Source organism: Lactuca sativa, chromosome 6 (genome assembly GCF_002870075.4).
Source record: "Lactuca sativa cultivar Salinas chromosome 6, Lsat_Salinas_v11, whole genome shotgun sequence".
Taxonomy (NCBI): Eukaryota; Viridiplantae; Streptophyta; class Magnoliopsida; order Asterales; family Asteraceae; genus Lactuca; species Lactuca sativa.
Window position 1 is genome coordinate 154,927,537 of NC_056628.2, and position 72,089 is coordinate 154,999,625.

Here is a 72,089-nt window from a genome sequence, read left to right on the forward strand (position 1 = left end):
TATCTTCTTAAATCTTTCTTAGTGAAAGCATTTCCTCACAATCATTTTCATGAAGGAGGAAATCTTAAGACACTTAGATTTAAACGGTGTATTTGTTCCTATCCATGTGAATTTGTTAAAAACAAAGTTTATGACAAATTCAAACTCATATGGATCGAACTTTCTTAATCTCGATTTCTTGCCTTATGGTAGCACAACTGCCCACCATGTCTTCCAAGTCGTTAAGCATCTCACCTTTTCTTATCAATGTACTTTCCATTGATCAAGGTCCTTGCCTTTTATGCATTCAAATGAGAACTCATAGGATTCACATGCATAATTAACTCGATTGGATTGGCACAGAAACAAAATAATGTCAACACGATGGTTGTAAACCTCAACTCGTGTGCTAGTGATGATCGATAAGGTTTATTTGATTTGTTCTTGAAACCTTTCAAGACCATTAAGACTCCCACTGACTCCTTGACATATAAGATTCTCTTGTCAACAACCATTTCTTGACAAACAAATATTCAAGAGTTAGTGTAGCTTTTATCAAACACTTCATAAATTGGTCCTAGTTGGTCTATGTCTTATCCAAGACATCACAACTTTCCACATTTGATGAATGTTATAAACCTTCTTAATACTTATCACTCAATTTCACAATCTTAACTCTAAGACTTGTTTTTGGAACGAAGTATGATTGACTTCTTGATTTAACCATTTCTTCAATTCTTGATTCCTCTTCTTAGACATACAATTGTACTAAGACTCACTTAGAGGATCAATTGAGATATGGTTCTTAATCATTAAGACCCATCATAAAGCATAAAAGGTACTCTCCGTTCTTCTTAGAATGGAGAAACTTTTATCTTTCTGCCTACTTGATTCTTCTTATTCTTTCTACTATTGATTTAAACCTTTTTTCAATCAATCTAGAATTACACTTAATCCTGTAAGTATAATCACATTTACTCTTATTGTGGACTTGATCAACACGTAACTTTGTGTGCTCGATCTCCTATTCCTTCACTTGACACTTTGTCAATGAATTAGTCTAATTTCCAAATGTGAAATTTCTCATTCATCGTGCAACCAAGTTGCATGATTCCAAGTTTCTGTCCAATTGAAACTTGGGCGATGAGAAACTCTCCCTATTTGGTAAATTCTCGACTTTCCATAAATAACATAATAAGAACCAAATCCATTATTGCTAATAATAGAAACATCCAAACATCAATTTTTCATATGCGCCATTGCAAGGATAAATAAATAATATAAAATCAAAATTTATTTTATTGCGGAAAAAATTTTGTCCTTACAATGCAATTCATTGAAAAACTATGCTAATACATCTTTCTTAGCAATCTAATTCTAACTCTAATTAGTAGCTCAAGAATCTAATCTTCGAGAAATGCGATCGAAATCCATTCCTTCACGGTTAGATTTTGCTCACTTCTTCCCTTAAGCTTCCTTTCTTTTCTTCGATCCTACAAAACATCAATTGTAATCTTATCACATTATGTATTAAGAATCTAGAATAGAAGCTTAAAAGAGTTAGTCAATGGATTTTACCTAAAGCAAAGCCATACGTTTTGACTCTCCCATCTCTTAGATCTCTTAGGTAAATAAGGCAGCTTCGTCTCCAATGCCCTTTCTCTGGGCAATAACAGCAAATTGACTCTTTTGGAACATGACATGAAACTACTTCAGACATTGCCTTTCTCTTATGATCAAACTTTTCGATCATAGCATGTCTTTTGTTGCCATTATCTATATCCATAGAGGTCTTGAAGGCAGATTCACCAATCAACTTTGTTTTTCTATTGCGCCAAACCATTGCTGATTCAGCAGCAATAACCATATATGTGAGATCTATAAGGGTCACGTCGTGGTTCATCATATAGTACTCTCTTACGAACTCACTATACGAGTTAGGAAGTGACTGAAGAACCCAATCAATAACCATTTCCTCACAGACAACGGATCCCAACATTCTTAGCCTATCAATGTGTGACTTCATCCCTATGACGTGTGCACACACCGACTTTCCTTCTTTATGTTTACTTGCCAAAAGGGCTTGAGTGATCTTGAACTTTTCAAGCCTTCGAACTTGTGGGTTAGGGAGAATAATCGGAGGAGGAGGAGGAAGTGAAGTATGATCTCTTGTTCCTCGATCGAATCGTGGAATATCATCTTCATGTGGAAAGCTTGTTCCACGGGATTTGGGAAGACCATACTTGTCGAACTTTGACATCTATAAAACGGGAGAAAACGAATTCAAGTTAGTTGATTGATTGAGTCCTTAGTAAATCACCCAAATGAGTTACTAAGGCTAGGACCCAACACAATATTCTACAACTCGGGAGAGGGATGCCGTAACCCTAATTGCAGAATATTTGAAGGTAAGTGAATGACGATTCACTAATTTCCACCACGAAAAACAAAAAAGAATTTAAGTTTTAAATCTATGAAAACTCCTAGATCCTTTGATATTCATTGAACTTTCAATGGCATGTTTAAATCTCGATATGCCCCTCTTGTTTGTGACTGGGATGCCGAGGATCACAAAGCGGGTGTGAATAACCATGCAAACTTACATGGTGCCCTCACATGTTACAGTCATCTATTCGATGTGCCGGTAAACCACACACGCTCCACCGAACTATGACAAACATTGAGTAACCCTTTGCTACCTTCACTTAGAGCCATTTAGTGTGCCGGTAAACCACACACGCTCCACTAACGTCTTCGCAAGGGTACAAAGTGTAATTTCATGGAATTGCATCAATTCACTTTTGCCTAAGTAACTAAGATTGAGAATTTTATGAAAACATTTAGTTACTTTAATAATTCATTATACTTATAATGGAAGGTTTCGTCCTATCCTACCCGTTCGGCTAACGACCCTCCACTAGTCAAGAGTGCGGTGGGTAAGAGTGGATACCCATTCAATCGACATTTTATAGGCAATTTCCTTAAACACCCCTTATAGACCAGCTTCGTGAATGAGGCCTACTAACGGTAAGACTGACTTTTACTCATTCATATATATAATGTTAGACTTTTAATGTTATATATAGTATAGGGTGTGTTTTACACTTTAAAATACTAGGTGGTCAAATATAACAATTATATTTTTAATTGTAAACCAAAACTTTTATGGATTTATTAAACTTCTTTTAATTATACACCTTAATTAATTAATAAAACCATAAGGGTGTAATTTGAACCTTTTCAAAACAATACTAGGGTTTTAGAATTTAACATCCTAATTAAACTTTTAATCAACTTTTAAATTCCAAAACTTGAGGGCAAGTTTTGAAACTTTTCAAAACAATTTAGTTTTAATCTCTCTTAAAATTTTCGAATTTATGCCATATAAATTAATATTTTAAATATTAAAACTCTTGATTTAATAATTATCTTGAATTAGACTATTAATTTAATTATTAAATCATAAGGGATTATCTAAATCATGAGGATAATTACCATTTATACATTTAAGATATCCTAATCCCTTAATTATCTCTTTAGATTTTGAAATTATGGTTAGGATAATGCAAAATCTATAATTACCATATATAACAACAAGAGGATAATTACAAGATATGGGATAATCCAAATCCCTAAAATTTAGGATCTTATCTTAGGTAGGAGGCTAATTTCGAAAATCATGGGGTTTTTCAAACCCTAGATTTCGAAATCTTGAGGCTTAAGTAAAGGATTTGAAACCCTTTCAAATTTTCGCAAATTAGGGTATAGAAACCCTAATCTCGAAATTTCTAGCCTCCTAGGGTTTATTGGCTATAAACCCTAATATGTCAAGTTCATACAATTGTATAATACTAATTGAAAACAATTTAACCAAAGGCTCTGATACCACTGATGGGATTTGTACAAACAATCCTATGTGTGCATGCAACCCTAGAATTGGATCTATGTTTTCACTATTAGATACACAACATTATGAACACATAAAGAAACCCTAATTCTAGCATATAAGTAATCATATTAACATAAGAATAGGTTTATAATATTACCTTGATTGTTATGTAGCAATAACAATCCCAAATCTCCTTGTATTGACTTTGGAAGGCTTAGAGTCACAAGTGTCACTCCTCCAATGGTTCACAAACACCAAGAGCAAATGGAGAAGCAAGAGAGAGAGAGGGAAGAGGTATAAAATTCGTTTCTAGGAACCCTAGACAAGGCATGGACGAATTCTTATGGCCTTAGGGTTATTTATATAGGTGTAGAGATTAGGTTTCAGTCCTTATCCTTATCTAGTTGCTTGCCCACCAAGCAACCATAAGATAAGCCTTGAAAACCCTTATCTTTTATCCTTTGGACGATTTCAAGGATCCTTATCTCCTTGAATTCGTTCAACCCATATTTATTATAACCATTACCATATTTTGTAACTATCACATAATTACAATTCAGCCCCTCTAGTTTAATTAATTACATTTGATCACAAAATTAATTCTTAATTAATTATTGACCAATATTAATTAAACAAATATGATTTCTCCTTTAATATATTATTCTTATAACATATTAATAAATCATAATAACCTCTCTCTTTATTTATTTCTCCAATCAAGTTGCTTTGGTGAAGGCAACCCAAAAGGACCATGCACCATCGGGTCAAGTACATACCAAAATAGTTATGGACTTAGACACTAATCCAACAAAAGTATGTTAATACATCAAAAAATATCAGAGTAATTCTCAAAATGCGGAAAAATATGATGTGTGCTCTGCAATCATCCCAGGCTCTTCCTATTCGATCGGGAGGTACCTAAAACATAAACTAAAAACTAAAATAACAAAGCTTAGTGAGTTTCCTAAAATACCACATAACATACATACTAAACACATATTGGGCCCCCGCTCCAAATCGGGCCTCGTCTGGACCCACAGTGTGAGTCTAGATTGCCTTCCGGGCCCACAACTAACAACATGTATTGGGTCCACAACTTAGTGAGTTCCCCCAAAATACTGATACACTTCACATAACACATATACAAATAACAACATGTACTGGGTCCACAGCTTAACATAATGGATTACCCCTGGACCTACAGTTTGAGTCTAGATTGCCTTCCGGGCCCACAACTTACATCTGGATTGCCACCGAGTCCACAGTACGAGTCTCCCTCAGCTCGTATCTGGAATTCTCTCGAGCCCACAGTACGCGTCTGTCATGCCCCACCTAGCCCTCAGCTCGTATCTGGAATGCTCTTGGGTTTGTTGGTCACCGTACGGAGCAGTATCACCTCAACTGTAACACCCATAAGATTCGAGCCAATTTAAAACTTTTTAAATCATTTGAAACCCTTCAATTATTACAATTTGTTTTCAAAATAGTTTATACATCAGAGTTCCCAGAAATCATAATCATTAATCGAGGAAGTGTACATTCACGCCTTCGCCTTCCTGCGGCCATCCGTGGAACCTGAAATAATAATATGAAATTGTAAGCCCGAAAGCTTAGTGAATTGCCCCCAAAATACCCATACATACAACAATACATGTACAATAACAAACAGCATACTATGGGTCCAGTCAACCATCGGGTTGGAATACCCTAGGCCCTCAACCAACCGGTTGGAATGCCAACATACTATGGGTCCAATCATCCTCGGGATGGAATACCCCATGCCCACAACCAAAAGGATGGAATGCCCATATACTATGAGTCCAATCATCCTCAGGATGGAATACTCAATACCCACAACCAATAGATTGGAATGCCTAGGTCTATTGGCTTTCGTACAAAGCAGATAAGCCTCAACCGCCAAACAAACATATGCACAGATAACAGTCTATAGACAGACAAACCGATCTAATAGATCATAACAACATAACAACATCATATCTACTAGGATACTGATCTAACGGATCATAGCAACATATAACATCCTGTCTACCAAGATACTGATCTAACGGATCATAGAAACATATAACATCCTGTCTACCAGGATACTGATCTAACAGATCATAACAACATATATCATCCTATCTACCAGGATACCGATCTAACATATCATAACAACATATAACATCCTATCTACCAGGATCCCGATCTAACAGATCATAACAACATATAACATCCTATCTACCAGGATCCCAATCTAACATATCATAACAGCATAACAACATCCTATCCACCAGGATACTGATCTAACAGATCATAACAACATATAATAACGATCCGAAAAGGGCCGGCCTTGGTGCCTTAGACCCTTAAGTATAGTGAGGATAACTCACCTTGCAACTGATGCGCTGAAGAGATAAGATCAACTATCAGATCACCGTCACAAACTCCACCACATATATCCACCATAGAACCATATCCATAAATTCCAATTTCCCAAAATGCCCCAAAAGTCCAAAAGTCATCATTGGTCAAAGTCAAAGTCAACGGCCAAGGTCAACAGTCCATGTTGACCCGACTCGTCGAGTACAACCAGCCACTCGCCGAGTTCCTTGCATAACTCGCCAACTCGCCAAGTCACTTGAGTGACGCGTCGAGTTCCTAATGTTTGCGACCGAAAACTCCTTGGCCAACTCGTCGAGTTTCCCTTTCAACTCGCCAAGTTCATGCGTGCTAAAAGACGGGAAACCCTAACTGACTCGTCAAGTTACCCTACTGACTTGCCGAGTCCACGATTATCTTCATCGGACTCGCCGAGTTGACCATGCAACTCACCGAGTCCCTTCAGTCCATTATCCATCCAGATGTTTTTTAAGCCATCTTAAGGTTCCATATTGCAAATCCAGCTTCCCAAGGCATGTTTATCACGTAAAGTTGCAAACTTTACGTGCATGGAAGGCTCTAAAGTCTTAAAATGGAAAAACCAAGCTTATAATGGAGTTTTACACATAAGGAGAGGTTCATTCTTGCCAAAGCTGATAGCTTTATGGATTTAGAGACCAAGGAGAGTTCAGATCTGAATTTACAATTTCAGATCTGAGCTCATACCCAAAATAGCTTCATAATATGCTAGAAAAGCCCAAAAATTTAACCAAATGAGATCTACAATGAAATGAGGTTAAGGTAACGAATTGATACCTTCCAAAAGATGCCATATGAGGTAGGTATCGGGTCCCCACATGTTCTTTTCTCCTAGCCACTTGCTCCTCATGTTCTTCTTACAAAGATACACCTTCCAAAGCTTTAAAACACACAAATGGAGCATACTCACACGAATTAGGGTTTATGGACTATCAAGAGGCTGTAAGGGGAGGCTGAGGAGGCTAATGATCCTTTAAATAGGGTGCAAAACCCTAGAAATTAAGGTTTCATCCTCCAGCTCCTACTCGTCGAGTCCCTCTTTGGACTCAGCGAGTAGGTCACTTAAACACGTGGACCAACCCGCTGCTACTCGACGGGTCGAGCAACCAACTTGTTGAATAGACCTTGAATCCAAAAAGATCTTATAACAACAGAAATCAATATCTGGGAATCGGGGTGCTACATCAACCCATCCCATATAATATGTCGACATATAACACAACTAATCCGCATACATATAATCACATAATACTACAGGTAGTCCTACATATCTACCTAACTGGCATAACAACTAGCATGCAACACTAACTCATACTCATCATACTACTAACTACTAGGATAGCATATCCAACGGGTCAGCCTTGATGCCTTAAACCCTTAGTATAGTGAGGTAACTCACCTCGCAAGTAGTGCCGAAGTACCGAAAACCTCTGATCGTTGTCTCACCAGAAATCCCGAACTATCACATAATAAATATCAAGTCAATGATCAACATTATAGTCTTGACTAAGTTCCTACACAATCCATCATGCCCATTCTCTTTATTGGGCCAAGGCCCAATACCAAGTCCATAACCTTGAAAGTCCTTATGTAAAGCCCACTATTAGCCCAATTTACCAAATTGGGCCCAACTCCATAATTGGGCCTAATCCCAAGATCCAATATCCAAAATTTGGCCCACAAACATCTTATTCATAAAGTCCAGCAAAGGCCCAAATCCAATTAGCCCATAAACAGTCCAAAACTCGAAGCCCAAATGTCGAAGGCCCAACAGAGGACGTACGCGGGGCGTACTCCTCTAGTACGTGAGGCGTACTCGTCCAGATGTTGACCACCATTGGGGTGGTTTACCCAGTACGCTGGGTTTTGCCAAAACCTTAATAAGTGCTAAATGGATTAAGCACTTAAGCCCAAACTTCAGATCCAGTAACCACGTGCCTAGGACCCATAATGTCACGGGCTTTACCACTTTGAACGTCTAGAAAGCTCTTAATACCTGGTCTTAATCCATTAAGACCTTCTTACACCATGCACGGGACACATTCAGTTTTTGGGACCTCGTTTTTGTCATTCAAGAGTCTAGAAGGACAGTTCTTTTCGTCCAAATCACACCATGCACCATCTTGGGACTTTTTGGGACAAGAAATGGTTCTTTAAAGAAAAATGGCAAGATCTATACATATATTCATAAAGTTTGAAGCTTTTTACCTTCTGGAGCTTTTAGGGCACAACCCAACTTCAGATCTACAAGCTTGATCTTCTTCTCTAACTCCTTGATGCAACACTTATTCTTAAAACACTCAAGAAACACGCAATAAGCTCAAAAACTCAAGGAAATGGCTAGGGTTTGTGGAAAACGACTCTAAGCAGTGGAGGATGGGGTAAGGGAAGGGTAGGTGCTCATAATGTTGCTTATATAGCCCCCAAACCCTAAATATTAGGGTTTCATCCTGACATTAGTACGCCCAACATACACAAGTTTATGCTCAGCGTATTAAGGCGGACCTTAATACGCTTAGCGTATTCTTATGTACACGCAACGTACCCGTTCTTGGCCCAAGGTTGCAACTTTGGCCCTTAAACTTATATTGGCTCTACACTTCCAGCCCCAAGGACCATAAATTACAAGGTAATGATAGAGGAGGGTTCGGAAATACCTGCAAAAATCTCGGGATGTTACAATTCTCCCCCACTTGACCTAGAATTCGTCCTCGAATTATGTTGTGGTAAATAGATCTGGGTAATGCTCCCGCATCACGGACTTGGTCTTCCACGTCCACTCAGATCCCTTTCGATGCTCCCATTGTACCTTCACCAATGATATTTCCTTGTTCCGTAGAACCTTCATCTTCCTCTCTAGTTTGGACATTGACCTCTCCACATAATTCATGTGCTCATCGACCTAAATATCATCCAACGATACCAGTGTCTCCTGATCCATAATACACCTTTGCAATTGCGAAATGTGGAAAGTGTTGTGGATCCGACTAAGCTCCTCCGATAGCTCTGGCATGTATGCCACCTTGCCAACCTAGACAATAATCCTGAACGACCCAATTTATCAGGGACCCAACTTTCCCTTCTTTCTGAAACGAATCACACCCATCCAGGGTGAAACCTTCAATAATACCATGTCCCCCACCTGGAACTCCAACTCAGATCGACGTATGTCGGCAGAACTCTTCTGCCGACTCTGAGCGGTCTGCAGTCACTGTCTAATCTGTTGAATCTTCTCGGTAGTCTGCAAGACTACCTCCACCGGTCCCATCACCCTATGTCCAACCTCACCCCAACAAACTGGGATACGACATCTCCACCCATACAACAGCTCGAAAGGCGGGGCGCCAATACTAGAATGATAGTTGTTGTTGTAGGCGAACTCTGCGAGGGGTATGTGGGAATCCCAGCTCCCACTGAAGTCAATGACACACGCCCTCAACATATCCTCGAAGGTATGAATGGTCCGCTCACTCTGACAATCGGTCTGCGGATGATATGTTGTGCTAAAATGCAGCCGCGTGCCAGTTCCCCGTGGAACTTTTGCCAGAAACGGGAGGTAAATCTAACATCTCGATCGGAAACAATGGAGACCAAAACCCCATGGCGAGCGACGATCTCATGGACATATACGTCGGCCAACTTCTCGACCAATGAACTCTCTCGTATAGCCAAGAAATGGACACTCTTGGTCAATCGATCCATGATGACCCATATAGCATCAAACCCCTTCACCGTCCTCGGCAACTTGGTAATGAAGTCCATTGTCTCCCATTTACACATGGGAATCTCCATGGGCTGCAGCGTGCCATGCGGCCTCTGATGCTCAGCATTGACCATCCTACAGGTCAAGCACCTCTCGACGTACCAAGCGATTTCTCGCTTCATGCACAGTCACCAGTAACTCAAACTCAAGTCTCGGTACATCTTGGTGGCCCCTGGATGAAAAGAGAAGTGAGACTTATGAGCCTCCTCCATAACTGTCAGTTTGACCCCACAAGACATCGGAACCCATAACCGACCGCATCCGGTCAATAATCCCTGACTATCCTACACAAACCGGGTGTTCTCGCCCCTGATCCTCTCCAGCTTCCATTTCTTTGGTCGAATGCCCTCAACCTGATCATCTCCGATCAAACTCACAAGTGGAGAATCCACCGTTATCCTCATACATATCGCTGGGGTGGATGACTCAGCTGACTTGTGGCTCAGAGCGTCCGCCACCACATTTGCTTTACCAAGGGGGTTAAGGATCTCGCAATCATAGTCCTTGACTATATCCAGCCACCCGTGCTGCCTCATGTTCAGGTTCGGCTGATCCATGATGTGTCTCAGGCTCTTGTGATCCGTGTATATGGTACAACGGACCCCATAAAGGTAATGTCTCCAAATCTTGAGAGCGAATACCACCGCTCCCAAATCCAGATCATGAGTAGGATATCTCGTCTCATGCGTATTCAGTTGTCGTGATGCGTAGGCTATCACCCATCCTCTTTGCATGATGACCACCCCCATTCCTATGATGAAGGCATCACAGAACACCACAAAATCGTCGACTCCCTCTGGAAGAGTCAATACTAAAGCCTCGCATAAATGCTGTCGGAGGGTCTTAAACACCCTTTGCTACTCAGGGCCCCACCGTAAATCCACCCCCTTCCTCGTCAGACGAGTGAGGGGTACTGCTATCTTGGATAAATCCCGTATAAATCTTCGGTAGTAACCTGCCAAACCCAAAAAACTCCTGATGTCTAAAGGAGATCTCGGCACCTCCCACTGCATGACTGCCTCGATTTTGGCCGGGTTGACGAAAATCCCCTCCTGGTTAACAAGATGTCCGAGGAACTGGACCTCTCGTAGCCAAAACTCACACTTCGAGAACTTGGCATACAATCGTTCTCGTCTCAATAATTTTTCAAAAATGCCATTGTAAGGATACTTAAAATAAATAAAATCAAAACCATTTTTCTTTTATTTTAAAACTTTTCGGAAAAAATTGTCCTTACAATCCATATGGAAAACTTGTTGTTATCTATTCCTAAGCAATATATCATAACTCTTAAGTAACAACTCAAAATTCTGATCACCGAACCATGCGATCGAAATCCATCTTCGCGATCAGAATCGGCATATACTTCCTTTAAGTTTCTTCACTTTTTCTTTGATTCTTAAACCATCAACATGTGACCTCGTCACATTATGCAATAAGAATCTCAAAATAGAAACTTAATAGAGTTAGACAATGGACTTTACCTGAAGTAGAGCCAACCCTATTGACTTTACCATCCTTAAGATGTTTCGGATAAATTTAGCAGCTTCGAAACCAATGTCTTTCCTTTGGCAACAAAATCATATGGACCTTTGGGAAACGGTACATGGGACTATCACAGACTTAACATTTCTCTTTACCATTTGGTCAACCGAGTTGACTATGGCCGATCCCTTTCCAATGGGAAGAGAAAGTTTTTCCTGGACCTCCAATGTCACCATTTTCAATGTCCAAATAGGTTTGGAAAGTAGATCTTCCAATCCAATTTGCTTTACTAATGCTCCAAATCATTGTTGATTTAGCATCATCAAGCAAACATGTAAGATCATTAAGGGTCTTGTCGCGACCTGTCATCAGGGAGTGACTGAAGAACCAAGTCAACAGCCAGCCACCTCGAGACTTCGACACCCGACTCTCCCGACTTGTCAATATGTGGCTTAATTCCCAAGATCTAAGCACATATAGACTTTGCTTGCCAATAGGGATTGAGTGACTTAGAACTTATCAAGTCTTAAAACTTGTGGGATAGGGAGATTTATTGGAGGAGGTGGATGATGTGAAGTATGATTTCTAGTCCCACAAATGCCCAACAAAGGGATTGATCTTTCACCTTGATTGCCATTTGGGATATCATCTTCATTAGGAAGCTTGTTCCTAAAGATTTGGGAAGACCATAACTGTCTAAACTAGACATCTATAATGGGAGAAATTCAAGTTAGTTGATTTAAAGTCCTTAATATAACATCCAATATGAAATATTAAGGCTAGGACCCAACAACCTATTTATAACTGGAAGAGGGATGCCGTAATCCAAATTATAAAATAGTTGAAGGTAGGTAAATGACGATTTACCAATTTCCACCATGAAAACGAAATATTTTATTATTAGGTTTTATTAGTTTTGAAACTCCTAGATCTTTTGAGATACATTGAACTTTTCAATGACATGTTTGAATCTCGATTGTGCCCTCTCAAATTTGTGACTGGGATGCCGAGGATCACAAACAAGGTGTGAATAACCATACAAATTGACTTGGTACCCTTAACAATATTACCTAATCGATGTGCCGGTTAACCACACACGCTCCACCGATCTATAATAAATTCAAGTTACCCTTTGCCACTCTTACTAGTCCATGTTAGTGTGTCGGTTAACCACACACACTCCACTAACGACTTGGTAAGGTACAAAGTGTAATTTTATGGGCTAGCACCTTTTCACATTTTCCTAAGTAACTAAGATTGGGAATTTATAAGTGTTTAGTTACTTAGTGTTTTTCATTATACTTTTAATGAAGGGAGAATTATAGTCCATTCCTACCCGTTCAGCTAACGACCCTCCACCAGTTAAGGAAGCGGTGGGTGAGAGTGGACACCCATTAAATTGCCATTTTATAGGCAGTAACCTTATACCCCCCTTATAGACCGACTTCGTGAATGAGGCCTACTAACGGTAAGATTGACTTCCTCTTATACATATCTATATAATTAAAATTATAATAATAGTATAAGGGTTGAATTTTAAACTTTTTAAAATTTCAATGTTCAATTTGGAATTAAAGTATACATGAGGAGTAACTTTTCAAATTCCAAAACTTGAGGGCAAGTTTTGAAACTATTTCAAGACTCTTTAAATCATAACTTATGAGTTTAATGGTTCATTAAAATGAAGACTCTTCATTTTAATGTAACCCCTTATTCTTTAAAAACACCTTAAAGAAGTGTCTCTTCAACATCCATAACTTGAGGACAAGTTATGAAGTCATTAAACTATTTAATGGAAAAAACTCTTACATTTTATGTAACCTACAAAACTTTTATGAGTTTTTAAGATTCATAAATATGACTTTTCACATAACTTGAAGACAAGTTACAAAAACATATTTTATGAACTTTTAGACTAATATGGATTGAAAACAACTAAAACATATATTTTTTTTCATTATCAATCTAAACTAACTCATAAATCAAGGAAACATAAAATTCTTGAAAATTCATAACTTGAGGACAAGTTATGAACTACATACAACTTTCAACAAGATCACGAATTATATCACCAAACAATTTGCACACAATTCCTATGATCTAGCAAAACTCATAAGCATGATCATTCATAATCAACAATTTTCAAGAATAACATGAACACATATAAACTTGAAACTTTTATTATAACATTGAAATTGGATTAACATAATCATTACCACATTCAAAACAAGTTTTATAAGCCCAAAACAGTCAAAGGTAATGATTCTAGACCAATTCCAACACCAAAACTCGAAAATATGCTGTCTGGGGGTCCAACTCGGCGAGTTGGATGCATTTTGCCTTGGACTCGTCGAGTCCCTTCATGGACTCGGCGAGTCTGCTGGGCAGACAGCACCAAAAGTCGATTTTTAAGCAGTTTAAGCAAGTACAAAAAGAAAACAAGCCTAGGCTCTGATACCACTGTTGGGTTTTGAGCAATCTAACACTCCTAAGTGTACATGCAACCCTAAATACCTTGGATCTATGTTTTCTCTATTATACATGCAAATATCAACTTTCCAAGGTATTGTTCTATTCTAGCATACAAAACTTTGAATAACACAAGTTAGAATAACATACCTTTTGTTGGTGCTTGTCTTCATGAAGCTTGAGTGCCTAGTGCCCCAAGTGTGACACCTCAAATGGTTCACACAACACCATAAGCACTTGGAATAACTTAGAGAGAAATTTGAACACTTCAAGAATCGTCTTGCCCTCCATGCATATCTAGTCGCCGATTTCTCACATCAATAAGATGCTTATATAGTTGTTACAATTAGGGTAAACCCTAATTGTCATGGCTTTCCATTTCCTTGGATCCATGGGTTCAAATACACCATGGAGCATCCAATGGGTTTGAGCCCAACTTGATAATCCATGGAGCATTAGCCCACTATATAAGTATGGATGATTTACACAATCAACCCATATATTTAATTAGTCTTCTTTTGATCACTTAATTAATTCTATATTATTTCTTGATCAATACTAATTAAATAATCTCTATTAATATATTATAACTTATAATATATTAATAAACCTTAAGTGTTATTTCTCTCATTTTAGTCTATCCAAGTGCATGATGCCATGCAACCCAAATGGACCATGCCGGGTCGGGTCAAGTCTTACCAATTATAGTTATGGACTTAGAACATTAATCCAACAGTAATCATAATCGAACTTTGAGAATGCAAATAATAAATATACCCTTGAATAAATTCAATTAAAATTTTCTCTATCTAAGCTTTTAGATTGGAAACGAAGTATAACATTCTCTCCCTTAATTATAGCAAAAACAACTTTTCAACCCCTACAACTTTGTAAAGTGAAACTTTTGTTTTTCTATAATTAATATTGTCAACTTGAAATACTTAAATAATAATCATGCTCCCACTAACATGATGATTATATCCATTCCAACATAAAATTTATGCTCCCACTAGCTTTGACACGTATTTAGAAACTAGCTAAACTTCTAGAAAACAATACTTATTGACTTCCAAAGTTCATTGTTTCTAATACGATATGCTTCGATAAGCCTTTATCTAAGCTTCTCAAAATCACATACCTTTCCTTAGACAACTCACAAGTGTGTCTAAACTAATTCAGAACTTATATTACTAAGTCCCAAATGTTCAGACTAATTTCCAAATCTCACAATTCGAACTATGAAGAGGGATGCCGTAATCATAATCGAATTTGAGAATGCAATTTACATAATCGCTATCTCCTTAAAATCTCTTTTAGTGAAAACATTTCCTCACAATCATTTTCATTAAGGGGAGAAACCTTATGACACTTAGATTTTATAGTATATGTGTCCCTATCCATGTGAATTTGCCATAACCGTAATTGTAAGTTAATGTTTGTGACAAATCCAAACTCCTATGGACATAACTTGTTCATTCTTGATTTCTTGCCTTCGAGGGTCCCACCATTGCTTCCAAGTTATTTAGCAGCTCACCTATACCAGTCAATGTACTTTCATTGAACAAGGTGCTTGCCTTATGTAGTCTATTGAGAACTCATAGAACTCATATGCATAATCAACTCAACTGAATTGGAACAAAAACAAGAATACGATAGGTTACAAACCTCAAGTTGTATGCTAGTGTTTAATGATAGGTTTACTCTTGATTTGTTCTTGAAACTTTTCAAGATCATTTAGACTCCTACTGTCCTCTTGACATATAAGATTCTCTTGTCAAGAAAACATTTCTTGACAAACAAATATTCAAGAGTTAGTGTGGATTCGTATCAAGACAAACACTACACGCAATTGGTATTAGTTGGTCTCTGTCTTATCCAAGACATCACAATTTACCAATTTCAAATGTGCAAGAGTAAGAAAAAAAACAATTTTTCTACTTCACATTTGATGAGTGTGTTAGAACTTCTTAAGATGTGTCACTCAATTCACAATCTTAGAGTGCGACTCTAAGACTTGATTTTAGAGGATCAATTGTGATATGGTCTTTAATCATTAAGACGATCACAAAATCTGATACAAAAGTACTCTCCCTTCTTCTTGGATTTGAGAAACCTTTTATCTTTCTACCTTCGTTGATTCTTCTTATTCATTCTGCAATTCATTAAAACTTTTCAATGATTCAGAATTACACTTAATCTTGTAAGTATAACCACATTTACCAGACTTTTGGTAAATTATGATGAATAGTCTCATTGTTATTTGTGGTGGACTTGACTAGTGCAAAACATTGTGTTCTATTCCTTTAGTTCTTCACTTGACTCACATACTTGTGTGATCAAGGAATTAGTCTTAATTTCCTAAGTATCAAGATTTCCACACATCACATGATTTAAATCATATGATTCCAAGTTTTTGTCCAATTGAAACTTGGGTGATGGGAATCTTTCCTTACTTAGAAATTTTTTTGACGCTACCGTAAATAACATAACTAAGAATCACATCTATTTATAGAAATACATAAACACCAATTTTTTTCACAACGATTTCATTGCCAGGATATAAGACAAATCAAAAAATTTATTTTATTCATAAAAGTAATGGAAAACATGTCCTTACAATGCAAAATCAACTGAAAAAACTATGTAATCAAATATTCCTAAAAAATTTATTTTATTGCTGCGATCGTGATCCATTTCTTCGTGATCAGATTCATCTTGCTCTTCCATCAAGCTTCCTCTCTTTTCTCTGATCCTGCAAAACATTCAAATGTAATCTTATCACATTATGTATTAAGAATCAATGAATAGGAACTTAATGGAGTTAGATAATGGATTTTACCCGAAGTAGAGCCATACTTCTTGACTCTCCCATCTCTTAGATTCTTCAGGTCCTATGGGCAGCTTCGTATCCAACGCCCCTTCTCTTGGCAGCAGAAACAGGTGGCTTCTCCTGGAGCGACCACGGAAGCATGGTTAGTTGAATTACCAGACAAATATGCTCCATTACTTTGCCAAATCATTTCTAATTCAGCAACAATAAGCATGTAAGTTAGGTAAATAAGGGTCGCGTCAAGATCTATCATATAATACTCTCTTATGAACTTATCATATGATTTAGGGAGTGACCGAAGAACCCAGTCTACAACCAACTTCTTTGGAAAAAATGCACCTAACATTGTGAACCTATCGATGTGTGATTTCATCCCTAGGACGTGAGCGCACATGGATTTTCCATCTTCATGTTTCATTGCCAACAAGGCTTAAGTTATTTTGAAAATTTCAATTCTTTGATCTTATGGGTTTGGGAGAACAACAGGAGGAGGTGGAGGAAGTGAAACCAAGATAGTCCACAATGCATGGATTGATCTTTCACCTTCATTGTGTAACAGACTTTCACTTTGAGCAGGAAAACCTTTTCCGTAGGATTCAGGAAGACCATGGTTAGATTCAGACATATACAAAACGGGAGAAAAATCAAGTTAGTTGATTGATTGAGTCCTTAATAAATCACCCAAATGAGACATTAAGGTTAGGACCCAACACAATACTCTACAACTTGGGAGAAGGATGTCGTAACCCAAATCGCATAACATTTGAAGGTAAGTGAATGGCGATTCACTAATTTTCCACCATGAAAAACGAAAAGAAGATTAGGTTTTAAATATATTGAAAAACTCCTAGATCCTTTGAGATTCATTGAACTCTTCAATGACATGTTTAAATCTCGATATGCCTCTCGATTTGTGACTGGGATGCCGAGGATCACAAAACAGGGTGTGAATAACCATGTAAACTTACATGGTGCCCCCAATGTTATAGTCACCTATTAGATGTGCCGGTTAACCACACACGCTCCACCGAACTATGACAAACATTGAGTCACCCTTTGCAACCTTTGCTTAGAACCATTTAGTGTGTCAGTCAACCACACACGCTACACTAACGTCTTCGCAAGGGTACAAAGTGTAATTTCATGGAACTGCATGAAATTCACTTTTGTCTAAAGTAACTAAGATTGAGAATTTTTGTAAAAACATTTAGTTACTTTATACTTCATTATACTTTTGATGGAAAGGGTTTGCCCTATCCTACCCGTTAGGCTAACGACCATCCACCATTCAAGGAAGCGGTGGATGAGAGTGGACACCCATTAAACGACCATTTTATAGGTCATAACCTTATACCCCCCTTATAGATCAACTTCGTGAATGAGACCTACTAACGATAATACTAGCATTTAAGTTATACATATATAATATTAGACTTTTAATTTTATATATAGTATAAGGGTGTATTTTATACTTTTAAAATACTATGTGGTCTAATTTAATAAATTATACTTTTAAATTAATTAAATGTAAACCAAAACTTTATGGATTTATTAACTCTCTTTTAATTATACACTTCATTAATTTAATAAAACCATAAGGGTGTAATTTGAACTTTTCAAAATACTAGGGTTTTAGAATTTAATATTTCAACATCGAACTTTTAATCAAATTTTAAATTCCAAAATTTGAGGGCAAGTCTTGAACCATTTCAAAACATTAGGGTTTAGAATTTAAATATTTCAAAATTAAACTTTTAATCAAAATTTAAATTCCAAAAATTGAGGGCACGTTTTGAAACTTTTCAAAACTATCTAGATTAAATTACAAATAATAAAAGTAATCAAAAATTTGAATTATCTAAATTTGACATAATTTAATTTTTTACAATATAATTCAAATCAAAATTACAAATAATCAATCTTTATCTTATAAAACAAGTAATTATCTTAAATTTACAATTATCCATTAATTTGATTAGGATATCAATTACCATAATATAAAAATCTGATTTTAATTTGAAAAAAACAATTTAAGGTAATTATCAAAAGCAAATTAAGGCAAAAATCTCAAAATTGTGCTGTCAGACTGGATTCACGAGGTGAACACACTGTGTTCACGACATGAGTCTGGTTTAATTCGAAAATCTGCTGCCATAGTGAATTCACGAGGTGAACACACTATGTTCAAGACGTGAATCATGTCAGATTCGAAATTCACAAATTTTCAACTTTGAAAACTTAATTTGCATCAAATACAATAGAAGAACACCCTAGGCTCTAATACCACTTATGGGTTATGAGCACTACATCAATCTTATGGTGCACATGCAAAAACGGAAACTTTGGATCTAGGTTTATCTAATTGTACATGCAATAATCATCATAAGCTCTCAAACCCTAGGTCTAAGTAACGCCTGCGTTTCCAGGCTAGGCATTATCATCGATGTAATAGTCTAGGTTAACCCTTGTAACTCTTTTTGGAGTATTAATGATGAAATATTTGAGTATTATGTGAATTATGTGTTTATTTTCTTAAATATTATAATTTAATGAATTAAGAATAAAATAAGCGTCAAAATTAAAGTATGAGATAAGCATGATATCTTCGCATAAAGATGTAGTGGTCGAAACAAGGATTCCGAAAATATAAAGAATGCTGAAATCCGAGTTATAACGAAGAAGTTATGACCCGTCGAAGTTTCGCGACAGAACCGGCAACCCTGAATGACGTAAAAAGTGAAATTTACGTTAGATCAATAATTAGCCTTAGTGATCTAAACGAAAGTCGTAGAGTTCGTTAAACCGAGAGCATGCATAAAAAGAACGCCAAAATCTGACTTCGTATGAGGAAGTTATGATTTTTCGAAGTTTCGACTTAGCAGTATGCAGCCCGAATACTCGATTTGAGATCGAACTGTTTTTAGCCGAAACAATCTAAACGAGAATCGAAGATCTCGTTAATTGTATTGAAACGATAAAAAGATAGGCGAAAACGGACGTCGGATGAAAAAGTTATGATTTTATAACGGAGTTTTCCTGTCTCGGCCTACTAAAAATAAATAATAAAAATAAAGTCAAAATTAGCCGACCGAGTCTAAACGAAAGTTGTAGAGCGTAGTCTCACCTATGCGGGGATATAAAGAACGTCGAAAACGAAGTTCGTATGAGGAAGATATGAATTTTTGAAGTTTATTAAATATTTTCGATATTTAATTTAAATAAAAATTATCCGATATTATCCAAAGGGGGGAGTCAGCGAGCTGATCCACATTACGCCCAACGTAATGTAATTTACGCCCAGCGTAATTTGGGTTTCCAGCCCCCTATAAAAGGATGTCGAGGGCAGCCGAGTTCTTTGCTCATTTCTTCCCTTTCTCTCGCGTTTTTGCATCGTTTTTCGTGCAAGAATTATCCCGAAGCCCCGGTATCATTCCCGAGCCCCGAAGCAAGTCCCGAAGCCCCGAAGATCCCGAGAAGTTCAATTCCCGAGCCGAAGCTCTGCCCGCGAGAAGTCCGGTTTTTGTGATGATCTTCCAGATCTGCCAAAGAATACTACTTCTACAAGCCGTAGTGTTGTCCGATCATCTTCTGATCAAGTGAGTGTGTGGTTACTTTCTTCTAACGCATAATTATGAAGTATTTTATATAAAATACGTGTTATGTGTATATTTTGTTGTTATATGTGTGAATGTATATTCACTTTCTTCTATCTCATAGATCTGATTTATTCTCTATGAAATACGTGTTACGTGTGTGTGCCTCATCTATTATGTGGAATATGTATTGAATGAGAATGCTATACAGGTTTTAAACCATGTATAAAAATATATATTTTTATCTATTAATATGTCGGGTAGAACATGGGTAGATAGTTGTGTGATAAACAAATGAGAGGCCTCGATGTTGTTGCTGATTCAGTCATTTAGCGGAGTTTAGATGACAACCACAGACTTTTCTAGACAGTCCTGTGGAACGCTAGCAGGTTCGCCACCTGTAGGTGTTAATGAACTTGGGTGTTCATTCGCTGTACTCCATCCCCCTCATGGTTGCCTTATTTGACTTATATTGCTGAGGAACCCCCGAAGCATGTGTTGTCGCCCCGATGAAATATTCTGAGACTAGGTCCCTTGTTTTAGTTGTTTTAGGGACGTAAAGTGAGAATAACGGGAATGAGTAATTGGGTTATTGTTGGTTGGTGGAATTAAATATAATTATTTATTGTGGGTTGAAAACCCTATATGCTCACCAAGCTCCCAAGCCTGACCCACTCAGTTTATTTGTATTACAGGAAGTGGCGCAAGGGCATAAGATGGATGAATCATCAAGTTGTTTTGTTTACAAGTTTGTATATGTATATATTTGTTGAATGACCTGTAATGTTATCATTTATGCTTTATGATATGTATCGGAACATGATATCCCGAGTTTTGATTATATAATGAAAATACATTTCTTTATGAAATGTTTTGGTAAATATTATTTTATCACGTTTTGTTTTTGTGAACAAATTCTGCAACTCTTTTAAATCAAAAGGATTTACTCTGAAATTATTCTAAAAGCATAAATGAAACCGGTCTTTTCTGGCCGTGATTTTGGGGATGTCACAGTCTAGCACACTATGAACGAAATTAGGGTTTAGATATTACATTTGATTGTTATGTAGCAATAACAATCTATTCCTTCTTGTAATTGGCTTCTGAAAGCTTAGTGTCACAAATGACACCTCTAACGACTCACAAACACCAAGAGCAAGAGGATGAAGAAGGAGAAGAGGAGAGGCACCCAAAAACGTCTAGAAACCCTAAGGAATCAGTTCACCACGTTTTTGGGGCCTCAGGGGTTCCTTATATATGTAGGCTATTAGGGTTATCTAACAATGAAACCCTAATTTGACTACTTAGGCCCTAAACAGCCCATGGACATCCTCATTAGAGGCCTTGGACGATTTCTAATGGGTTTCCCCATAGAATTCGTCCGCTCCTCTAATATGGAGTCTATTAGCCCAATATTTAACTATCACACAATTGACAGTTCCATTCCCCTTTATTTAATTAATATCTTTTAACCACAAAATTAATTCTTAATTAATTATCGACTAATATTAATTAAACAATATGATTTCTCTTTTAATATATTATTCTCATAATATATCAATAAATCATAATTAATCCTCTCTCTCCATAATTCATCCTATCAAGTTGCTTTGGTGAAGGCAACCCAAAAGGACCATGCACCATCGGGTCAAGTACATACCAAAATAGTTATGGACTTAGAAGCTAATCCAACAACAGTTGTGGGTTAGGGGTAATCCAACCGAAAGTTTGTGGACCCAATATGTATTAGGCAATCCAACCGAAAGGTTATGGGTCGGGGCACTCCAACTAGAAGGTTGTGGGTCAGGGGTAATCAAACAAGTAGGTTATGGACCCAATATCTATTTGGTTATATGTTTTGTGTGGTGGTACCTTGGAGAACTCACTAAGCTTTGGATTACAATTTTAGTTTATTGTTTCAGGTACTTCAGAAGATCATGATAAAACGAAGGCGTGATCGTGCACATCCTTCAGATTTTATGTTATTGGATTTTGGGATAATTTGATTTATGAATTACACTTTTAAAGCAATGTTTTTGTAAACAATTATTGTCTTGGGTTGTTTTGGAAAAATGAAAATTTTACTCTGATTTTTAGGATGTTACAGTTGAAATGGGAAAGAGAGAGAGAGAGAGAGAGAGAGAGAGAGAGAGAGAGATGTGTTTGTGTCACCGCACAAATTCCCCACCACAGGGTGTGGTGTTACTGTATGGGTACGGTGTTAGGCGGTAGGGATGTTATTCAGGTCGAAGACGGACCGACCCAACCCGAACCTGAATAATTTGAAAACCGAATGAGGGTAATTTCATTAACCGAAAACCGGTCCGATTAACCAATACCGAATAACCCAAATAACATGTACAATATGATTAAGGACCTAATATAACCGAAAAGAACTGAATAAATCGTATTACGATTCTATAACCCAAATAACCCGCATAATAGAATAAAAATACTTTTATACGTCAATATAAACATTCATAGATTAACATAACATAATAACACATTGATAGAATAACAATTGCATAATAGATTAACATAATATAAATTAATTCTTATTTGAATTTCTTGAGTTGGGGCCCAATTTTCCATAACTAGACAAAATAAGAATTCGTGAATCATTAGAGACAATATGAATGGTCGATTTTTGAAAGTATGAAACAAGATGAAGGATTGACATAAGTGATTTCGAATTTGGAAATAATTGAGAAGATTGGTCGATTTTGAAACAAGGAGAACAAGTGTAAGTTTTTTTTTTTTTTTTCTGTTATGAATGATTAGGACAGAAATGTGAATCATTATTTCGATTTATGTTGATTGGAGAAGGGGGGCGATGAATGCTTATTCGATTCGGGTATTTAGAACTGAATAAACTCTTATTTGGATAACCCAGACCGAATAACCTGATAACCGAATAAGTATAATATAAATACCCAAAACCTGAATCGAATTGCTTATTCGGACTTTATTTGGTTCGGTTCAGATTTCTGGGTCAAATTCTCATCCCTTTTAGGCGGTACTAAGGCCATGCGGTTTGACCACATGGGTAATCAACCAAGTTAAACGTGTGCATCCAGACCCGCTTTAGTAGGTTTTAAATTGGAGTTGCAAAATCATGTACTATCTAATAATTTCTTTTAGAACATTAACGGACAACAAACATAAGTTCTACGTTTAAAGGTATTTTAAATAGGCAAAAGAGGACTACGTGTAGGGTATTCTGTCCTACAATTGTACTAGCTTCCTCACCTTACACCATCTTGCCCATGACTCACATATGAACCCACCAGCATTTACTCTTCACACCCTCAACAACCCCATCCCTTTATCCGTTTTATGAAAATTCCTTTTCGATATTTTGTTAATATGGTGATATTTTTATGTTTCGTTGACTCATTTATTATCTCATAAAACATAAAAAAAAAAATGCTGAATTTGGGTATCTTATGTGTAATGAAGTCACATCAATAATTTATAAAAGAGAGTTTGTGCCAACGAAATATACAAAAAGATATTATAGACTTGTCAATCAAAGATAACTAATTGTTACAAGTACATCATGGATTTAACACTAATCAACACCTATAACTTAGAAAACAAGAAAATGGAAATCACAATGTTTATGGCATACAACCATGTTCATATGATATAACAAATCCATAAAGTTTATGAAAATGTTAATGAGTTTGTAAACTATGATATTTGTTTTTTCTTTGTAGTTTTAACTATAAATAAATTTTATACAAAATGTACAAGTGCAATTTTATTTTTATCAACATGACTCATGCTATCATAATCTATTTTAAGTTTTATTAATAAAAAAAATTAACAAAATAAATGTGGATCCTATTAGAAATAATCTCATTTTGAACAAATATAAAAAAGTATCAAATGTTATTTAATGAACTTTGCAAGGCGTTTTTTTATTTAAATATTTCCTTTATGAATGTTCATCAATAAAAAAACATTTAAAAGGCTTTCGTTAAATGAATTTCATTTCGTAAAGTATGATGTTTTCTTGTAAAAAAAATAAAATTGAAAATTTTATTTTTATGAAATAAACATACATTTTATGATATATATAAAAAAGTAAATGTTGTAAAATTTAAATTTACGAATTAAACATACATTTTATATATGTGTTGGAGATTAATCATTTTCGACACACTATCTAAATTATTAGTAATTAACATTAATCTTATAACATACAAGTACAGTTATATTTTTTTCATAAAAAATATATGAAACCATTCATAATAACGGTAGAGCTTTTTCAATTGATGTCATGTTATCATCATAACAACAAAACAATTATTTTAACAAATAGTATCTATAATAAAGTTTAAATAAAATAGTATTAAAAGTATGAAAAAACCTTATTTATTAAAATTACAACTTTACAAAGAATGTAAAAAAAATCCACAAAATACTTTTTTTTTAATTTTACATAGTTTATTTAACATAATAAACTTTGAAAAATCTTAAGTAATAAATTTCTTATTAACTTGAATACTTAATATGTATTTTCTAATAAAAAATAAAATATAAAAAGAGTTTATACTGACCACATAATTGTTAATTTGAAGAAAAAAATATAAAACTTATCCTAAAAGTAAGGTTTGACTATGGTAATACATGAGATGACCTTTTTGCAATTCATTGCTTTTTTTTCTTGCTTTTCTTTTCTTTTTAATTCTTATAAAAAAAAAGGTTTTGTCATTTGTAGTTGTTTCCAAGTACTATATCATTCAAAAGACCTCAAACCCGTTTCACTTTTGTCTTTACCCTCCTTCATCTTTCTCTTTCCCAAAACTCCTTTTCCTTTTATCATTTCATCTGCAATTTCAAATCTAGGGTTTTTTCATTCTCATTCTCACTTTCACAAACACCTCAACACCTCTCCCTCTTGCCATCGTACACAGGTTCGTGTGTGCTAATTACTTCTCTGTTTCTACATTCTGTCAATTTTAGCACCCTGTTTTTCTGTTTTGAGCTCATAGAGCTTGAATCGTTTGTAAATCCCTTCACTTTATGGGTTAAATTTGATTTCTCGAGAAACCCATGTAAAACCCTTGAGAAATTTTCGTTTTTCGTTTGTGGGTTGCTGTTTAAATTCGTTGTTTTTGCTTGTTTCGTGCTCAATTTTGGTTTTTAGGTCGGATTTTTTTTGAAAAATTTAGAGGTGTCTGTGGACAATTTTTTGTTTATCTTTTGTGGGTGGGTGTTAGATTTGGGAGTAAATGCATGGACGGAAGGGACGGAATCCCTTCGTTTTATCTGAATAGAGGGTTTCGTGGGTCGGGTTCTAATGCCGGGTCGGGTAATCAAGGTGGAGGGTTCCATACCCCTCCACCTGGTTTCAAAACTCAATTAAACCCCACTTTATCTCCTCATAATCATACCCAAATCAGGGTAGCTCCTCCTTCAATGGGTCCTTCGTTCCATTTGGAACACAACCCACCTCCTAGTTTCCCTCATAGCCTTAACATCGGCGGCGGTGGTGGTGGCGGTGGCAGTGGTGGGACTGATGACGGTGGTGTTGCAGTCTCCATCCCCATTCCCACCCCTGGAAGTGGAAGTGGGAGCGACTCTGTTATGAAGAAAAAACGAGGGAGACCAAGAAAGTATGCCCCTGATGCCTCCAATACGGCGTTGGCACTACTAAAGCCTGTACCTCCGGCCACTTCGCCGGATCAAAACACACCGGGGACACAGAAGAAGAGGGGGAGGCCTCCTGGCAGTGGAAGGAAGCAGCAGCTTGCAAATTGTGGTATGTCGTACAGTTTTTAAGTTTTGAATCCTATCAATAAAAAGTGAGTATTATGCATTGGTAATGTATTGGTTATGTTTTTGATTATATAATCTTTTAATAACATCATGGTTAAAAAGTTATTTATTTTTTAGTATTTCATAATTTTATTTTACCCTATTCCATCTCATTTTTTATATAAATATATTACAAAATTCACTAGATATAATCTTCAAAGGTGTTGTTTCTTTTGAACTTATCCTGCCATGACTTAATTTGATAAGCTATACGACTTGATAGAATTTTATCAATTTAATGAATTCTCATTGTATCATTGTTGCAGGCGAATGGATGCATAATTCGGCTGGATCGGCTTTCACGCCTCACATAATCCACATATCAATAGGAGAAGTACGCAGATAATATTTATAACAAAACACTATAATTATCAAAACAAACACAATGTTTTTTTTTTTTTGCTAGATCATTTTAAAGAATATTGTTCGACTATTAATCAAATATCTGAAATACTCAATTTTATGTTGAAGGATGTTGCGGAAAAGATATTATCATTTGCACAACAAAGGCAAAGGGCTCTATGCATCTTGTCAGGCAACGGGTCCGTTTCCACCGTCACATTACGCCAACTTACATCTTCCGGTGGCACTGTGACTTATGAGGTTGGGCCCCTCAATCCATCTCAACCCTCGGATCAAATTCATCCGATGACTGTGATTTGTAAAGTCTAACCGTTTTGTAACCACCTCTAAATTCGTGTGATTTGTAGGTGGTTACAGGTTGTTACAAAACGGTTAGAGGTGGTTACAAAACGGTTACATGCTTTGTAACAACTTGTAACCACCTACAAATCAGAGACATGACATGAATTTTGGGTTCTTTTTAGAACCCAAGACTAAGGAATTATATATATATATATATATATATATATATATATATATATATATATATATATATATATATATATATATATAAACTCATGATTATTAATTTATTTTATTTTCTTATGATCGTTTTTTAGGGTCGTTTTGAGATATTATGCTTATCGGGTTCTTATCTGCTGGCGGAAACTGGTAGCCCCCGCAACCGGACTGGCGGTCTTAGTATTTCTCTTTGTAACTCTGAAGGTCAAGTGATTGGCGGTGCAATTGGCGGCAAACTTACCGCCTCCACCCTTGTTCAGGTACTGTTTTTGTACATTCTTTATTTTGGTTAACCGGGATCTTACGTTTGTTGGCGGCAGGTGGTGGTTTGTAGTTTTGTGTATGGTGGTGGAGATAATTCGAAGGCAAAGGCCGCCATTGAGCCGCCGTTATCGGGTGATGAAAAGAGCCCTGGAGTTCAACTCAACTAGAAGTGTCGACATCTCCCTTCATGTTCATGTTCTCATGTTCGTGTATCATATGTAGATGATTGGCGATGGGTTCTCTGTTAATTTGTAACAAAAAGAAGTCGACATGTTTATGTTTTATTTTAGTCGTAGAACTTTTTTATTTTTTATTTTTATCAGTAATCTTGAGTTGCACATTTGCCCATCTGTAGCTAGCTAGGATCATTTGGTGAACTGGGATCTAAAAGTTTCTGGATTAATTTTATTTTTCTTAGGGTTTTTGTGGAACTTTTTTTTTGCTAATTTTATAATGTTTCGTGAATTGCAACAATAATAGAAAAGGAGTTGATGTTATGATGTTAAATATATGGATATAGGGCGTGTTTGGCACGGAGCTTTTGGAAGCGTTTGGGAGCTTCTAGTTTTTAGCTTTTGACAAAATGTTCTAGTTTAACAAAAAGTTTCGTTTGGCAGTATGAACGTTTAGCTTTTAGTTTTAACAAAACGCTCCGATTCTAAAAGCTACTTCACGTAGTTTTTAACAAAACGTTCCGGAGCTTTTGAAATCAATTTCCATAATTACCTTTAAAAATATATTTATATATATATTTTTATTTTTAATCAATTGTCCTTTTATGTAATTTTATATATTTCAAAAGTTTCCAGCTACTTTTGCCAAACATTCATATAACAAATAAAAGCTACAGCTACACGCTACCAGCTAACTGCTACCCGTTTCCAGCTAACAGCTACTTTTGTCAAACACGCCTATAACATTTTTTATTGTTTATAAAAAAATAAGAGGTTATTTCCATAAAAGACTTTATATTTTGATTTTTTTTCCTTTTTAGACCTAAAACTTTTTTCTTTTTCGAAAAAATACTTAACTTTACCTGGTACTTGTTATTTTAGACTCTCACAGGTCACGACTTACGAAGGAAAATTAAGTATTTTTATTTCATAAAAGACTCTACATTTAATATTTTTTTTTTTCAGTTTAGTCCTAAAATATATTTTATTTCAAGACTAGTTGTATAAAAAACATGATTATATCATTTTAGTTTAAACATAGACATCGATATAAACAATCTAATTATTATGCCTACATTTATTTATGATTGGACAATTCTTTGTCCGCCTATATTTATTGAAAAAAGAAAAAACAAATAGTTGTAAAAGCTATTTCTTCACTGCACCAAGTTTATATAACTTAATTTAGTCAAGGCAAAAACATGCATATATTCTTTTAGTTTAAATAATAGACATCGATTTAACTTTCGCATCTTTTGGCTTCATATTGATTTACGCATGAAACATTTTTTTAAACATTACACATACAAGGAAATCGTATAGTATTTTTTTTTACTGGGAATAATATAAATAATAACAAAATGTTTTGTCCACCTTTGGGAAAATTTACAGATTCAAGCTCCAAAACCTTTTTTTTTATATTATTGGTTTAATTAGTTTTTCGATTTCAGTTACATAAAGCAATTACCAAAAGCTAGGAGTTGAATACATAGATATGTGAAATCAAATTTCCTAACAGCACAAAAGAGATTTTATATAATTTTAAGATCATAAATTCAATAACCAATTGAGTACCAAACACCTTCAAGCTTTTTAAGATTAAAATGAAATCCTAAATTTTATTTTGTTAATTATTATGATTATACTTAGGAATCAATAACCGTGATATACAAAAACCATGTATTTCGATATTTAAGTGTGCGATATCATTTTTGTTATTTGGATTTTCAACTTATGTTCAAATGATTTTATTCCCATAATATTAGTTTATGTATTTATATGTGATGTTAACATTTTTTAAGAACGTCTTAAACTTGAATTTGATATATCTGAACAAAACTATTACGAAGTTTAGGATTAATATTTTTATGTATGTATTTTATATAATTATAACTATTATTTAATAATCAGCTAATGCTAGAAAATATTCTATGACTTTGGTTTAAGAATATGATAATGAGTGCGTTTGTTAAATGTTCTAAAAAAATTGATTAAAAAATTCGATCAAAAAAATAATATAGAAAAGTGAGAGAGGGAAATATGTCCAAACTCACGAAATAAGTATAATAGACAAACTAAAAAAATTTATTTTTTTATCAAAAAATATCAAATTAACATCAAACTTTTTATCAGCAGTAACAATAACATTTTTTATAAACAATAGACAAAATTGCAAAAATGGTCAATTTGGTATGCATTTTTTGGGGTTTTACTCCAAACCTCGACATTTTTGGATCCGTGGTCCTTTTGGACTAGTTTGTATGTAAAAATGGTCCCCCCAAAATTAAAATGACTAAATTGCCCTCTTAATATATTTGTTATATTTTTTTCTATTTAATTTAATGTTTTATTGATAATAAAGTGGGGCCCACACCCCATTCTCTCTCTCTCTCTCTCTCTCTCTCTCTCTCTCTCTCTTGAACACACAATCGTTTATCTTGTTCTTCAAAATACACAAGTTCTTCAACACATACACACATAAAATTTGGAAAATGATGCACATGGGCTTATATTTTTGGCCAGGAACTATTTTTTCGTTTCGTTTTTGGAAATCAATTCACAGGTTTGCACTTTAACACACACGAACAATCGAAAGGGAGTGCGTCTCCATTTGATCGGGAGAAGAGGAAACAAATCGGTAGCAACGATGACATCAGAGTGGCTCATGAAATCGTGAGGAGGGGCAGACGTCGACCTCCGGCAACGATTCGCGAAGGAAAAGAGGCGGCGGCTTCCATTGGCTGTTTTTCTGATCCGACGAAAATCACAAACGGAAATGACAGAAGGAGCGAAGATTCTCAGGTGGTGTTTGGGCTGTTCCGTTCGACAAGAAGGAGGAGTCGAGTCCTCGTTGCCAGAAACAAATAGGGGGGTGAAGGCTGTAATGGAAAGAGATTCTAATGGGGCGTCAGAGGTGCTTGCTCGACGAAAGGAAGAGACGGGGTAGAGGTAGCGGTTGGTGTCTCTGACGAGCCCTTCGTGGCTCGTTCTTCATCTTTGGCAGCTTTCGGAGCGACGGAGAAAGTATCCATGTAGAAGAGGGTGTTGGGGTTATTACTTGACAAGAGAAAGAGGTGGAGGAGGGCTGTGGAGGGCTGCTGCACTTTTCTGCTGGCTGGTTTCCACCTCTGGTAGTGGTTCAACGAGAGAGAGAGAGAGAGAGAGAGAGAGAGAAAGTTTTCTTAATATTTTTAATTATAAAAATAGATAAAAAAAAATGAAAGAAAAATGAAAAAGAAATACCTCAAGGGTATTTTAGTCTTTTCAGTTTTTCGAGGGGCCAAAACTACAATCAAACCAGCTCATAAGGGCCGCCAATCCAAAAAAGTCGAGGTTTGGACTAAAACCCCAAAAAAATGTATACCACAGGGACCATTTTTGCAATTTTGTTTAAACAATATATCAAGTTTAATGATATAATATATATCCAAGATAAAGTTTAATTATCTCTTTTAGACAAAAATAAAAATTTTCAATTCTTCTTGGTTATATTCGCTCAAAAGATAATAGATTAGATAATATTTTTTTAGTTTATACATGTATACTTTCTTTTTCGGTATAGTCAAGAAATACATTATATATTTGGTCTTGAAAACTATAACCAATTTTAAAGTTAAGTTTATATTGAAAAAAAATACATTTTAGGTCTAAAATGGAAAAAACTACAAACTATAGGGTCTTTAATGAAACAAAAATACCTAATTTATCTTTTGGTGGCCTGCTAGGGTCTAAAATAACAAGTAACAGGTTAAAGTTAGGTCTTTTTTCGAAAAAGAAAAAAAATTTCCAAGTCTAAAAAGAAAAAAAAATCAAAATATAAGGTTTTTTTTTTTTTATTTATGGAAATAACCCAAAAATAAGAGATTAATGTGCGAATTACACTTGCAAATAGGCCATGTACCTAACAATTTATGTTAACCATGGAAGAAAACATGATAACATTATAAACTTGTTTGTTATGTATTGTATTTCATATAGTGATTTTAATAAACAATTAATTTAGGCGGTGTTTGGGATTGTTTTTCAAATAATTTATTGATTTATCGGTTAAAAGTCAAAAAAAAATGTTTGTATAAACATAAAAATACTTTTGGAATAGTTTTTCATTAGCTTTAAAAATAAAATTTAAAAAGCATATAATACATGGCTTTTTTATTTTTTAGTTTTTTTAACCAAAATAGCTTAAAAGTAAATAAATAAATAAATAAAGTCAAACATTTTTTGATGGTTTTTTTTCACCACAAAAGCTAATTCAAAAAATAGTTTTTCCACCATTACAAGCCAATAAACACTTTTTTTTTTGCCAAAAGCACTTTTAGAATTCAAAAACAATTCCAAACACCCCCTTAAAAAATATGTAAAGAATACAAAACAAGGATTTAGAGGAGTTTAATTAGTTATTATTGTTGTATGTAAAGAATAATACCAACAATCGCTCCACTTGAAAATGACATACCACGACATACTCATGTGTTGTATGGAAACACAATCGAATTGAGAACATATCAAATAACCAAAAATTAAAAGGACTCTGATAATAACATTACAAAAATGTTATAAGTCCATAGTATATAGAATCTACAAACCCTTAGATAGAACCAAATATGCTGCCTCTTATAGCGATGATAAATTGTTAGTACATGGTGCAAAAGTGCATTGGGAACAAGCAAAACATTATTATTCGTGAGGAAAAATGTGACTCAGGATTTTTTTTTTTCTTTTTCGAACGACATGGGTTAATATATGTCTAGAATTGAACCTAATATCTACTAGTTAGAAACTTCTAGTTAGACACTTTGTTAGCAAAATGAACCCCAACTTTTGTGACTCAAGATTACTTAGCAAGGTCTATTTACAAACGTTGAATCTCTCGCAAATAATTATCACGAAGCATAAACACTACTTGCGAAAGTTTAGTGATGGTGCTTTTTATTAGAAAAAGTAGTGTCACGAGTTTGAACTCAAAATTTTGTGACAAATGTGGTCATTTTGTTAGAATCCTAGAACAAAGATTTGTGACACACTACCACTTAATATGGGGGTTAAAGGTAGAGAGTTTGTACATCCAACCGAGGGAAAGAGAGATTGCTTCCATAGATGAAAGATGAACTTCGGTTTATAAATTGCGAGACCACAATGGTCCGTAAATGCAGGAGCTAAGGAAAAATCGGATACAAGCAACAATGTGGAAGAAAAAAGATGGGAAAAACAAGCAAGTAAATAATGTAAGAAAAACAAAAACAAATAAAGTTTCTTGAATTACATAGTCTTAAAACGTTTGAATCTAAAACAATACAACATATAATTAAACATTGGTATGCCATTATTCAACACGAGATTCGGCATCCACTTGTGGAAATCTTGAAATCTAAAGGAGACCCAAGTGTTTCTGAATATCTCTCTGCAAAAACAACACAAGGATATTCATGTAAGATGAAGCAATGAAATCGGTCTATCAGAAGGGTATTTTCGTCTTTTACCTCGACTGTAAAAGGTGATGTGGTGGGGTAGTATCGATCAACAGGCTGCCCGTTTTTATCAACCAAGAACTTGGCAAAGTTCCATTGAACATCTCCTCCAAGAATTCCATAGAAGCCAGTTTTCAAGAACTTGTAAACTGGTGCAGTATTGTCACCGTTTACATCAATCTGTGTAAAAATTCAGCATTTTTTAGTCAAATTTTGAAGATTTAATTGTGTTCTTGAGAATATTTCTTGTTTGAAAAACGATTAAAAAGGTGCTTTGATCTTGGGTTGTTTGAATTTTACCTTGTCAAAGATGGGAAATTCTGATTTGAATCTGGTGCAAACAAAGTCAGCAATCTCTTCATTGGTTCCTGGTTCTTGAGCTCCAAATTGATTGCATGGAAATGCCAAAATTTCAAATCCTACATTCATCAAACAAGTAATTAATGATATTATTCATCAATATGCAGAATAACAAAACAAAAAAAAACACTATTTTTCTAAAGTTACAAACCTTTCTCCTTGTACTTCAAATAGATTTGATTCAGTTCAGCATAGTTGTCATTTGTAAGCCCACTGCCACAACGAATCAAAAATACCCATAAACAAAAAACTTGATTGTAAATCTAAGCTACTTTAGGGGACCTAATCACAAATGCAAAATAAAGGTGGGACCCTGTATGATGCCCTCATCATCATCAAAGATAGCCCTAGAAAGCTTATGATGAAATGGTAAAAGGTTTGCAAGAACATTTGAAGAGAGAATAATGAAGAATGCTTACCATTTGGATGCGACATTAACAATGAGTAAAACCTTTCCCTTGTAAACGCTGAGGTCTACATCATTACCCTTGGCATCCTGCATAAAATTGACGATTAAATCACCAAAAAAATGAAAATAACCACTAAACACAATAAAAGTTTATGAGATCCAACCCAAATAAGATCAAGAAAATCTACAAGGGAGTGAAATTATATGTTTGACTAAACTGAAGCACCCATAAGGCCATAACGAATTTGTTTCCTAAACGCATACACACAGTTGCAGAAGAAGAATCAAGCTGAGCGTTGACTTTAGTGTGTCAATCTTTCTACTTTTCAGCTTCGAAATTAACATGGATCATGAAGCTTCTGACAAAAAAATATCTGACTATAGATTACCCAACAACAGACGTTACAAGAAGCACAAACTTGGGAACAGATTAGCAGCTAAACCCATACGATTTTTACATGTAAAGAGACAGAGGTTTGACATCAAAACCCAAACTTTGAGTACATATGGGGGCATGGACATGACCATGTTCACGTTTTATGATGTTTGACTAGTTGATTCATCTTATAATCATCAAACTAACAGTATATGAAAATCGACATCTGGGTTCTTGAGAGATAGAAAGAGTTTAGCAAGATTTAACCTTGACTGTGAAATCGTAGAGGGTTTTCTTTTCGGAAGCGGGTTGGGTCGCCATGGATGGCTGCTTGATGGTGGTTGAGAGGTATAATGCGTTGAAATGTAAAGAAAGACAAGAAAGAAACGGGATTTCTTGGCGAATTAATAGTTGACAGATGAGTGTATGAATGCGATTATTCGCATTGGTGGCTTCAATTCCAAAATGGACACCTAAATTTTGATACTTCTCATTATTTTAAAATACACTAAATGCGACTTTTATAAAGGGTTAGGGTACTAAGGTAGGGATGTTTCAAAAACTTCAAGAAAACATCATTGAAGTTTTGTTTGTATAAAAATAATCATCCAACTAAAGTCATTATATAAAAAACACTAACCAACTATAACTTTTGTTCAAATCCAACCTAATGGTAACCGGTTCTTGTGGGTAAAAAGATGACTTTGATTAAAAATTGTTGTGTTGACCTAACAATTAATGACATGGGATAGAAGTGGGTGACATGACATTTGTATTTGTCTTCTTTAAATCATATTAGGGCTACAAGGAAAAGGAACAACGACTTTTTCTTATCCTACGTTTCTTCTCGTGCTTCATCTTCTTTTTTGGGTCCTGTGATGGCTTCATCTTCTACTAAATCCATAATATCCACCTCAAGCTCAAACATTTCAAAGACAAATAAGGTTTTTGATGATGCTTACCCTTGTGGTTTTGGGTTCCCATCATGTATTTGGACTTCAACCACTAAGAGGAATCCTGGAAAAAAGTTTAGGGTTTGTCCCAACCAATGGGTGAGTTATCATACCTTTCTCCTCCATATTTGGTTGGTTATGTCATTTTCCTTATTTGGTTGGTTATTTGTTTTAACTTTGTTGCATATGAAGGATCCAAATAAACCAAACTGTACTATTTGGAAATGGGTTGATGAATATGAAGGACCAATAAACAAGAATAAGAAAAATGAAGCAAAAGCAGAAGAAGATTCCATTGAAATGGGGATATCAATTTTGGAAAAATCATTTCAACGAGCACAAAGAGAAGGGAATAAGGAATCTATAAGTTTTACAAAGGAATTGACACAAATAAGTAGGAAATTGTGGATTCGAAAGTGTTTGATAATCATGCTTGCAATTGTGTTTTTATTTAAATTAATGATTTAGTATATATGTGTAAGCTTATGCAATGTACTTGTCTTAGTATGTATGCGAAGTTGTAGTATGACTTTGAAATTAACAGTGTTTTAATGAAATAGAAATTTTACCACCTGTTCTTCAATGTCAACCTCCTCATCAACCACTTGTTTTTCAATGCAAACCTCATCATCACCCACTTGGAGTAACATCCCAAATACCAATGATGAAATGATATAAAGTTAGTAATTTTCCATAAAATAAGTTACATTTCAACCCCAACCTCCACATCAACTCCTTGTTCTTCAGCCACTTGTTCTTCAACCTTCGTTTCCATTAATTAGGAAGGTAGTGTAACTTTAACAAGTTCATCATCGTTGAGGTTACCTGTTCTTCAACCTCCGTTTCCATTAGTTAGGAAGGTAGTGTAACTTTAACAAGTTCATCATCGTTGAGGTCGAAAACAACACGAGCATCCGATGTAGTGTGGTCAGATTCGATTGTTCTTGAGCATTTTGAACCACTATTGATATGCTCGTCGGATTTTTGCTCCTTTTCCATTTTTGGTTATCTTTCACGAGATTCCAAAAGCCAATAAACTTAAAAGTCTTCTTTTTTTTTCTTTTTGGTACACTTTTAAAGCTTTCTTCAAAATCACTCATCATTTTCTCCGCTTTTCCATTGACATTGCTTGTTGTTATACAAAACATTAAACAACATGACTTCCTTGTTTGTTTTTCCTTTATTTGAAATACACTTGGTCTTTTGAACAATAATCTGGAAGGTTCAATCCTTTGTGGAACCTTTTTGTAACTTGCCTTAAAAAATTGTCATGTTTTTGGTCTTTTCTTGTCTTCGCGTCTTCAGAAATATCGATTCATGCTTGTACCAATGCTAAAACTTCTTCGGGTTCCCATGCTTTGGCCTCCGCCTTATCTTTTCTTTTACTTGGTGCTTTAGTGGGTTGGTTTCTCGAATGATTTCAGGTTCAGAGTCAGAAATGGGTGCTTGAGTCTTTGTGGCGAATTCGGGTTGAGTCAAAAAGTCAAACAGATTAACCACAGGTCCGTTTTGTGGTTGTGAGTATTGTTATGGGAATTGGTGGGGATCATATGGTAGCAAATTGTTTGTAACATTCCAAGATTTGTCATTTATAGTCCCTGGGATGGAAGGGTAAAGCCATGAAAAGCCTAGGGGCTAACTTGTAATTTTGGGACCAGGAGGAGTACGTTGTGCGTAAATAAGGGTGCACTGAGCGTACTAGGTGCGCCCTAGTACGTTGGGCGTACTCATGTCAGAAGGAAACCCTAATATTTAGGGTTTGGGTGTTATATAAACATCCTTATGGCTCATTTCTCCCATCACTTTCAGCCTCCATACCCGAGAGACGTCCCAAACCCTAGTTTTGTGTGTGAGTGTGAGTTAGTGTGTGTTTTAAGCTCTTGAAGGTGAAGGCATTGCATCAAATAGTTGGAGAAGGAAGGCAAGCTTGAAGATCCGAAGTTCTCTGGTCCTCTAGAAGCTCCAGAAGGTAAAAAGCTTCTAGCTTGGCAACTATTTTGAGTAGATCTTGTCTTGTTTAGTTTCTTGGCACTTTTCTTGTCCCAAAAACCCCAATATGGTGCACGATGCATTTTGGTCATATTAAGTTGTCCATCCAGACCCTAGAAAGGGTCCTAAGTGATAAAAATGATGTCCTAATAGTTGAATGTGTCCCATACATAGAGTAGGTAGGTCTTAATGGGTTAAGATCATATATTAAGAACTTTCTGGACGTCCAGAGTCTTAAAGTTCAAGACTTTATGAGTCTTAGGCACATTTGGTCGATGGATCTAAAGTTTGGGATTAAGTGCTTAAGCCATTAAGCACTTATGAGAGTTTTGGTTCAGACTTGCGTACGCCCCGCGTAGATAGCAGTACTCCCCGCGTACCGAGTCAACGGTCCTGTTTTTCAGTCAACACGAGATGGAGTACGCCTCGCGTACCATAGGAGTATGCCCAACGTACTACCCCTGTTGGGCTTTTGCGATTTAGGCTTCGAGATTGGGCTACCTTTTGGACTAGTTGGACTTGGTCCTTGATGGACTCTCTGGATAAGAGTACTTTGGGCCAGTTTTGGTAGTGAGTCTTTGAATGAGGCCCAAATAGGGAGTTGGGCCCAATTTGGAAAATTGGGCCAATAATGGGCCTTGTATGTGTGGACTTGTGGATCATGGATTTGGTATTGGGCCTTGGCCCAAATTAGAGTAAAGGCAAAATGGAATATTATCATGGGTGGGACTCTTGGTAAAACTGGTATTCCCATTTATTGACTTAATATTCGTTATTTTGGATAGTTCGGGATTTTTGGTGAGACAACGATTCGGGAATTCGATTCTCTAGTTCAGATCTACATTGCGAGGTGAATTATCCTTACTATATTCAAGGGTCTAAGGCACCAAGGCTGACCCTTTGCATTATTATTTGGATTAATTGTTGTTATGAGATGTTAGATCGATATCCTGGTAGATAGGATGGTTATGCTTAGTGACCTGTAGTTTGGTCTGACTGTCTGTATGCTGGTAGGAGATTACATGTTATATGTCCACATGATTGATTGGTAGTTGATGGTATTCCATCCCGAGGATGATAGGACCTTAGTATGTTGTCTCTACATACTGTTATATGATTATCTGATATAGGTGCACATGTTTGATTGGTTATGGGCATTCCAACCCGATGGTTGTGGGCCGAGAGTATTCCATCCCGAGGATGATTGGACTCGTTATGTGTGATTATCTTTTATATATGTATTATGTGTGGGCATTCCAACCAGATGGTTGTGGGCCGAGAGTATTCCATCCCGATGATGATTAGACTCATAGTATGTGGGCATTCCAACCCGATGGTTGTGGGCCTGGGGTATTCCATCCCGATGGATGATTGGACCCATAGTATATGTTATATATATATTGTGTGTGAGCATTCTAACCTAATGGTTGTGGGTCGAGAGTATTCTGTCCTGAGGATGATTGGACTCGTAGTAGGTGGGCATTCCAACCCGATGGTTGATTGGACCCATAGTATGTTGGCATTCCAACCCGATGGTTGAGGGGCATGGGGTATTCCATCCTAATGGATGATTGGACCCATAGTATGTTGTTTGTTATTGTATGTGTATTGTTGTTTGTATGAGTATTTTGGGGGTAACTCACTAAGTCTTCGAGCTTACATTTATCGATTAGTGTTTCAGGTACAACAGATGATCGCGGAAAAGCGAAGACGTGACTATACACTTCCTTTATTTATGATTATGATTTGTCGGAACTCTGATATGAAACTATTTTGAAAACACTTTGTAATAATTTCAATGGTTTTTAATTGGTAGAAAAAGTTTAAATTGATTTGAATTTGATGGATGTTACACTGTCATAGTGATAAACCATGGAATAAATCGGTTGATTATACGAAGGTCTTAGGATTATGGTGTTTCTTATTGTTTGGGTCATTGGAAGAAGATACGTTAAAAGTTTTGAAAAAAAAGATATTGAAAGAGAGAAAATTCGTATTAAGATGTGGTAAATTAAAGGTTGTAAGGTTTTATTTATAGGAAAAAAACATAATCGAATTTTAAATATTTGACCGTTCAAAGGTTGGAAAGAAAAAAAGTAAGAGAGAGAATGTATGGCGGAATACTACCTTATGCGGCAAAACCACATTAGAAACCATGGTTTGAAACAAAACCACATCAAAAACCACAGTCTAAGGGCGGTGTTCCTCATTGCCATCCTAACAAACAACAAGGGAGACCGTAGCCACTCCCTTTATTCTAAAGATAACTTAAAGTTTCAATATTATGAAATACAAATATTAGTTATTTATATACTAAAATGATATGGAGTTGATAAATGAATAACCAAATCTATATAGACGCGTCAACACCAAGTAAATATTTTGAACAAAATTTGCAAACCCAACATGTCTGGACAATTAAGTGACCGGTTAATTAAATCGACAATTCAAGAGATCTAACGACGTAATTAAAACTTGATTAAGATATTTTGGGACACAGACTTCACACTTGATTTTATACATGTAGAAGGTCATTTCAATAATATATAATTTGGTTTACATATCACATCACACAAGATGTCCAAAGTTAAAAATTACATCATAAGAAAACGTTCAAAACATTAACGATAACAAAGTGCTCATTTATTAAGAAAAAACGGCAAAAGCACATTATAGAGCAAGCACTTAAGCAACACCAAGCAACTTCTTTATATCCTTCTGCAATACGCAAAAAACAAACAAAAACTCATCAATTAATTAAACTTTATGGGCATCAATTTTAGACAAATTACATTATGAAATAAGTCCTATACGTACCTCAATGCTTAGAGGAGCAGTGGTGGGAGCATAACGATCAACAACCTTTCCTTCTTTGTCAACTAGAAACTTTGTGAAGTTCCACTTAATACTGTCACCAAGAAGTCCTCCTTTGCTTGACCTCAAGAAGGTGTACAAAGGTTCTGACGTTTTTCCGTTCACATCAACCTACAATGGGAAGTAAGCCATGCTTGTCAGACAGGATGTGACATGACATAATAGGATGCACTGCATTTGACGTATATTCGACTGGGACTAATATCAGTGAGACAAAGACTGTAATTTTTGTCCTATCAGTGTTCCACCTTTTAGATGGGACATAAAATTGAAATTTTTGTCTCATCAACATTAGTCATAGTCACCGACTAATGCACATCAAACACAATACAATTGTATCATCTGAAATGACAAATTCAGATAAAGCTATAATGTTTTTTAGTTTTTACCAACCTTTCCAAAGACAGGATACTCGGCTTTGAATCGAGTGCAAACGAAATCCTGGATTTCTTCATTACTCCCTGGTTCTTGCCCATTAAACTGATTGCATGGAAATGCAAGAATCTCAAAACCTATAAAGATTCAACTTACTTGAGTTACAAGAAACAATTATAAACTGTCATAAGTAGTTCAAATGAGATCAAGAAACACAAACCTTGGTCCTTGTACTTCTGATACAAGGTTGTCAGCTCAGGGTAATTAGAGTTCGTTAAACCACTGCAACACAAAAACGATAAATCGATAATTAAAATTTGAGCTCATAAAAAAGATCGATCTTTCTTCAAAATTTATAGCTTACCATTGTGATGCGACATTAACAATCAGCAAGACTTTTCCTCTGAAAGTGCTGAGATCCACATCTTGTCCCTTTGCGTTCTGATAAAAAAAAAGAACCAAACTTGTCAAACACAAAGATTAAAAAAGACGATATTCATAAGAAAGTTTATAACTTCGTTCAATCTTTCTGAAATCGATGGAACATATTCGAAAATCTTTGCTTCAATTGGAAGCTTTCATACAATCATCAATGAACATGCATACATTCGGTATAACTGATTCAAGAAACCATCTTTGATCTTTCATAATACCCATAAAAGAGAACACAACTAACAAAATCAAGATCAAATTTTTTACATCAAAACGTGCTCAGCTACAACGTAATCGACAGAGATCATTTTCAAAACCCTAAAAATTAAGATAAAATGAAGTAACAAACCACGGATAACAAGATCGCAATCAAATTTCGACAACCACAACGAGAAATGAATATTTAATCAATCAAAATCACTTAAAAACCCCTAAATTTGAAGATATCAAACCTTAACGGTGAAGTCGTAAACTGATTGCTTCGATTGAGTGGCCATTGAGCTGAAATTTACCACTGGCGTTCTTTTGGTATTGCAGAATCTGGTGGAAAACCACGATCTTTTTGAACCTATTGGAAGAGAGATCGAAGAAACAGATGAAATTTTGAGAGAATTTGAAAGGGGTCTCGAATTAAAGACTAGAATTCTTTGGGTGATAAGATTATTGAACACACGAGCTGATGAACAAGACATTGGGGTCTGTTGATATATATATACAACACGTATCTGGTGATGGCGGTGGAATAATGTAAACGTTAAAACATAAAAACGAGTCGTTTGATTCGTTTTCATGTTTTTATTATTTTTGTGTGGAAATCGGACTAGATGCGTGGCCGTTTCTAGTTGTGATGATGTGGCGGCGGTAGCGGTCGGAAGGCATGGCGGTTATTGGACGGTGGAGATTTTGGTATTGAATGATCCAACGGTGGGAATCGTTATTCTGTGTGAAAGCAGTGATACTCCGAATGAAACTTTGATCAAATCAAATGCCCCTTAAGGTTTAATGTATTTCAGTTTTAGTCCTTATGTTGCAGCATTTAAAAACTTTTTTTGTAGGTGAAAATGTTTTTCTGTGTAATATTATATTACAAATTTTAAATATTTCGATTAACGTCATTTCAACCAAATTGCTTACTCATTTATTATAATTTATTATAATGTGATTTTTTATTTTTATGTAAACAATTAAGTAAAGGTAGTATAGTGAACAAAAGTAAATCTATAAGGGGGTTCGATCTAATTTTGCGGTATCAAAACCGGATTTGGATTAAATCAGCCGTTCCACATTACCTTCTCAGCATCCTTTTCTAGAAGCATTTCAAATATGTTAAAACTAAACATGTCGTGGTTTTTGTTTTTGTTTATTTATTTTTTTAAATGGCACAAAGAGAATATTATTGCAAATGTTATTTTCTGAATTTTGCATAACGAATTATTTTTATTTTAAACTGAAAATCGTAGGTTTAATGTTGACCTATTTATCTTAATTTAATGACAAAAAAACATTATGTTTTTAATTTTTTTTATTTTTATACTGTATTTTTCAGTATTTGTTTAAAAAAAATATGTTTTACTTTTTTATTTATTTTTATTTTGACAAGTTTGACATTGCATTTTCAAAACCAGGATGATAAATTGGGTTCGTTCATAGAACCTAGTAAAATGGTTAAAATTAAACAAATTTGAAAAATATGATACACGATTTTGAAATAAAATATAATAATAGAATGTCAAAATTAAAAATAAAAAATAATAATAAAATAATAAAAAAAAAGTAAAACATAATATTTTTACGCTATTATTTTATTTTTTTTGGAACAGCTAGATTTTATTTAAAAGAAAAAAGGCCTAGCAAGAAGCTAAAGACAAAACGAAATAATTGCATCATAATGTTTAAAATGAGATTTTGAAGCCATAAATTTCACTTAATAGAGTTTATGTTTTCGATGCACTGCCCAATTAAAAGAAGAAACAACAATATCATCAAATAACATATCTTGTCTAGGTCTCGTTTGGTCAAATATGCATTTATTTCTAAAGTTTCATATAGACCACCAATTTGTATAGATAATAGCAAGGTTGTAAAAATCGTTTGGCGGTAACTCAGCGGTCGACTGGCGATAAACGATTAATCGGACTACGCGGGGATTAATCGAAGATTAATCGGGGACCCTTAATTATTAATAAAAACATTTAGAAAATTAATATTCCCTAAAAAACCAAGTATTTGAAAATTTAAAATTTAAAATTTAAAATTTAAAAATTTTAAAAACTTTAGTTTAATATTTTAAAATTTTAAAGCTTAACATTTTAAAATTTTAAAATTTTGGTGTAAAATTTGAAAATTAGTTTTTCTTTAATTTAAAAAAAAAATCCCGCCTATGATCGCCGAGACCGCCAAGGCCGACTTTGACCGATTTTGACCAATTTCCGCCAAGCACCCTAATCGTAATCGGTTTAAGGCCGTTAAGCGATTAATCGACCGCCAAGGCCGATTTCTGCAACACTGGATAATAGCTTCCAATATAGCCTTCTTATTCATATTTAAACGAACGGACTCCAAGAAAAAAGATATCCCATCCACAAAATTTAAAAAAGACAGATCAAGATCGCACCACTGACTGATCTTTAGATTTAAAGCTTTAGCAACCGTACACCTAAGAAAAGAGATGATTAACACTCTTTGTTTGATCCATGCAAATAGGACAAAGAGAACAGGGGACATCAATACCTCTAGAAATAAGATTATCTTTAGTATGAAGACGATCTAGCATAGTTTACCAACTAAAAATATTCACTTTGATTGACACCAATCTATTTCATCTAGTTTCACTCAACCCATGTAGTAACATTATGTTATCAATTATCTCACACGTCCCTTTCACCGAAAAATCAACATTATTAGCCATATTCCACACCCAAGAGTCTTTATAATCCCAAAATTTAACATTAGCTAATAACTCTATCATGGTCAAAAATTGAGAAGTTTGAGCCCCTCTTCTCATATCATATCTCCAACACCGATTTCGGTTGTTACCTTGATGCCTATCAGCAACAACACAATTAGAATCAACATCCAAAGCAGCTAGTCTAGGAAATAACTCGATCGAAGGAACACTTCCAACCCACACTTCCTTCCAAAACATAGTATTCCCCCCCCCCCCCCCATCTCTAATAGATAATGCTAAGGTGGAAAGATGAATAATACGTTTAGCATGTAATTTCAAGATGGAACCCACTATCGACGACCACGCTCCTTTTGTAGTCAAACGATCATTCACAGCAAAAGCTGCTTGTTGACCATGAATCGACTTTATAATGCAAGCCTGCCAATTAACTTTATTGGCTAAAACATGTTTCCACTTAACCCAAGACATACACTTTTCATCAAGATTTGCGCCCTAAAAAAATTTAGCTCTACTCACTTCTAAACGATTTGCAACATTAACATGCATTTTAAAAAGAAAAAAGTAATAAATGCCCAAATCACCAAGAACTGAATGAATAAGAGTATACCTCCCACCCATAGACACCTTTTTAGATTTCCGACCATTCAACTCGAACGAAACTTATCAAAAATAGGTTGCCAGTTTTGAATAAGAGACATATTCAAGCCCACCGGGACACCAAGATATTTGAAAGGAAAAGAACCCACTTGACACCCAGATAAACTAGCAAAACCGAGAACCTCATTAGCTGAAACTCCCACTCCAAAGAGTTTCGACTTGTGAAAATTAATCCGAAGACCTGAAACTTCATAAAAACATTTCGGAATTAACACAAAATTCTCCACATTCTATATAGACTACTTACCTATAAAAACTGCATCATCGATATAAAGAAGATGAGACAACATGATTTTATTACCCCCCCCCCCCAACACTTTTAAAGGTTTAAAAAGATTTCAACTCCAACGCAAGTTGTGTACCAAGTTGTGTTTAAGTACAGCTTACCATCCGAAGACTGATGGTCAGAGTGAAAGAACAATACAAACACTTGAAGATATGCTGAGAGCATGTACCCTGGAATTCCTAGGTAACTGGGATGAACATTTACCTTTGGTAGAATTTTCCTACAATAATAGTTTCCACTCTAGCATAAAGATGGCACCTTATCAAGCTTTGTATGGACAAAAGTGTCGTACGCCGTCTTGTTGGCTTGAGGCTGGGGAAAATCAGTTTATGGGTCCCGAGATGGTCCATCAGACTGTTGAGAAGTTGAAAGTGATCAGGGAAAGAATGTTAGCAGCTCAAGATCGTCAAAAGAGCTATGCTGACAAGAAGCGAAGACCGATGACTTTTGAGGTTGGAGATTTGGTTTTGCTTAAAGTCTCGCCGTGGAAGGGACTTATAAGATTTGGTAAAAGGGGAAAGTTGAGTCCAAGGTTTATTGGACCGTTTAAAGTTCTTCAGAGGGTTGGGAACCAAGCTTACAAGCTCGAATTACCCGAAGAACTGAATGGAATTCACAACACTTTTCATGTGTGTTATTTGAGGAAGTTCACGGGAGAAGTTCCCGATATAATTCCAATTTCTGAATTGAGAATTGATGAAAACAAGAGGTTAATTGAAGAACCTGAGGCAATTGTTGACCGAAAGACTAAGAAGCTTCGACGCAAGATGGCCGAGTTATTGCTTGTCCGTTGGAAACATACGAATGGGTCAAATCTCACCTGGGAAACGGAGAGTGACATGTTGGGTCGCTATCCGCATTTTTTTTGTTGATGTGTGATTCCGGGGACGGAATCATCCTAAGGGAGAGAGAATTGTAACGCCCGCGTTTCCAGGCTAGGCATTTTCGTTGACGTAATAGTCTAGGTTAACCCTTGTAACTCTTTTGAAGTATTAATGATGAAATATTTGAGTATTATGTGAATGATGTGAATTATGTGTTTATTTACTTAATTATTATAATTTAATGAATTAAGAATAAATTAAACGTCAAAATTAAAGTATGAGATAAGCCCGATATCTTTGCATAAAGTTGTAGTGGCCGAAACGAGGTTTCCGAATATATATAACGCCCAAATCTGACTTCGTATGAGGAAGTTATGAATTTATGAAATTTCGACTTTGCGGTATATAACCCGAAATCCTCGATTTGAGATCGAGTGGTTTATAGCCGAAACAATTTAAACGAGAATCGAAGATATCGTTGTTAGTAGCGAAACGATGAAAAGTTAGGCGAGAACGGACGTCGGACGAAGAAGTTATGAATTTATAACGAAGTTTTCCTGTCCGGGCCTACTAAAAATAAATAATAAAAAATAAAGTCAAAATTAGCCGACGGAGTCTAAACGAAAGGTGTAGAGCGTAGTCTCACCTACGCGTGGATATAAAGAATGTCAAAAACGGAGTTCGTATGACGAAGATATGAATTTTCAAAGTTTATTAAATAATTAATATTTAAATTTATTTATTATATCCGATATTATCCGAAGAGGAGTCACCGGACTTATCCGAAGTACACCCAGCGTACAGCGAAGCATGACACGCCTCGCACTCGAGTTCTTCGGATGACACATGCAGTGACGATTTCGGAGGCGTACGCCCCGCGTAAGGCTATACGCCCAGCGTACTACGAGGCCTCAGCCTCCTATAAATAGGATGCGAGGGTTCCGGGCATTCTTGCTCATTCCTTCTCTTTTTCGTGCCGAAGCTCTGCGTGTAAACCCCCGGAGCCATCCTGACACCCCGGATCTCATATCCAAGTTAAGAAGGAAGTTTTACGCTCCCGAGATCCCGAGAAGTGCGATTCCTGAGCCGAAGCTCTACCCGCGAGGAGTTCGATTTTTGTGAAGATCTTCCAGATCTGTCGAAGAATACTACTTCTGTAAGCCGTAGTGCTGTCCGATCATCTTCTGATCAGGTGAGTGTGTGGTTACTTTCTTCTAACGCATAATTATGAAGTATTTTATATAAAATACGTGTTATGTGTATATTTTGTTGTTATATGTGTGAATGTATATTCACTTTCTTCTATCTCATAGATCTGATTTATTTTCTATGAAATACGTGTTATGTGTATGTGTCTCATCTGTTGTTTGGAATATGTATTGAATGAGAATGCTATACAGGTTTTAAACTATGTATAAAAATATATATTTTTATCTACTAATATGTCGGGTAGAACATGGGTAGATAGATGTGTGATAAACAGATGAGAGGCCTCGATGTTGTTTTGATTTAGTCGTCTAGCGGAGTTTAGATGACGACCACAGACTTTTCTAGACAGTCCTATGGAACGCTAGCAGGTTCGCCACCTGTAGGTGTTAATGAACTCGGGTATTCATTCGCTATACTCCACCCCCCTCATGGTTGCCTTAATTGACTTATATTGCTGAGGAACCCCCGAAGCATTTGTTGTCGCCCCGATGAAATATTCTAAGACTAGGTCCCTTGTGTTAGTTGTTTTAGGGACGTAAAGTGAGAATAACGGGAATGCGTAATTGGGTTATTGTTGGTTGATGAATATTAATTTAATTATTTATTGTGGGTTGAAAACACTATATGCTCACCAGGCTCCCAAGCCTGACCCACTCAGTTTCTTTGTATTACAGGAAGTGGTGCGAGGGCATAAGATGCATAATCATCAAGTTGTTTTGTTTACAAGTCTGTATATGTATATATTTGTTGAATGACTTGTAATGTTATCGTTTATGCTTTATGGTCTGTATCGGAACATGACATCACGAGTTTTGATTATATAATGAAAATATATTTCTTGATGAAATGTTTTGGTAAATATTATTTTATCATACTTTGTTTTTGGGAACAAATTCCGCAACTCTTTCAAATCAAAAGGATTTACTCTGAAATTATTTTTTAAAGCATAAATGAAAATCGGTCTTTTCTGGTCGAGATTTTGGGGATGTCACAGTATCAGAGTATTTTCGCAATTTTGGGTATGGTTTTCTTGCTTGTTTCTGTATTCCGTTCAATTTAATTCGTTCATTTCGTTGATTTCGAGGGTTTCATTTCTACTATTGGTTTTGTTGATTTAGAGATTTTGATTGTTGTTGCTGCTACTCATATTTAATGTTGTTTTGGTTATTCTCGTTTGAATGATATTGGAAATATGACCCGGAGCGATGATCCTCTTCAGTCTATTAGTATCCAACTCCATAGTAAGAACTATGCCTATTGGAGTTATGTAATGAAAAAATTTGTGCGAGGCAAGACTATATGGGGGATTGTTACAGGTGACAAGAAGAAACCAACAGACGAGAAGGCTAATAATTATGCAACCTTATTGGATTCATGGGAGAGTGATAACTCCAAGATAATTACTTGGATTAATAATTATGCTATCCAGTCTAGTGGTACTCAGTTGGCGAAGTATGACACAACAAAGGAGGTTTGGGATCACTTGGCTAGGCTGTATACTCAATCTAACTTTGCAAAGCAGTATTAGTTAGAGTTTGATATTCGAGCCCTCCAACAGAACAATATCAGTGTTCATGAATTTTATGCAATTATGTCGGATTTGTGGGATTAGTTGGCTCTTACAGAACCTGATATGTTGAAGGATTTTAAGCCTTATGTTGATAGAAGGGAAGAATAATGTTTGGTTCAGTTCTTGATGACATTATGTTCAAATTTTGAAGGCTTGCATGGATCAATATTGCATCGCACACCTCTTCCCACTATTGATTTGGTTGTTCACGAGTTGATTGTTGAAGAAACTCGTATCAAGTCCCATGTTAACAAAGGTCTCAAGATAGCCACTCTTGATGTCTTTGCTGTTCCACAACGACCTCAGTCTCCAAACCAGAATCGTCCCAAAGTTGCATGAGTGTGCTTTTTGTAAGAAGAAGAACCATTGGAAGGCAAATTGTCCTTTGCTAACAAGCAATGGAAATCAGTAGCAACAACAAACGAGATCACCTGCACAGTCTCAACCTTCTGTAACACACCGTTCCAAATCATTTCCTAATTCGGGGTCGTGACCCAAAGATCGTTTATTACAAGGCTATTGTCCTTGGGTTAAATACATATTTAGATCCCTTTGGTTTGAATAATGTAGATTGGGTGATCTGAGAGTTCGGTTTGTGATTTGGAGCCCAAGGGTATAATCGTAATTGGCAGTTCGGACCTTTTATGAATTTTTGGATTTAAGTTCGGAAAGTTTTAAGGAAAGATAGAGTTGATAGAAGTGTAGAGCTTCTCATTACCTTTTCGGGGATATAAGGATTGTCGAAATTATACTTACAACAAAGAAGTTATGGCCTTTGGTGGTTTAGGGCTAAGCCAAGTACGCGGGGCGTACCAGACAGCAGGATCGCGCAAGGTCCTTGTAGTACATTGGGCGTACCAAGAGCATGCTGGGTATACTCAAGTCAGGTGCAAACCCTAATTTAGGGTCTTGGATCATATTTAAAGGTCTTAACTTATATGCAAACCCTATTATCTTCAACCTCCATCAACCTTAACCTTATATACGAAACCCTAGCCTTCATTTGAGCATTCTTGAGGCTTTTTGTGTGATTTTGGTGTGCCTTGGTGAAGAAGGAGATCTTCTTAGAAGCATTGCTTGGCTTGGGTCTTGTGGATCTAGGTTTTAATCATCTTTATCAACTTCCAAGAGGTATTAAATTTCTAACTTGATGACTCTATGTGTTACATCTAGTCTAAGGAATGTTTTGGGTTTATTTGGTCCTTAGAGTCATCCTTGTGAGTATGAGCTACTCCAATAGTTTAGAATGTTGAATCTTAGCATTTTGAAGGTTGTGGGTGCATAAAATGTCATCTTGATGGGTTTGGTTAAGTCATGATTAAGTTGTTGTTCATATTGTGGATTTAGAAGGATAAAAACGGGTTTTGGGTCCCATTAAGGCATGCAAAGGAATAAAGTTGGCAACTTTATGGTGTAAGATCTTATCTAGAGGTTAGATTTGAGTTTGGACGTTGGTCTTAAGCATTAAGTGCTTAATGAGAAGCCTTTGGCCTTCTGACGAGTACGTTGGGCGTACGTAGGAGTACGCTCAACGTAATGCATGGATCAGGCTTCACGATTTATACGTTGCGCATCAGAGAGCAGTACGTGGGGCGTACGAGTTCAGTACATAGGCCATACTCCCAGGATACACATTTTGGGCCTTTTGGGCCTTGAGCCTTTTTGGGGTTTTGACTATGAGATGTTGGGCCAATTATGGGAAAGGTAAAATGGTCTTTTACCCCTTCGGAAGATAGATTATTTTTGGGCCTTAGATTTTGGGAATTTTTCTTAATTATTGATTAGGAATAATTTGGTTATGTTCAGTGTAAAGATCCTGGTAGCAGCAGCTCATGTGTTCGGTTATCTTGGATTGAGATGAGTCTCCTCATTGTACCCATGGGTCGAAGGCACAAATGTCGGCCCATTATGATATGTTATGCCAGCTGTCTTTGTGACTCTTGCATGGTATGTTTGGCTAGGCCTATTTGTATGTTGGGTTAGGCCCATTGTATGGCGGGATAAGCATATTTGTATGTTGGGCTAGGCCTATGGACCCGGAAGGGCTAGGCCCATTTTATGTTATGTAGGGTGCTAGTTATCGGGTTGAGCCCATTGATTTGGCAGGGTTGTCCCCATTATGGTGGGATGGGCCCAATATGTAGGCAAGGCCCAATGATATGTATGGTATGTGGTATTTTGGGGAACTCACTAAGCTTTGTGCTTACGGATTTATGGTTATGATTTCAGGTACTTCCGGTTCGAAAGGGAAGGGCCCAGCTTGATCGCAACACATCCACCCATGTTTCCACATTATGATGATTTTGGGATTGTACTTTGATGACTGTGATATTACAGTATACTTTTGAATGTTTGAATAAAAAGATAATTGGTGATTTGGTTGAATTAAAAATGAAAATTTTACCCCAAATTTTTTGGATGTTACACCTTCACAACAGAACAAGTCTTTTGGATAGTCACGTCGCTCGTTTCCATCTTTTAGGCCACCATAGTACGTTACTGCTGCACCTTCAGTTGAGAATGAAACAGATTTTACACCACCATCAGCCTTGGATCAACAGATTGTTGAGCAATTCAGATAGTTCATTGTTGCCAATCCAACTGCCATGTCAGCTTCCATGTCTCATTCAAGTCTGTTTTCATCCAACACGTCAGGTATTCCTGCATCCTTGTGGATATTGGATTCTGGTGCATCTCATCACATGTCACCACATGTTTCATCTTTTGCTTCATTATCTTCTCGTACACCTGTCTCTATTATGTCTGCTAGTGTTACACCCATTTTAGTAGAGGGTGTTGGTTCTATTGTCACTCCTTATATATCTTTAACAGATGTGTCCCACATTCCCACACTAGCTTTGAACCTTGCATCGGTCCATCAGTTGTGAAAATCGGGTTGTTGGGTCTTCTTTTCTGATTCATTCTTCTGTGTACAGGACATTCGGTATCGAAAGGTGATTGGGATATGTCGTAGACTTGAGGAGCTCCATGTTTTGGAGCAGCTACATGTTGTTGATGTTGTTGCATCTAGTGTCGATTTTTCGTCTTTTCGTTTAAACCCTTCATTGTCTGTTTTTTATCTTTGGCATTCTCATTTGGGACATGTGTAAGCGTCTCGTTTACAGTTTTTGGTTTCCACTGGTGTGTTAGGTTTTTTAAAAATTGATGATATTTTTTATTGTTGTGGTTGTAAACTTGGAAAATTTTATGCTTTATCGTTTAATAAAAGTGTCACTCGTTCCGTTGCTCCTTTTAATATCGTGCATTCTGATGTGTGGGGTCCATCTCCGATCACCTCTAATCGGGAGCTAACTATTATGTTTCATTCATTGATGACTACACTCGTTATACGTGGGTTTATTTAATGAAGCGCGTGTGTGACTTTTTCACCATATATAGTGAATTTCGAGCCCTTATCAAGACTTAACACTCAACTGTCATAAAATGTTTCCGGTGTGATTTGGGAGGAGAATTTACCTCCAATGAATTTAAAAAACTATTGGCATCTGATGGCACTGTGCATCAGTCATCGTTTACAAACACTCCTCGGCAGAATGGTGTTGTAGAAAGAAAACAACGGCATCTCCTAGAAACTGCAAGATCCTTACTACTTTCTGCTAAAGTTCCCAATATGTTTTTGGGGAGAAGTTTTTCATACCGTCGCTTATGTTATTAATCGCATTCCTACTATGTACACTTCAGGGAAGTCTCCTTAAGAAATATTGTTTGGAAAACTTCCAGATTATTCTTCATTACGAGTGTTTGAGTGTACCTGTTTTGTCTTGAAGCCTCATGTAGAAAGAGATAAGTTTTCTTCAAAATCAGCTCTTTGTATTTTTCTGGGATATGGTATTGGTCAGAAAGGTTATCGGTGCTATGATCCATCAAATTAGAAACTGTATGTCTCTCGCAATGTCACATTTTTAGAGCATATTCCTTTCTATAACATTCTTGTTCGGTCACATGTGCAAGCCGAGAGCAGCTTCATACTATTGATTCATTTAGCATTGCCATTGATGATCCACCACATTTAACTAATCCACCGCCTGCTGCTGATCCACCACCTACTGCTAATCCACCACCTGTCGTTGATCCTCTTCCTACAAATCATCAAGACCCCCCTCCATCTTGGACTTATCGTAATAATAAGTCCATAAAGCTTACCGACTTTGTCTATTCCTCTTACTCACCAGTGTTTGCATCTTTTATTGCTAATGTTCATCATCTCTCTAAGCCAACATCTACAAAGAGGTTGTTTTTCATCCCCTTTGGCAAACCGCTATGGCTGAGAAATAAAGTCTGATGGATCCATTAAGCGTTTTAAAGACAGACTTATTGCGAAAGGGTACGCCCAAAAGTATAGTATGGATTATGAGGAGACGCTTGCTCCTGTTGCAAAAATGACGACTGTTTGCACCTTGAATGCAGTTTCTTCTATTCGTCAATGGAAGATTTATCAGATGGATGTCAAGAATGTGTTCTTGAATGGTGATCTTCATGAGGAAGTATGTATGTCTCCTCCCCCCTGGTATTGATCACCAACCATGTGAAGTTTGTCGACTTCGTAAGGCACTATATAGCCTCAAACAATCCCCTCATGCTTGGTTTGAGAAATTTTCTACGGTTACTACTTCGCTTGGTTTTCATCCAATTAACCATGACTCGGCTCTATTTGTTTGATGTACGAATATAGGTCGGATTATTCTTTCCTTATATGTCGATGACATGATTATTATTAGTGATGATCATGATGGTATAGAGTCTTTAAAGTGTGATTTGGATCATCGTTTTGATATGAAAGACTTGGATTTGCTACGTTATTTCTTGAGGATTAAAGTTGCTCAGTCACCAAAGGGTTATCTTTTATCTCAAACGAAGTATATTTCAGATTTGTTTAAATGCGCACGAACCACGAATAATCAAACAGTTTATACATTTATAGAGAGTAATGCAAAGTACTCTCCAACTGATGGTGTCCCATTATCATATCCAAGCCTTTGCGTACCATTCTAGGGCGCTTGGTTTACCTGATTGTCACTAGATTGTATATTGCTCATGCAGTTCATATGGTCAGCAAGTTTGTCACTACTCCTACTACTGTTAATTGGGGAGCTGTTCTTCATATTTTGTGATATCTACGTGGTACTTAGTTATGCATTCTTGTGTTTCCATCTACATCCTCTCTTGAGTTGCGTGCTTATAGTGATGCAAATTGGGATGGTGATATTTATGATCGTAAGTCCACTACTGGGTATTGTGTTTTTTCTTGGAGATTCATTGATATCATGGAAAAACAAGAAAGAAGATGTTGTCTCTCGATCTTCTACATAATCTGAGTGTCGAGCCATGGCTATCGCCACTTGTGTGATTGTTTGGTTGAGATGGCTTATTGCAGATATGGGCATTGGGATCTCTCAGCCTAACCCTTTGTATTGTGACAACGAGAGTGCAATAATTATTGCCAAGAATCCAGTGTTTCATGAGCACACAAAGCACATTGAGATTGATTGTCATTTCACATGACATCATCTACAGAAGGGCATTATCTCTCTTCCTTATGTTTCCTCCACTTTGTAGATTGTTGATATTCTTACGAAGCCATTGACTGCTCCTAAATTTCATTTTCTTTCTGACAAACTCTCAATGCTTATTGTTGTTGCAATGTGAGTTTGAAGGAGGATGTTAGCCTAATAAGTTTATGAGATTTATTTTGTACAGGGTCTTATGTTGGCCCATTAGCTAGAAAACCCTAATTAGCTAGTCTATATATTATGTCTTTTCCTTTCATTATATCTTGTACTCCTCATTTGATAATAATATAAAAGCCTATCCGTTTTATGTCTTGATAGTTTAAGGACTTCCAGTAACTAAAACCGAAAACTTAGAGGAGATAAAAAAAAGCCTTAACCCCAAAAAACCCAATTTGGGCCAAACCCCATAAACTTCATAATCCTAATCAAAAAATAGTTTTAGATCAATTTTTAGGCAAAATGTCACTGTAGCATAATAAAATTTTCCGTCTGTCCGATTTGGTCATTAAACTTTTTTTTCTTGCGCAATAGACCATTTAAGTTGCTAGTTACCTGTTAATTAAACCATTTTTGGCCAATTTGAAACGGTGAGAAGCCTATGAGGAATTTAATTTCATTTTCCCATTTCAGTTTTTTAAATAACTATTTTATTATAATAAAAGTCTTGGGTCCCACCCACCAATCCCTCGTCCCCCAACCCACCCCTTGATACTTTATCACCTTAATCCTGTGTTTCCGGTCACCTACAACATGAAAATTGTTGGCACCACCAGCCATCGTTGTCTTCTTCTCAACGTCATCTTCCTCGTCACTCAGTGTTGTCGGGGATGCTAAATCACCACCGCCATCATATGAAGATTCAAAGTCCAAGCCCTACTTTACCATCGAAAAAATCATCGTTGCATTCTTCTCGTGTCGCCTCTTCCTGTGTTTCTTCCTTACGCATCCCTCTCTCTCTCTCTTCCTCTTAGTGTTTGTGAAGCCATCTGATTTGTTGGATCAAATTGGGATCCGATTTGATGTTTCATATTCCTGATTTGCTGCTTATAGGGCTATGATTTGTTGGGTTTCTTATCGTATTTTCTGAATGGCAGTCTCTCTCCTTTTTCTCATTGAATCAAATTGCAGGTACCAAAAAATTAAAGAATATGGCTCGTCTCTTACCCCTTTGTGTGTGCCTCTATGTATCTGGTGTTCACCTTTTGTTGACTTCTTTTATTTTTAGCGCAGGTAAGGGTTGGCGAACCAAAAGATGGATTTAGGGGCATTCAAAAATCTGCAACAGAAGCTTTTCCAATAGGGAAGAAATATTGCCTAATTCGAGAGAGTTGCTTCTATGTATCAACAACGTGAAAACAAAACCTTAAAGAGAGTTTCCTAATTCGATTACCCTCGGAAAACATCACCCTAAACAGGACCCAAAAATTTCATTGTTGAAATCCAGACATTTTTTTATGATGGCGCAGTTTATGATGGAGTTACATGGCTTAAAAATCGTTGATGGTGAATACCCACCAATGATACATGTTATGGATGCAATAACAATCTGCTCATCGTTGTTCAAGATGGAATTCCATGAAGAAATCGGTAAGTCGTAAATCCCAATTGAATTTCAGACCTATTTTGATTAACTTTGTAACTTTCTTCGGATTTCATTAGCAAATTTTTGGGTTTTTTTTCTAGTTGATGGTCAAGTCAAATGTTAGAGGTGGATATGGGTGAAGAAAATGGAGGTTGATGATGATGGTTGGTTAAGATGACAGAGATGCTGGTGTTTGGTGTTCAACGCTTCAAGGTGGGTGTGATGTTGGGTGTTATGTTATCAGAACTCAAACATTAAGAAAGAAGAAAAAAAACAACTAGAAAAGAGAGTTGGGTGAGGCTAAATTGTTATACGGTATGGTTTGTTATCTATATGGATTATATGACATGACTATTAAAAAATAAATACAAATTAACTATTAACGCCACATCACCTTTTATACCGGATAACCGGTTAAATTTGAACAAAATGAGTTAATTGATAGTTTGTTATCTATATGGATTATATGACATGACTATTAAAAAATAAATACAAATTAACTATTAACGCCACATCACCTTTTATACCGGATAACCGGTTAAATTTGAACAAAATGAGTTAATTGATAGTTTGTTATCTATATGGATTATATGACATGACTATTAAAAAATAAATACAAATTAACTGTTAACGCCACATCACCTTTTATACCGGATAACCGGTTAAATTTGAACAAAATGAGTTAATTGATAGTTTGTTATCTATATGGATTATATGACATGACTATTAAAAAATAAATACAAATTAACTGTTAACGCCACATCACCTTTTATACCGGATAACCGGTTAAATTTGAACAAAATGAGTTAATTGATAAGTTATAAATAAGTTTAATGGTTTATTTTTTATTATATCTGATTACGTTCTTTTATGTGTTATGAATTTATAACACCAATTTTAAAGCTCGTTATGCTATTTAATTTTAGTTGCACTTTTTCAAAAAATAAATATTTTATTGTCGACGATTCGACATGGAACCTTCTATTAATGACATAGGAATAATTAAATAATTATTGGTATAAGGGGGAAAAGAAAGGTTTGGAGTCCATATACGTTTACACTTTTTTTAGAAAGAAAGCTAAAGAGGAATATAATATAACTTTTAAAAAGTTGCTGAATAATTCATAAATTTAATATAGTATTTCATAGGAAAAATGACAAATTAGTCTAATAATATATTTTGAATTGTCTTTTCAGTCCCTTGTCTTATTTTCGTGTTTTATGAATGAATAAAATTGTTTTTGTCGAGTCTAATTGGTCTTCGAAGGTGGTATGTTTGTGAATTCTTTGCCACCTCATCTAAATGTATACTTTTTATTTTAAAAATTAAGTGGACCTTTTTTGGCATCATTCACAACCAAGTATTGAACAATGACTTCTCCTTCTTCCCATTTTCTCTTTTGTATTGAAACCCTACGACACTATACATGTCACTTCCGGATTCATTCATCAAATCATTCACACACCACCGCCTTCTGCATCCATCTCCCACCTTCGTTGTCGTCGTCAATCTTCCACCACCGTCATCACAATGTCTAAGTTCTTTCGATCACCCATAACCCATAAAGAATTTGAACGAGCAGGTTTTCTCTACCCTAATCCTCAACGCCTCCAACAACTCCCTATAAGGTTTGTCGTTGTCTCGTAAATTTCAATGAATACCTCATTGATATCAATAACACCTTGGTTTCGATGTCGGGACCTTCTGGAGCTATAGGTCAGTTCTCATATGAACCGTCGTTGCTCTTTCCCCTCGCTCATGTTATTTTTTTTACGAGTTGTAAGATTTATAGATCAATCAAGGTTTTTTTTATTATGATAACTGATTTTGACTGATTTCATAAGCAACTTCTAGAGTTCTGAATTCGTGCCTACATCTGATAAATCAAGCTCGTAAATGATGGGATTTTGGTTTCCAACCATGATCTCTGGCGAGGCTTTGTTACTGGGTTGTGCTCTCCGTAACAACATTGGGAAAAAAAGGATGATGATCGATCATAATGAGAGCTGGAAATGGAGCAATGGTCATCGTAGTTGAAGGTGTCTCGTATGTATGTGTTTGTATGTTTTGTAACACCTTGTGTATATATATATATATATATATATATATATATATATATATATATATATACACACACACACACACACAATTAACGAATGAATAGTAGCCTAAAACCAATAATAATATAACAAGGTGTTGGGCTCAAGGAGTTAATTGTCATGATTTTAGAAGTTGGGGGTTAAAAATGTAAGTTCCGGAGTGGTTTGTAAATATTTATGAAGGCAGGGACTACTTGGTAAATTATTGGGACTTAATTTGAATAGATTTTGGGAAGCAGGGACTTAATGGTAAATTTCAGATTCAATTTGTAAAGATTTATGAGGGCAGGGGTTATTAGGTAAGTTTTGGACTTAGTTTGAAGAAGATCTGGTAAGGAGGGACTAGATATGATAAAAATGAATGGAAGTTTGGAAGGGAGCGGGATCAATCAGTATTCTATTTCCCTCCCGTATATGCGACTCAACCCTAACCCTAGGGCACAAAACTTCAGTTGCCACCATGGGAGTGCCTTTTGTCACCGTTGTAACGCCAAGATCCGTCGTCGCTGCTACAGTACCGACGAGTGTCGCCATCACGACGCCTGCTGCCGGAGGTGCTGTGTGAAACGGGAGAACCGCCGAGACCAGTAAAACAGACCGTGTGCATCGTTGTGCAATTAGTGCGCGAAGAGAAAGTTTTCGGTAAGATTGCTAGCCATCCATCTTCTTTCTTCTTCTTCGTTTCTATTGATTAAACGTCGTGGGACGTCACCGTCTGCCGTTGGTGACCTTATGGCCACCGTTTTTGCCTATTCCGCTAATGGCAGCCGCCTGTGAGGTGGCTGAATATATGTATATGATCGAGTATATAGGCTGTTCTCGGCGTTTGTGGTATTATATGCGAGTCAATGGACCGGAAAATCCACCACCACCACCTCAAGGTGGTGGCTACCACCCATTGTCGTTTTCTGCCACCCTTTGTCGCCACCATCCACTGTGGGAGGTGGCTGTGTGTGTATATTATGTGTGAGGTTGTTTATGTTGAGAGAAATAACTTGAGACACACTTGAACAAACGTTAGAACAAGTATGATTGTGGAAATATAAAGAAACATAAATGACAGCAGGTGATATATCAAGTAAACACATAAGTTGATTCATAACACGGAATGCATTCAAACCAAGTTAGTGAGTGAGATTAATCTTAGTGATAGAGTCACAAGTGACTTGCTCCGAAGAGAGGTATTAATCAGTTGTGATCGAGAGGATTTCAGAGATTAAGAAAGATATGAGATGTGTAAGAATAACTTGAAGATAATTAAGATCTAGAGATGAGTAAGAAGTGATCTTTTTTATTGATAAAACGTAGTCTCTATTTATAGAGACTAAAGAGATACAATAGATTGACTCTCTAAGAGTAGCCATGCAAGGCATACTGGACAATAGAGAGTATACAAGAAATAGATACAAAATAGACTAAGTACAGAAAGAAAGATTGCAGTAGGTTGATGACTTCGGATGTGATCGCTGAAGGAGCTTGACGACAGAGAGTTGTAGAGTGCGGTAGATAAAATTAAGAGGGTCACTTCATGTATCAACAGTTTATGCACTTTTTGGGCAAGAACCACCACCATCACCATTGGAAATGGTGGCTGCCGCCGTGAGCCACCGTCGACCACCACTTCTCGAGGTGGCGGTGGGTGGTGCCCGATCTAGTGGAACCCTAATGGACCTAAACACTTAATCTTGGACTAGGTTGCTTCGTGATTGGGCTAGAAACCCTAATTAGGGTTTAGAAAACCCTAATTTTAGGTTTGTTGGTTTGGACCTATTGGGACCTGCGTTTGGACCAGTGGACTAAAGTTATGACTCATGCCGATTCCGTTGTATGATGGCTTAGTGGAATAATGGACTTAATGGGTTAAGTGAGAACACCTAAACCAGATTGTCATTTTATGTAAAACCTTAATTTTACTTGGGCCTTGAGTTGGGCCTTTTTATTGGGCTTTGGTGATTGGACTATTGATGGGCCATCCAAGAGAAATCATGTGGACTAGAATATTTATATGGGCTTTATGGTAAGGACCATATGAGGGTTTGGGACCAATTTGGAAAATTGGGCCATAGTTGGGCCATTAGTGGACCTTTGTGGACCCATTTAGTATTGGGCCTTGGTGGGCCCAATGGGCTTGGCTTATTTATGGGTTGGTTGGCGGGCCATATTTAGACCTAATATGTGAAGGTTTGGTCTTAGATCCTAATGGGGTTAATTATGGGTTTAGCTCAGTGTTAGAGGTTGGAGTACAACAACAGCATTTATAGGATCTGGTCGCCATCTGAGGCGAGTCTTCTGTCTATACGTACATGTGTGGTAATTTATGTGTGACCGGAGGGTCTTATTCGTGTTATTGACCGGAGGGACTTATTTACATTATTGACTGGAGGGTCTCAATACATTATGCACCGAAGGGTTTTAGTACATTATTGACCGGAGGGTCTTATTTGTTTATAATGTGATATGTGTTATAGTGCATACTGTCTTTGTGACTTATGTTGTTATAGTATTCTGTGTATATGTTGATCTATGTGCTTATATTGAGATATGTGATATCATGCATTATGTCTTGTGATTTATGTTGTATATTATCATGTGCTTTGTTAAGATAGGACCAGAGGGTCCACCCGAGTTGTGGGACTGGAGGGTTCCACTGAGATACATTGACCGGAGGGTCTCATTCGAGATATAGCCATGAGAGGCTAATGAGATGTGTATGGTAGTTTGGGGACTCACTGAGCTTCGTGATTACCGTCTTATGTGTTATGTGTTTCAGGTATTTCTCAGGATCACAGGCAGACGCTAACTTGATTGTACACACGAGATGGAGTTATGTTTCTGAGGATCCTGAATTTTATTCAAACGACTATAAACATGTGTTTTTGATAATTTGACATGTTGGGGATTTTGTGATACGTGTTGATGAGATTTATGTGATTTTAAAATGAAAAAAAAATGTTTGAAAATTTATGGTGTTACATGTTTTGTGGTGTAAATGGAGGTGAAGAAGGTGGGTTTATAAGAGAGAAAAACTCATAAATAGTCCCCATGAGTCCAAGTGGACAGCCATGTATCGGTCACATCATAATGACTGGACATCCACATCTTCTCGAATGATTGTGTGACATAGTGGACATGTTATTTTAGGTTATAGGGCCGAAATAAATAGGTCGGCATCTACCTTATTAGGGATAAGCATAGGACGGAACCGGTACTGACTGGTACTGTCACACCCCTGATCGACGGCGAAAACACCAGGCTGTGTGACTTAATCATGGATCATAGTTATTAAACATACATTGAAAATTACAAAAATATAGCATGAATTACAAGCTTCTATTTATAAGAAAATAGAAGTTACATTGTTCGATGTATTATTACATGATTATTCAAAGTATGACATGTGCCCTAACAATCAAGCATAAACATAAACGAAGTATATAACTGTGATGATAACAAAAAGTTCCATGAGTGTTCTTGTGTGTGACACTCCAACTTCTTATGTTCCTGAGAATACATGCGTTTTGAAAATTTGTCAACATAAAGTTTGTAAGTCCACAAGCTTTAACATTGTGTACTTTTATAATAAAAGTATGTTTATATTGTATATAGATGTTAAATCAGCATGTATAAAAATGTATTTATAACCAAAAAGTATATGTTTATAGTGTGTAAGTGCTTACCTAACATACGTATGATTATACTTGTAAACCGTACAATTATGTGTGTTGTGTATAAGTGTTTTACTTATACAAATATTAAAAGTTTTATAACAGAAAAAGTTTGTGTGATACGTATATAAGTATTATTGATACTTATAAAACATAGATACTTGTAAGTCGTACAAGCATATACTTGGACTATATATAAGTACTAATCCTACTTATACTAGTGTTTTTAAAGTGTACTCAATACTACAATGAGACCATAACCGAGCTATATGACTAGATCAAGCCTCCGTCTGGCGCTTTTAGAGAATGCATTGGACAAGTTCACCTGACGCTTCTAATGGGTTATGAGCACTACAACATTCTTATGGTGTACATGCAACCCTAATGCTTCGGATCTATGTTTTTTTTTTCAATTTATACATGCAAATAAAGTTATCCAAAGCATGAACCCTAACTAGCATACAATTTTCGGAATTTGTAACATAAAACAAAGATACATGAATACCTTATCTTGTAACTTGATTAATATTGACCTTCAAGAGCTTAGTGCCTCAAATGGATAAAAAACACCAAGTAGCAAGTCAGAAGAATATGAGAGAGGTTAGGAGGTTCAAAATCAACTAGGGTATTCTCTTGGAAGCAAGTGGCCAATTTTGGGAGTCCTAGGGGTTCCTTAGATAGCTGAGCTGCTAGGGTTTCTGAATGGAACTCTAATTCCTTGCTTAGGCCTTAAGCAACCCATTAGATCCTTCCAGAATCCCCTTATGGACGAATTATATGTGGGCTACAACAAAATCCTTCCAGATTTTTTCCATCCCTTCCTAGGGATCCACAAGCCCAACTTTGCAACTATTAAATAATTGCAATACCAGTCCCCTTAATTCAATTAGTATTTTTTAATCATCAAATTAATTTCTGATCAATACTAATTAAATAATATGATTTATCAGTTAATATATTATCCTTATAATATATTAATAAATCACAATTAACCTCTTTCTCCATAATTCATCCAATCAAGTTGTTATGGTGAAGGCAACCCAAAAGGACCATGCAACTATTGAGTCAAGTACATACCAATTATAGTTATGGGCTTAGACATCTAATCTAATAGTCTTCCACTTGGATAAGTCTGATAACTATAGTAACTAAGATTGGGAAATTTTAGAAAACATGTAGTTACTTTGTATTTTATATTATACTTTTAATGAAGAGATGAGGTTGCCCTATCCAACTCGTTCGGCTAACGACCCTCCACCGATCAAGCAAGCGGTGGGTGTGAGTGTACACCCATTAAGCGTCATTTTATAGGCAGCAACCTTATACCCACCTTTTAGACCGACTTTGTGAATGAGGCCTACTAACGGTGAGACTAGCATTTTAATTATACATATATACATATATATATATATATATATATATATATATATATATATATATATTAATCTTGTAATATTATATTAGTATAGGGTTGGATTTTAAACTTGTAAAATTCTAGGGTTTGAAATTTAAATTGTCTAAATTAAACTTTTAATCATAAAACATAAATTTCAAAACTTGAGGGTAAGTTTTAAACTTTTAAAAACATAGAGGATCAAATAACAAATAATCTTAATTACTAATTAATTCCATAATTATCCATATTTGATTTATTTAATGATTTCTTGCAAAACAATTTACCAATTTAATAAAATAATTAATCAATTATCACATAAGGAAACAAATATTTTATTAATTGATAAATATCTTCAATTAGGTCAAGAATATACTCATATATATATATATATATATATATATATATATATATATATATATAGATATATATATATATATATATATATCATAAAATCGGATTTATATTGATCTAATATGATTAAGGCAAGTATCTCAAAGATAAACAGCAAGAAATCCCGAAGTTTCCTTTTTCTGACGCTCGAACTCGCCGAGTACCCAGATGGACTCGCCGAGTTGAGCCTACTCGCCGAGTACCACCATGGGAATCGCCGAGTTCATCAGCCAGAGGACAAAAAAACGATTTTTTTCAGCAACAAACAAGCAATCAAAGTATGAATTCAATAGAAACCAATCTAGGCTCTGATACCACTGATGAGTTTTGGCCATATGAACATTCCTATGTGCACATGTGTGACAACCCAAATTTATTTCCGTTACATAATCCCGTTTTCACTAACGGAATTCGTCGTTATATATAAATTTCCGTAATATTTGGAGTCGTCAATAAATAAATATCTATTTATTTATATTTTCTTGACATTATCATTTTAGTATAAGTAAATATAACTTGTAAGTGTTAACCCCGTTTAACCAAATAAAGTTATATTACTTTTCAACCACTTCACCCGGGTAAAAAGTTTTAACCCCGTTAAACTTTAGCATCGGGTAGCCGTGTACCGGGTGCAATACCCGAGACATTTATAAAGGAAATGGACACCACTTTGAACACTTTTTACCATTCATTCACTCTCTCTCACTACTTTCTCTCTCTAGACCCGAACCCGACTCCAAAACCGCGAATTTCGGCTTCCAAACGTAAGATTTTCTTCCCTAACTTGTTCTAATCATACATCAAAGTGTTTATATCTAGGAAATCATAAGAATGAGGGGCAAACAAGGAGTTTACGGTCTAAGAAGCTCCTTAGGCCGTAAACACCCAAAACATGGCCAAAAGTCCCATTTTTCCTTCCCTTAGGCTTGTATACTAATTAAGGAAATTATCTAGATGAGTTTGGACATCAAACAATAAGTTTTAAGAGCCTAAAAGAGGGTTTACGGCCCAAGCTTGTGCTTAGGCCGTAAACTCCCAAATTTCCATGTTAAATGCCCCAAAAACTCATCTAAGGCATGCTAGAATTTAGTTATGATCATAGGAAATGCTTAGGGCCATAAAGCAACACATTTTGAGGGACAAAATGGAGTTTACGGCCCAAGCACAAGCTAGGACCATAAACTCCCTCAAACACAACCAAATGAAGGTTTTGAACCCCCAAATTGGTCCTAGGCATTTACTAGAAAAATAGGGAATTGAATTAAGGCCTTAACATTCATTTTTGGAGGAGAACAAGAGTTTACGGCCAAGCCTAGGGGCTTACGGCCGTAAACTCCCAATTTGGTCCGTAAACTCCAAGGGAGTAAACTCTTGGACTCCCCCGTAAACCCCTCTTGGCCTTGTACAATTCCCGAGAACCACTTCTAAGCCCTAAGACCCCGAATCAATGCTAGAATGTCTAAATGTTTTCATAAAAGGCATAAAATGATTAATTCTTGGTAAAACACATATTCCATATGTTAATAGGGTCCTAAAAGGTGTACAAGTCCTTATTTGGCACCAAACGCTCAACCGACACTTTCACCCGATTTACTCGGTTTCAGGTGAGTTCATACCCCTTTAATGAACCTTTCAAATGTTTTTATATGTTTTAGGGGGGGGGATACAAGTCAAATATACTTGTTTATGGAAATTAATCACATGTGATTCACTATCCGTAGTTCAAATCACATGTGATTTACCGCTATGCTTTATAAAAGGATTTTACGTTTTCAAAACTATTTTGGATAAATAATCAATTTCTAAATGTTCCCTTTGGACAAGATTTTTATTAAATAAATTTTTCTTACAAAATGTAACCACACTAATATATTTATATAAGTAAGACTTGAAGGACTTAGGACCGATAGCTCGCCTTATTTCCTGTTCTTGTTTGATTGTGGGCTTAGGGTAATTGTTATCCGTCCGACTATCGTTGATTTCTTATTTATATATCATGTATATTAGTGTTGGATACGAGTATTTTCATTTCACCCGATGCTTAAACCACTAAATTGACAAGAACCATACACACTAAGTTAGCTATAATAGGTATAGTTAAAGCCACTACTACTCGCTATAGCTACTACTCTACGAACTATAATACACACTATTACGAGACTATACACTAATAAGAGAACACACTACGAGCTATACAAAAGACTACTACACTACAATACAAGAGAAAGTACTAATCCGAAGATAACACACTAACTCACTATGAGATACTCTATTCGCTACACACTACGCCCAGAGTTTTCCGATAGGAGAACGACGCTACATGTATAGATCTATACGAGGCAAACACTATTACATCCCGACTGTTAATTTCAGTCCGAGTCGTGCAGGCCCAGGGATGCCGCTACTTCACTACATTGTGCATGACCGGGAAGGTCATGGGGTCCTCTATTATTCACACTATCGGTAGCATACAAGGAATATACTATATCCACACTAAAATACTAAACTAAAGGCTAAGTTAACATCCTGAAGTAAACAAGTATCTAACACTAAAGGAAGTTTGCACCTCTATTACTGACTACAGGCATAACCTATTTTAATACCTTACTTATTGAAGATTCACTAATATACTTTTACACTAAACGATTTTCAAAGATGAAAATTACATGTTTTCTTAAGGGTTTTCACTTACAATGTATTTTATGGAAAATATAGGATTTTCTAGGGTTTTCTACTACTTATGAATGTAAATTGCAGCTTCTCATACTATCAGTTCTAATGCCTTTTATACAAAACTCACACTAAACTCTTATGAACTCACCAGCTTTATGCTGATACTCGTTTTCAAAATAACTTGTATCCTCAGGTCAAAGATAGACAGGTACAGGTGCAACATTTTGGAGAAGGAGGAGCATACAAGATCCATCTCTTATTTTTGTATTACTTTTGGTGTTTGTTGAACATTACAAAATACACTTGTAATTAAACTCACTATGTAATGCAATGGTTGTATGTTTCTTGTTTTTACTATTATGCAATTGTGATGATATTGTACATGACGTCCTCCACCCCGAAACGTATTCCGCCGTTATCGGTTTTGGGGTGTGACAACATGCAACCCTAATGCTTGGATCTAGGTTTCTCTAATTGAACATACATTGAATCCAAGACTTCTAATGGCTAATAAACAATAACAATAATTTGAAATCAGAGATTAGAAGTTTACCTTGAATCACTTGCTTGATCTTGTTGTCCTTGAGGCTTTAGAGTCACAATTGTCACTCCTCTAATGGCTTACAAACACCAACTAGCAAGGAGGATGATTTGAGAGAGAGGAGGGAAGGGAAATTCGGCCAGGGTTTCTTCTCTAAGCACAAGTGCTGAAATCCCTTAGCCCTTGGGGTCTATTTATACTTGTAAGGCTCCTAGGGTTTCACCCTTAAACCATAATTGGATAACTTAAGCCCTAAGCAATCCAAATCCTTTCCATGATAAGGCTTGGACGATTTTATGGCTATCCTTAGCCCTAGAAATCATTCACCCCTTATCCATAAAGGATATATAACCCAAAGTGCAACTATCAAACAATTGACAGTTTATACCCCTTTATTTAATTAATCTCTTTAAGTCACCAAATTAATTCCTAATTAATTTATGACCTATATTAATCAAATAATAATATTATTATTCCTTATATTATTCTTATAATATATTAATAATATTCCTTCTCTCATTATAAATCATCCTGTCAGGTTGCTATGGTGAAGGCAACCCAAAAGGACCATGCTCAACCGGGTCAAATACTTGCCTAATATAGTTGTAGCCTTAGACACTATTCCAACAGAAATACCCTGCGCAATCTTGTTGAAGGTAGCGCCCAACCCAAGCTGCCGAACACAAAGCTGTTCCGCGCTGCTGCCTCTTGCCCTAAATCAACAGCTCTCTCCCACTTGGGGTCCTGACACGTACCAACTATTGCACACAGTCGATCACTGCTCCATTGGGGCTCAGGAAATCCATGCCGATGATAACCTTGTTCCCACGCAACGGAATGGGAACTAAATCCTCTAGTTAGCGCTCGTCATACAGCCTCAAAACACAATCTTTGAAAACCTCTGATGCTCGGACAGACCGGTCATCATCAATCTCGACCTATAGAGGACAATCCAACATCCCTGATGACTCAGAAAACCTCTTGCTAAGAGCAAGAGTGATAAATGATCGGGTAGCCTCCGAGTCAAATAACATTTGTGCTGGAATGCCGTTCACATGGAACGATCCTAACAAAACACATAAAACATAGAACATAAATAACATAACTGAAATGTAATAAGAGTTAGGGATAAGAAAACATACCCATCACCACATCTGGTGCGGCACACGCCTCCTCGGCGGTCAACTGGAAGGCTCGGCTCCTCACAATTGGAGCCTCCGTCTTGCTCTGTCAGCCATCCGTGATCCACAGGGTCGCTAGAGCCAGCGCCACCACTGGCGCTCCTCATGTCAATCTCGGGCAATTGGCCTTTTATGGCCCTTCTGATTGCAATGGAAGCAAATCAGTTCACACGTCTAAAGGTTGGGGGTAGGGCGGTATAATCCCTACCAAAGTGCCCAAGCTTTCCGCACTTATAGCAGCTCGATGATCCCAGTCTACAAACTCCCTCATGAGTCTTGCCGCATTTCCCACAGTGGCTCCGGCCCTACTAGCCCTTTGACCTAGTGTCGGATCCCTTGGGTTTCTTCCCCGAAACCCCAATAACCTGCCCTGCCTCTGTTGGATTAGGTGTCTAAGCCCATAACTATAATTTGTATGTACTTGACCCGATAGTAGTATGGTCCTTTTTGGTGGCCTTCACCGGAGCAATTTGATAGGATGGATATTTGAGCAAGAGGTTATTTGTGATTTATTAATATATTATAAGAATAATATATTAATTGAGAAATCATATTATTTAATTGGTATTGGTCAATAATTAATTTGGAATTAATTTAGTGATCAAAAGAGACTGATTAAATTAACAGGGACTGATTAAGTAAATCAATAATATATATAGTTTGGGCTAATGATCCATGTTGATGAGGATGGACTAATTTTATGTGGGAATCCATGGAGAGTTAGTCCAAAAGGCCTATCATATGGATTATTGTATTAAAGACCCAAAGAAGTGAATTAGGGTTTACAAGTGAAACCCTAGGAATTCCACACTATAAATGTAACCCCTAGCATCACCAAAAGAGGTTCCTAGGAGTTTCAAGAAGAACCCTAGCCGTTTTTGTGTGCTTCCTAGACTCTCTCTCATATTCCTCCATTTGCTTTGGTGTTTGTGACACATTAGAGGTATCACATTTGAGGTAATAAGCTCTTGAAAGGCCAAGGATTACAAGCTACAAAAAAGAGGTATTCATCTAACTAGTTTTTATGTTCCAAATATCAAAGTTGTATGCTAGTTGTAGGTTTCATGCTCTGGAAAATTTTATTGCATGTATAACTTGAGAAAACTTAGATCCAAAGCATTAGGGTTGTATGTACACTATAGAGATGTTATAGTGCTCAAAACCCAATAGTGGTATCAGAGTCATGAGTGTTTAATGTTATATTGATGCATTGGTTAATTGTTCAAAGTTGAAAAAATTGGAAAATTGTTGTCTGAACAGTGGACTCGACGAGTGCCGTGTGTGGACTCGACGAGTTGGGTTATTTGGTGATGAACCCGACGAGTCTAGTATCCTACTCGACGATTTGGATCACCTGTTTGTAGTTTTTCAGGTTATTTGGCCAAATTTGGATGATGATCATTGCCTTAAACTGTTTTGTATCATAAAATCTGGTTTTCCTAATATGGTGGTGATTATCCTCATCCAATTAAAAGATAAATTTTCAAATTATAAAATAAGTACTAAATTATATGATAAACTAATTATTTGTATTATTTGATTTGAATTGTCTTGCTATATGAATTTGATTAGGTCAAATCGGTAAAAGATAAAGTTATATGATTATTTTATTAGTTTAAATTTGATCTGAATGTTTTAAAGGGAGTTACAAAATTTGCCATCAAGTATTGGAATTTAAAAAGTCTTGAAGAGTTACAAAACTTGTAATCAAGTTTTGGAATCCAAAATGTTTTAAAGAGTTTCAAAACTTGCCCTCAAGTTTTGGAATTTAAGATTTAATTAAATGTATTAATTTTGAAATATAAATTCTAAAACCTTTGTAATTTGAAAAAGTCTCATTAGTGCACCTCTTGGTTTTATAACTTAAAATTTAATTAAAAAACTTTAATTATGAAATCTTAAATGTAGAATCTTGATGTTTTGAATAATTCAAATTACACCCTTATGCGTTTATTAAATTAATTAAATGTTTAATTAAAAAAAGAGAATTAATAAATCCATAATAATATAGTTTAAGTTTAATTAAATTAAAAAATCTGATTTATAGTTTAAGCCACCTAGTATTTTAAATGTAAAAAATACACCCTTATACTATATAACATTAATAGTCTAATATATTATATATGTATAAGTTAAAAGTCAGTCTATTGTAGTAGGCCTCATTCACGAAACTGGTCTATAATGGGTGTTTAAGGAAGCGGCCTGTAAAATGACCGCCATTGGATATCCATTCTTACCGACCGCACTCTTGACCAGTGGAGGGTCGTTAGCCGAACGGGTTTGATATGACATTTAAATCCTCATTTAAATTATAATGAAATTTAAAGTAACTAAATGTTTTATAAATTCTCAATCTTAGTTACTTTAGGAAGAATGTGAATTTGATGCTAACCCATGAAATTGCACATTGCACCTTATTGGTCATTAGTGGAGCGTGTGTGGTTAACTGGTATACTAATATGGGACTAATGAAGGATGTCAATGGGTAGCTCGTGAATTATCATTGATCAATGGAGCGTGTGGGGTTAACCGACACATTGATTGGGTGATTAATGACATCGAGCATACCAAACTAATTTGCATGGTTATTCACACCTTGTTTGTGATCCTCGGTATCCCAGTCACAAACTTGAAGGGCATAATCGAGATTAAACATGTCATGGAAAAGTTCAATGAATCTCAAAAGATCTAGGAGTTTCATTTAAAAACCTAATTCATTTAAAATTTCGTTTTTGTGGTGGAATTAGTAAAGTGTCATTTACCTACCTTCAAATAATTTGCAATTGGATTATGGCATCCCTCTTCCAAATTGTGAATTATTGTGTTGGAACCTAGCCTTAATATTTCATTTGGGTGTTATATTAAGGATTAAATCAACTTACTTGAATTTATCCCTTGTAGATGTCTAATTTTGACAACTATGGTATGGTCTTCCTTATCTTTTTGGAAAAAGCTTTCCTCGTGAAGATGATATTCCACATGGCGATCAAGGTGAAAGATCAATCTCTTTGCCGTGCATTGATGGGACTGGAAATCATACTTCACTTCCTCCACCTCCTCCAATTATTCTCCCCGACCCACGGGTTCGTCAACTTCAAAAGTTCAAGGTCACTCAAGCCCTATTGGCAAGCAAACACGAAGATGAAAAGTATGTATGTGCTCACATCTTGGAGATGAAGTTGTATATTGACAGGCTGCGAATGTTGGGTGTCGTTTTCCCAAGGAATTTGGCTGTTGACTTGGTTCTTCAATCACTTCCTTAGTCGTATGGTCAGTTTGTTAAAGACTAATATATGACAGATCACGATGTGACCCTTATTGATCTTACATATTTGCTAATTGTTGTTGAATCAACAATGATTTGGCACACTAGTCAATCAAATTTGATTGGAAGATAAATATCCCAAACTTCCATGGACATTGACAATGGCAACATTGGAAGTGCATAAAAGTTTTCTCTTCCCAATGGAAAGGGATCGGCCAAGGTCAAACCGTTTGACCAAATGGTAAAGAGAAAGGCTAAGTCTGAGATTGTCTCGTATACCATTGAAAAGAGTCTGTTTGTTTCTATTGTCAAGAGAATGGGCATTGGATGCGAAGCTGCCGTATCTACCTGAAAGATCGCAAGGATGGTAAAGTCAAAATGTGTGACTCTACTCTAGGTAGTCCATTATCTAACTCTATTAAGTTCCATTTAATGATTCTTATTACATGATGTAAAGTTACATTTTGATGTTTTGCATAGTAAAAAAGAAAGAAGGAAGATTAAAGGAAATAGCATGATGAGTCTAATCATAAAGAAGTGGATTTCGATCGCATGGTTCGATGATCAGATTTTTAAGCTACTGCTTAGGAGTTATGATAGATTGCTCAAGAATATTTAGTAACATAATTTTCATTTGTATTTGCATTGTAAGGACAAGCTTTCTGCGTTTTATAAATAAAATAAAATTTTGATTTTGTCTTATTTTATATTTCCTTGCAATGACATTTGTGAAATTGTTGTTTATATGTTTCCATTAATAGCAATGTTGAAAAATGTTTGATTCTTAGCTATATCGATTGTGGTAGTGTCGTAATTTTCTAAGTAAGGAAAGATTCTCATCACCCAAGTTTCAATTGGACAGAAACTTGGAATCATGTGATTTGAATCATATGATGTATGAAAATCTCGGTACTTGGGAAAAATGAGACTAATTCCTTGTTCGCATATGTACGTGAGTCAAGTGAAGGACTAAAGGATCTAGTACACTTTGATGAGTACAAGTCATATCCACCACAAAGAATGATAAAGACTATTCGTCATAATTTACTAAAAGTTTAGTAAATATGGTTATACTTACAAGATTAAGTGTAATTCTGATACTTTGAAAAGTTTCAAAATATAGGAGAATGAATAAAAAGAATCAGTTAGGCAGAAAGATAAAAGTTTTCTCCAATCTAAAAGGAAAGGAGAGTACTTTAGTATCATGTTTTATGATCATCCTAATGATTATGGAACAATGTCACAATTGATCCTCTAAAGATACATTAATGCATTTATATGACTAAGGAGAGGTATCAGGAATTGTTAAAATGGTTAAAATCAAAAGGATGAGTCATACTTCGTTCCAAAATCGAGTCTTAGAGTCTTGAGTGACATATCCTAAGCCGGTTTATAACACATCATGAAATGTGGAGTAGAAAAGTTTTCTTACTCATACACATTTGTAATTGGTAGTTGTGATGACTTGGATAAGACAAAGACCAACTGAGGCCAATTATATGAAGTGTCATTCTTGATAAGA

The 72,089-nt window shown here is 36.0% G+C and overlaps 3 protein-coding genes and 1 long non-coding RNA gene across 5 annotated transcripts; 2 read left to right on the forward strand and 2 right to left on the reverse strand.

The window, feature by feature from the left end:
* Positions 1–25,183: 25,183 nt before the first annotated feature.
* LOC111901138 (AT-hook motif nuclear-localized protein 5) lies at positions 25,184–27,811 on the forward strand. The gene is made up of 5 exons (XM_052764761.1): positions 25,184–26,196; positions 26,519–26,586; positions 26,724–26,855; positions 27,215–27,376; positions 27,437–27,811. The coding sequence occupies exons 1-5, from the start codon at positions 25,671–25,673 to the stop codon at positions 27,545–27,547; spliced, it is 999 nt and encodes a 332-aa protein (XP_052620721.1). The 5' UTR covers positions 25,184–25,670; the 3' UTR covers positions 27,548–27,811.
* Positions 27,812–32,753: 4,942 nt separating this feature from the next.
* Positions 32,754–34,642, reverse strand: LOC111901139 (glutathione peroxidase 1). The gene is made up of 6 exons (XM_023897017.3): positions 34,434–34,642; positions 33,801–33,877; positions 33,533–33,594; positions 33,322–33,440; positions 33,034–33,201; positions 32,754–32,954 (listed from the first exon to the last, which is right to left on the reverse strand). The coding sequence occupies exons 1-6, from the start codon at positions 34,485–34,487 to the stop codon at positions 32,922–32,924; spliced, it is 513 nt and encodes a 170-aa protein (XP_023752785.1). The 5' UTR covers positions 34,488–34,642; the 3' UTR covers positions 32,754–32,921.
* Positions 34,643–39,565: 4,923 nt separating this feature from the next.
* LOC111901140 (probable phospholipid hydroperoxide glutathione peroxidase) lies at positions 39,566–41,558 on the reverse strand. The gene is made up of 6 exons (XM_023897018.3): positions 41,242–41,558; positions 40,722–40,798; positions 40,578–40,639; positions 40,376–40,494; positions 39,926–40,093; positions 39,566–39,826 (listed from the first exon to the last, which is right to left on the reverse strand). Exons 1-6 carry the CDS (start codon positions 41,479–41,481, stop codon positions 39,794–39,796), a joined length of 699 nt encoding a protein of 232 aa, XP_023752786.1. The 5' UTR covers positions 41,482–41,558; the 3' UTR covers positions 39,566–39,793.
* Positions 41,559–54,499: 12,941 nt separating this feature from the next.
* Positions 54,500–55,744, forward strand: LOC111901141 (uncharacterized). Of its 2 annotated transcripts, none has more exons than XR_002853412.2 (3): positions 54,500–54,902; positions 55,000–55,361; positions 55,458–55,744. It is a non-coding gene; the product is annotated as an uncharacterized LOC111901141 (long non-coding RNA). The 2 variants fall into 2 exon arrangements; XR_006184439.1 differs by having other exon boundaries at positions 55,005–55,361.
* The last annotated feature ends 16,345 nt before the right edge of the window (positions 55,745–72,089 follow it).

Coding starts and splice junctions, on each gene's coding strand:
- LOC111901138 (XM_052764761.1), top strand. CDS start 25,671: ATGGACGGAAGGGACGGAATCCCTTCGTTTTATCTGAATAGAGGGTTT. Junction 26,587..26,723: donor TCCACATATCAATAGGAGAA/GTACGCAGATAA, acceptor TTTATGTTGAAG/GATGTTGCGGAAAAGATATT. Junction 27,377..27,436: donor CCGCCTCCACCCTTGTTCAG/GTACTGTTTTTG, acceptor TGTTGGCGGCAG/GTGGTGGTTTGTAGTTTTGT.
- LOC111901140 (XM_023897018.3), bottom strand. CDS start 41,481: ATGTCTTGTTCATCAGCTCGTGTGTTCAATAATCTTATCACCCAAAGA. Junction 40,640..40,721: donor GTTAATGTCGCATCACAATG/GTAAGCTATAAA, acceptor TTTGTGTTGCAG/TGGTTTAACGAACTCTAATT. Junction 40,495..40,577: donor TCAGAAGTACAAGGACCAAG/GTTTGTGTTTCT, acceptor GAATCTTTATAG/GTTTTGAGATTCTTGCATTT.
- LOC111901139 (XM_023897017.3), bottom strand. CDS start 34,487: ATGGCGACCCAACCCGCTTCCGAAAAGAAAACCCTCTACGATTTCACA. Junction 33,595..33,800: donor GTTAATGTCGCATCCAAATG/GTAAGCATTCTT, acceptor TCGTTGTGGCAG/TGGGCTTACAAATGACAACT. Junction 33,202..33,321: donor AATTTCCCATCTTTGACAAG/GTAAAATTCAAA, acceptor ATTTTTACACAG/ATTGATGTAAACGGTGACAA.